A 72089-nucleotide genomic window follows, 5' to 3' on the forward strand; every position below is an offset into this window, starting at 1 on the left:
ATAAATTGGTCAAACACTTGACTAAATTAACATGGGGTAGATAGGCAGAGTGTGGTCCCCTTAAATAATGATGTACTGAAATTTCATCCATGTAACTGTACAACATTTATTCTGATAATCATTTGTCAAACCAAAACTAACGGTTTTATAATTGTACACTCATTTTACTGTAATGTCCCTAGCCGCCCTTTGGCGCAATAAAATAATTAGACCAACCATGTTAGAGGCTATCAGTGGTTTAACAAGGCATCTGTCATGTGGGGAGGCCAACTTGTATTTGGTTACTTTTGCAGAAAATTATAACTTTTAAGGATATGCGCCAAGTCTTTTCTGTTGTATTGCCAGAAGTCTTCTTGCGTGCTTATTGATAATACGGGTACATTTGACTTTGATGCGCAGTGGTTTGCCGAGTAATCTTAGGCTGTCATATTCGCCACGAATTTCGTGTTCCAGGGTTTAATGGCTGGTTGTACTCCTTTACGTAATAAGATGCATAGGATGTGATATTTCTGTTTTGTTTATGTTGTACAAAAGTGACCAGTTACCACGAGTGGACTTTGGAAGCGGTGTAAATAACACGCTCACCTCTAAGAAGCCGCTCTCGATCGATGTGGAATCAGTTATATTACTGCAGAAGAGAGGATTGTAAGTCTTATTACTTGCAGTCACTGAAATTTTATTTTGTCAGTTGATCTTTCTAATGGCACATAACTAATTTACAATTGAAAATTGTTTCCCTTTAAAATTGTGTTAGATTTCCTTTAAGAATGTTTTGTAACTGTAAAAAGGTGACTAAAGAGTACATGTCTCTGTTCCTTTAACTGTCATAACTTAATTGGAGCCTTGTTTGTAAATTATTTTCTTTATTGGTGTTAAATTTTCTTTGAAACTTGTCTCTTAAACTGCGCCAAATTTCGTAATTTATAACACGGACAAAACAAATTTCTTGTGTAAGAACATTACTTTCTGGGACAAAGTACCTTACCAACCCCATGTCAATGCGTTATCTTTCACATTCCTTTGTTCGTCATCTACATTCGTTTGCATACTTCAATCTTGCTACACCGCTCGGGACCAAGTTAATATGATTCATCGCTCAATCGCCAGGAACACTATCATTTCACTAAAAATCGGGAATGGCGTGTTTCCTTTTGGGAGAAAGAAGCTGGCGGGATTCAGAAACACACACTCAATACGCCACTAGAACGTAAGTTTCCAGAAACTGCGACAAACGAACATACGCTCTGCTGTCCACACTGCCGCCGAACGCAGTGCTGCAAGGTTTGTCCCGTTGAGGTTAAAAAAAATGGTTCAAATGGCTCTGAGCACTATAGGACTTAACTACTGAGGTCATCAGTCCCCTAAAATTAGAACTACTTAAACCTGTCTAACCTAAGGACATCACACACATCCATGACCGAGGCAAGATTCGAACCTGCGACCGTAGCAGCAGCGCGGCTCCGGACTGCAGCGCCTAGAACCGCTCGGCCACAGCAGACGGCCGTTGCGGTTCAGTACACTTTATGTACGAGCCGCGTAACATGGCGTACGTTTTGGCGCAACATGAAAACAATGTACAAGAGATGTAAGTGGATGTGCACGACATGACAACGAAAATATATTCCGAGTCACTGACGCACAGTGAACTAAAATAGAACACTTATGTGGGAGAAAGAAATGTGAAGGAAAAAGTAATTACAGTATTTTAATACTGCTTAATAGTAGTAATATAAAATATAACCGTTGATCTTGGCGATCACATTCATAAGAAAGGTCACACTTGCTGTGAGATCTAAAGATGCTTTATAATAAAGTAAAACAAGTATGGTGTAAATAAGACTTATTACAGTTGCAAACGACGGTACATCATTTACATTACTCTTAGGCCTGTAACTATGACTGCGGAAAGATGCCTTAATACACAAAAAGATATGGTCCAGCAACAACATATGGTCTCCACCTCTGATGCACAACACAACAGCCTACTGCATCAGAAATATTGCCGAACCGTTGTGCAGTCACACTGCACCAATGTTGGCGACACCACAATAATAGCCATATATTGATGTAGAAACAGGTTAAGCCACGGTGAGTACTGCTGCGTTCAAGGAAGTGGCAGACAGCAGATTGGCACCGTCTGCTCGGCTTTATCTCGCGCCGAAAGATCGGATAGCTCTGAGGGCTGGCGTGAAGGGTGGGCAGAGTGTCTGCGGATTCCGAGAAGTCTGGCAGCGAAACGCGGGGGTGGTGGAGGCGGCATCGACCACTCGGTGAAGAACGGCCGGATTACGGGCCGAGGGGCCCCACCCACTCCCACGGCACTCTGCCCTGCAGGGGGCGTGGCCGCCCCTCATCCACATGGGGTGGCCGAAGCACACGTGTACTGCCGACGTTTCCATCACGATATTAGAATCGCAAAACTACCGTAGGCTACCGTAAACTAGGCAGTTTCTCCTAGTAGCTTTAGTTAGTTAAGGTCGTAACTGCGTTAACTGTACATTTGGTGTTCTGCATACGTCTCTGGCGGTACCCCGTAACGATCGCTTTCTTTATGTACAGGATCAGAACTGGTCCGAGAACGGGGCTCACAACCCGAACCACACGCCACTGTCAAGCACTAATGAAGGACTGGGTCCCTTACTTCGATTGCACATAATTCATTAAGGTCAATCCAACACATTTATTTCAAATAACATAAATTAAGTTAGATTTGAATCTGTCTGACATTAAACAGGAATAGAAAAACAATTTCAGTGTCAGCTGATTTAGTGCGTGAAGTGCGAGTTAAGCCAATAACCAGGTAAACTAAACAATTCTCCGTTATTCAAAAGAAAGAGAAAAACAAAACTGAATCAATACACCCCACTGACAAATATCCAAAAAACCTTAGAATACTACTCAAAAGAATATACTGAGGTGGGGAGCAGTCATTCACCAGGACACAACACTTCAAAATAAGTTCAATAACACAGCTGCTTGCCCCAAAAAACTGCTAGATATTAAATACACTTCATTTCACGAATAACAAATACGCATTAGCATTACGGGACTCCTGTTTGAAATGCAGTGTCCCAAAGAAACAGGCGCTTATTCTGAAAGAACAATTTTTCCTGTGTGTTTAAATTACAGCATTAAGGAATTCCAAATATGTCCAATCCAACCGCCCCCCCCCCCTTTTCGGTTGAGGCGCAAATCTTTCCCCTTTCTAGGCGGAGGCTGAGCCAGAAACACAGAATCCCACAAAACACAGTTTTGCTGTGAAATCTTACAGGACACTCGGAAGCAGTAACAGACAAAGGGGTCGGCATCCACAAATAACACAGGCTAAGAGTCAGGCTGGAAGCAAATCCTACGACAACTTGTTCACACTATACTCACCACAAAGTGTAGACATTCCGGCCGAACATCCGCTTGCGGTGGCTGCCAGAAGGACGAAGCAACCAACGGGCCCACGCCGTGCTTCTCACACAGGCACCTCAATTTGTACAAACATCTAGGCCAACACCAACCCTGGACTCCTCTGACTGCGAAGCTTGGCACAGTTTATATGAAATGCCTTCCAGGCAACCAGTAACCGCCGCAGGAGTTTCACGATTAGCAAACAGCCCCAGCGTAACAGACATCACACATGTGCTTACGCCCGAGCCACAACTCCGCCAGTCTCACCGGCCGCCCCAAACCAACTGCCTCTCGCAGTCCCGCGCGCCCCAGCCGAAAATGCAAAGATGCTCATGCCCGGGGACGCGTCAAAGATAACAAGCCGATCGCTGATGATCAACCAGCGATCTGGCTCACTAGATGTCCCTGAAAATCGGAAGCGGCGAACTGTCTAGAAACTCAGTGCCGATGTGTAAGGAGCCAGTTAATCTACGGAGTATTTTTGTTCTACATAGTTATTCTGCTTTCTGTTACTTAAAAGTAAACAGCTAAATTGTAACTGTCAAAGTTTAATTAAAGCTTTATTCGATAATGATTGACCTGTAACCTGAAATGGAGGAATATTATAATAAAAATAAAGAAAACAATATAGATTTATCAGAAAACACAATTTCCTCAACAAAAAGGTAAAATAGAAAAAACATAAAACAAAACTATATCAAACATTGCTTCAGTACTTCGTGGAACTAATATCAAACAAATTCTGTTATTCATAAAGAACGTTTGCATGTATCAATAATAACAGGAATCTCTTCCCTTCGACCATGATGAAAAACTACATACTCAGTCCAATGTAACAATAATTGTGTATGATTTTTACTTTTGTGCAAGTAAACTGTACTTGCATCAAAACTAATTCCTCTGGTTACATAAAAGCGCACAAGTTACGCGATCAAATAATTTCGATTACTTAAAAAAATGTGTGTGAAATCTGATGGGACTTAACTGCTAAGGTCATCAGTCCCTAAGCTGACACACTACTTAACCTAAATTATCCTAAGGACAAACACACACATCCATGCCCGAGGGAGGACTCGAACCTCCGCCGGGACCAGCCGCACAGTCCATGACTGCAGCGCCTGAGACCGCTCAGCTAATCCCGCGCGGCTTCGATTACTTATAAAATGCAATTTATATTCCACAAGGATATAAAATACACACTGGACTAACACTGAATGACGTGCAGCAGTAATTGTGTGAAACAAACGAACAATCAAAAAATGTAAAGACAAGCTGTCGGCTGCTGGCTTCCCTCTTACACAATCATTTATGTTTCTTCCCTACCAATGCTGCTAACACTTCCCGCAATCCTACAACTTACTACCTTATTTATGTAGCGTACCAAAACTACTGAACCATAGTTTCAGTAGAACACAATCCTAATCACAGTACATGAAGAACTTGCATAACACAGAGGTATCCGATCTTGCGGTGCGAGATGAAGCTACGTAGACTATTCCAGTCTGCTGTCTGCCGCTTCCTTAGATCAACACAACTTCAACACAGTAGAACCAGAGTTCACCCTCAGTGCAACGACAAAAATATAGCACTGGACAAAAGGAATTGCAGTAATTAACTGCATAGTAGTTGACTTAAGAATGGATTTTGTAAGTAGGCTGTTTAGGTTTTTATGTTGGCAACGTCACGTAGCGCTCTGTATGAAAATCACTGACTGCTGTGTGCAGTCTGTGGCTGGTTGGCATTGTTAGAATACTCTCTATTGTAGTGTCGAGCAGTATGATGTGTACAGCGCGTAGCGTTGTGCAGTTGGTGGTGAGTCGCCAGCAGTGGTGGATGTGGGGGGAGAGATGCCAGAGCTTTGAGAGCGGACGATCTGGACGTGTGTCCGCCAGAGAAAGGACATTTGTAAGATTCGATGTCATGAACTGATATACATATGACGACTTTCGAACGTTATTAATACATTGTTTACATTAATACATTGTTTGTTCTCGAACAAAATCTTTCATTTGCTAACTATGCCTATCAGTGGATAGTGCTTTCAGCAGTTAGAATCTTTTTTTTAGCTGGCGGTATTGGCGCTCGCTGTATTGCAGTAGTTCGAGTAACGAAGATTTTTGTGAGGTAAGTGATTCATGAAAGGTATAGGTTATTGTTAGTCAGGGCCATTCTTTTGTAAGGATTATTGAAAGTCAGATTGCTTTGCGCAAAATATATATATATATATATATATATATATATATATATATATATATATATATATATATATATATAGTGTCAGTTTAGTGTTGCTCAGAATAAGTAAAGAGAGAAATGTCTGGGTACTTTCAGTTTTGCTCAGCTGTTTGAAAATCAAATAACGTAGAGGTTTTCCAACATTGTCATTCATAAATTTTTCTAAGGGGACGTTTCAATTTCTTCACAGCATTGGATATGCAAACACGATGTCAACAAACCGATGATGATTATTGATGGTAATAGACCCATCAGAACGTCTACGAGGGTTTTTACTTTGTAAAGGGCAGATAAGTAGTTCGTAGCATCCCACGTAGACAATGTTTAGTTGTCACTCAGCTCCAGCGTGATGAACAATCACGTTCTTTCGACTGAATGCTCCCAGTCATACAGAGGGAGACGGGGCCGTACCAATGCGAATTTCTCCCCTGGAAGTCAACTATAGAACAAATGTTCACCTTAAGAGAAAGCCTGGAAAAACAAACGAATACGGGGTTGACACGCATCACCTCTTTATAGATTTCGAAGCAGCTTATGATAGCATAAATAGAATGCAGTTATATCAAGATCTAGATGAACTGGGAGTCTCGAGAACGCTGGTAAGGATGGTGAGAATGACAATGAGCGAAACACAAGGTAGTGTAAGAACAGGAGGAATGACGTCCAATACAGTGGGTATTAAAAACGAAGTGCGACAAGGGGATACATTGGCATGCCTTCTCTTTAATGCCGCCCTGGAGAGGGTGTTGAGAAACGCAAACCTTCTAAATAGGGGAACGATCTTCTATAAATCAGTGCCGATACTGGCCTACGCGGCTGACATAGATATAGTATCAGGAACCCAAAAACCGATGGAAGAGACATTTACGGCTCTCTAACAGGCTAGTAGGAACATGGTGTCAGTTATTAATGAACAAAGAACAATATATATGGCAGCTGGAAAAGCACACAGAGAAAATATACCAAATGCAATAACAATGGGCAGCTATACGTTTGAGAGGGTTGAACATTTTAAGTACCTGGGCTAGACGGTTACCCATCTAACTCCTACAAAATTAAGCAGAGATTAATACTGGCCAATAGAGCCTATTTTTCCATAACAAGGCTTCTGTCCTCAAGGCTCCTACCACTAAATTAACTGTCTATAAATCACTTATACGACCAGTGCTTGCATATGCCTCTGAAACCTGGACATTAACAGCTAAAGATATTGAAATACTGGATCCATTTGAAAGAAATAGACGAATTATAGGCCCAATCTGTGAAAGGGTAAGATGGAGGCGGAGATACAACCATTAATTGTACATCATATACAAAAACCAACCCATCAGAAGGATAGTGAAATCTTCCAGACTGAGGTGGGCGCGACATGTGCCTCGCATGAATGATACAGAAGTACCAAAAAGAATATTACAAGGAAAGCCAGAAGGGCAGAGAAGACGTGGTCAACCAAGAGCCAGATGGGAAGATGGAGTAATCGCAGATCTTAGGAAGATGGGCTATAGAAACTGGAGAGTATTGGCGAAGGATTGAGACAAATGGAAGGAAATTGTAGACGAGGCCAAGGCTCATCATGAGCTGTAGAGCCAAGAAAGAAGAAGTAAATCAAGTTCTGAAGACGTGTGTGCCTAGTAAGGGGATTAACTATCAAAGGCTGGAAATGCTGCAGAAACAGAAATTTTCGCACTCTCGGTACAAAAAACGAACGCAGAAATGTCGGCAGGCAATCGCAAGTAGTAAGTCTTGCGTGTTAACGAAAGATCTCGCACCGAGCTCGAGAAGACTCTAGCTACACCATGTGATCAATAGTACCCGGACACCTGGCTGCAAATGACTGATAAGTTCGTGGCGCCCTTCAACGGTATTTCTAGTATTCAATATGATGTTGGCCCACCCATAGCTTTTTATGATAGCTTTCACTCTCGCAGGCATACATTCTATCAGGTTTTGGAAGGTTTTTTGGGGAATGGCAGTCCATTCTTCACGGAGTGCTACACTGACGACAGGCATCGATGTCGGTCGGTGAGGGATGTTACGAAGTCGGAGCGCCAAAACATCCCAAATTTGTTCTATAGGATTCAGGTCAGAATTCTGTGCAGGCCAGTCCATTACAGGGATGTTACTGCCGTGAAACCACTATGCCACAGGCCGTGCATTATGAGCAGGTGCTCGATCGTGTTGAAAGATGCCGTCCCCGAATTGCTCTTAACACTGGGAAACAAGAAGGTGCTTAAAACACCAATGTAGGCCTGTGCTGTGATAGTGTCACACAAAACATCAAGGGGTGAATGCCTCCTTCATGAAAAACACGACCACATCATAACACCACGGCCTCCGAATTTTACTGCTGGCACTACACACGCTGGCAGATGTTCACCGGGCATTCACCATACCCACACCCTGTCTTCGGATCGCCACATTGTGCACTTTGATTCGTCGCTCCACAGAACTTTTTTCCACAGTTCAATCGTCCAATGTTTACGCTCCTTACACCAAGCGAAGCGTCGTTTGGCATTTACTGGCGTGTTGTGTGGCTTATGAGCAGCCGCTCGACCATGAAATCCAACTTTCATAGTACTTGCAGTGGGTCCTGATGCAGTTTGGAATTCCTGTGTAATGGTCTGGATAGTTGTCTGCCTATTACAAAATTGTTCAAATGGCTCTGAGCACTATGGGACTTAATATCTGAGGTCATCAGTCCCCTAGATCTTAGAACTACTTAAGGCTAACTAACCTAAGGACATCACACACATCCATTCCCGAGGCAGGATTCGAACCTGTGACCGTAGCGGTCGCGCGGTTCCAGACTGTAGCGCCTAGAACCGCTCGATCACTCCGGCCGGCCCTGCCTATTACACATTACGACCCTCTTCAAATGTCGGCAGTACCTGTCAGTCAACAGACGAGGTCGGCCTGCACGCTTTTGTGGTGTACGTGTCCCTTCACGTTTCCATTTCACTATCACATCGGAAACAGTGGACCTATGGATGTTTAAGTGTCTGGAAATCTCGCGTACAGACGTATGACAAGTGACACCCAATCACCTGACCACGTTCGAAGTCCGCTAATTCCGCGGAGCGCCTCTTTCTGCTGTCGCGATGTCTAGTGACTACTGAGGTCGTTGATATGGAGTACCTGGCAGTAGGTAGCAACACAATGCTCCTAACATGAAAAATGTATGTTTTTGGGGGTGTGCGGATACCTTTGATCACGTGGTGTACATAAAATCACTAAGCAGGTCGACAAATTCCATCGACTCACTCGTTAAACAGTCTCGTGTGGCAGTAATAGATATCAAAAGGAAAGCTGTTTTTATATTTCGCGTTTAAGAAATTGTTCACGCATGAGAATCGTTCGAACATCCCATCGTTTGCCCATCCCACAGACTCCCGTATGGAGCATATATTCATAGCATTCCTTGCATGGAGAAAAAACTGAAAGACTTGAAAACAATATCTTGGTAGTTGCGGATGGAATTCCATTTCAGTTTTACAAATAGTACTCTACAGTTCTGGCTCTCTACATAGTTTGCATTTATCTCAAGTGTCTCCCCTAGGGCAAAGAACAAAGAGAAAGGTAGAAAACACTGATGACGCTTGTATATAAGAATGGTTAAAGAATGGATCCGCAAAATTACAGACCAATATCCTGAACATCGGTACGCTGCACAATTTTTTAACATATGCTGAGTTCTAATATAATAAATTTTCTTGACACGTAAAGTCTTCTGTCCACAAATTTACTCGGGCTCATTCTAAAAATCAGCTCTCACATGATAACCGACAACTCACTGGGCTATACTTCCTTATGATGTTTGACGCGGTGCCTCACTGCAGACAAAGGTTACAGCATGTGGATTATGCCCCCAGATATATGAATGGCTAGAAGACTTCTTAAGTAACAGAACCAAGTTCGTTGTCGTCGAAGGCGAGTGTTTATCGGAGACAAGGGCATGATCAAGAGGGTCGCATGCAAGTGTGGTAGAACCGTCATTATTCTCAATACTTAAATGATCAGACGGACAGGGTGAGCAGGGATCTCCAACTGTTTGCTGATACCGCTGTAGCTTACGTGAAAGTGTGATCGCTGAGTGACTCTCGGAGGATAGAGGATGACAGACAGAACTACTTGGTGTGATGAGTAACAGCTTGCTCTACATATGTAGGAAAAAATCTAAGAAAAAGATCAATCTTGCAGTGTTCAAATACAGCATTAATGGTGTGTTGCTTTACGCAGTCAAGCGAATTAAATTGCCGTAACGTTTCAAAACTATATGAAACTGAACTATCAGGGAAGGTTGGTTGTTGGAGATGGCGTATAGAACACTAGTGTGACCCATTCTTGAGAACTACTAGAATATCTGAGATTCCGATCAGGTCAGATTAAAGAAGGTATCGAGGCAATTCAGAGGCGTGCGGCTAGATTTTTTTAGCGGGACGTTATATCAGCAGGCCAGTATTACGAAAATGCTCTGTGAACTGAAACGGGGATCTCTGGAGTGAAGACGAGATACTTCTGTGAAGTACTGTTGAGAAAATTTGGAGAACTGATATTTGCGGCTGTCTCCAGAATGAATCTGCTGCTAAAAAAGTACATTTCGGGTAAGGACAGTAAAGACAAGATAAATTAGGGCTAGTATGACGGTATGTAGACAGCAGTGTTTCCTTCGCTCTATTAGTGAGAGGAACAGGAAATGGAATGAAAGGCAGTGATACACGGGTATACCCAACCAAACCTCCCCTTCCACCCCCTCTCCCTAAGAACCAAATGTCTTGTAGGTATCTATGAAAATGCAGATGTAGATAAAGATATGGCGTGAGGAGTTTAGTAAGCAAAATCGCCCTCTGTGGCAGCGAGGACAGCTTGAAGCTGGCTAGCCATCGAGTAGAATTGAGCTTTGAAGAAAGTCTTCAGTGTGTGAGGTATCAAGAGAAAGTGCTGGGCAAGGCAGAGGCTGAGAGCACTCTGTACTAAGATATATCAGTACAGCATGCACAAAGTGCAGTATAGCGTTATCTTGTCGAAAGACAACGCCACAGCGACATTAGAGGCAGATAAAAACCATGGGTCTGAACACATCAGAAACACATTGCCCAGTCGCTGTTGCGAGATGTGCAAGAAAAAATGTTCAAATGTGTGTGAAATCTTATGGGACTCAACTGCTACGGTCATCAGTCCCTAAGCTTACACACTACTTAACCTAAATTATCCTAAGGACAAACACACACACCCATGCCCGAGGGAGGACTCGAACCTCCGCCGGGACCAGCCGCACAGTCCATGACTGCAGCGCCTTAAACCGCTCGGCTAATCCCGCGCGGCGATGTGCAAGAAGAGGGTCAATGATATTCTTGAAGGAACCGGCAGGGATGTGTCGCCACGAGGACTCCAGTGCTGTGGCCAGCTGCACTTGGTTTCTCGGCTGAGGATCCATGACGCGAACAGTCCGATCGAGCTGGGCCCACAGGTTCTCGACTGGGATTAAATCGGAGGAGTGCGGTCGCCAGGTGAGTACGATGAACTGATCCTGGTACTCTTTGAACGACGTTCATACATCTGCCTAGGGAGCATAAAACGAGATTCGTCTGAAAGATTCCCTGTCACCGCTCAGCTGAAGTTTGACTGCGGTATTGGCGTGCAAATTCCATCTTTCGTCGCCAACGAACGACAGTCAACATGGGTGCATGAACCAGGCGCCTGCTGCGAAGGCCCACACACTTCAAAATTCGTTGAATGATCGTTGAGGAGACACTGTTGGTAGGCTCTTGGTTCATCGGGGTGATCAGTTGCATGTCTATTCGCACGTACACATCTCTGCAGCTCTCTTTCGCCCCTGTCATCTATGGCCCATAGTGCACCACGGTTCCCTCAACGCTGGTTTTGGTGAGTACCATTTTATCATGCACGGTATATTGTAAGCAAGGTGGTACGTGAACAGTTTACGAACTTAACCGTTTCGAAAATGCTTCCACCCTTGGACCGAAAGCCAATAATCATGCCCTTTCGGACGTCTCAAGAATCACTCTCTTTTTCCTCATTGTGAGAACGGCTGCGCTATTTTCCGTGTTCCACAACACATTTTATATACCCTCCACTGCCAGCTTTGTCAACTGCCATCTATTAGTGGAAATTGCACACTATGTCATACATAGGTGATGGCTGCATTAATGTGACTTGACTTTGTATAATAATTACTGTCCAAATGAATGAATATATGAGCCAGAGATGTTCGTGTTTAGTACCCAACAGTAGGCCCTATCATCACACCAACTGCTGGGTCCACATCATCATGATTAATACAGTCTAGCACCTAGAATCTTTCGTTCTACAAACAGCCTGCGAACTCTGCATTGTTCATCGTGATACGTTATGTGCTACTGTATCTCGCACGAAAATACGTGTTGTTGTTAGAAGCACCGTTGCAAGCATGCGGTTCTCTGCTGCCAAGTCAAGGGAAGTTGCGACAATGCTTACCGCGCTGCTAGTCAGCTGTTCTCTAGACCTCACTTTCTGGGCGCTCGTACGTTCTGTGCCTGCCGCTTTGTACCACAGTCGGAGTATGGGATGTTCATACTCTTCTGGACAGCATTTTATTTGTCTAAATTTCGCAATTTTTTGGGATGTTTCAGCTAACATAAGTAATATACTGCTTTAAGCAGTACTACCAAAGCAGAAACACGGACTGAAGCTTCTCCCCATGCAGGGCTATATAATGGATGAACCATTATGGCGCACTAGAGTGTCACTGGAGTGAGAAGATATACTCGAGCGATGAGAACAAACCTTGTTTGGCGATCGAAAAATAACATGACCACATACATTACGTGCAACAGCCCGAATTTCCTTTGTTAAATAATAGCCTTTTCCCAATAGTTACACATGAGTAAACATTCGTCACATATATTGAACACACCTCCTCCTCCTCTCTCTGTGTCCATTTCCTCCATTCCATCCCTAATCATTCTTCCTCCACCTGCCCTCTCACCATATCTTCCCCTCCACCTCTGCCTCCCTTCTTACTTCTCCACCTCACCACCAACCGCTACACCCTACCTGCCTCGTGCCACTTCGTCCATCCTCTATCCATATTCCTGTTCCCAGCCATTCTTGTCAGCATGTGTGGCCCCCGTAATACAGTTCAATGAAGCAAGCTGATACTACTTCCAAAACATGCCTATCATGCAAGGTTATGCAGTAAACCAGTTAAATCAGTAAACGAATTAATATTGTTAAGTTACCAACATCTACGAAGTTTTACGAAGCATGCAAGATATTTTGGCGGCATGCTAATCACGTCGCTCTGTGATAGGAGGGAGTCTGTGATAGGAGGGAGTGCATTCTTCTGTGATGTCAAGTTTTACTGTGCTCTCGAATTTCATTAACTTTGAGGTGAATCGTTTCAGGCTACTTAATTGCAGTTGTTTTACAGTGTTCATTAATAAATGCACCATAATGGCATTCTGAGACTCATTTCAAGTAGATTAGCTACCTGCATATCCACTTATAATCGCAGGTCGCCTGCTTGCATCTTCTGAAGAACCCAGTATTCTACAAGAACTGCTTTTAGGGACATAATGAAGAAGAAAGTCATTGAACCCAGGTAGGAGGAAATATTACACATCGATTCATTTAGGTGTACCGAGAAAGGGTTATATTAATTTGTACAGTCTCATGTTGGAAGGCACGACCTGTTACAATGTATGTCATCTGTACTGCTTTCTATGGACTCATGACTGAACTCAGAAACTTTTACAGAGGTCTGATTCTAGGAGGAGATTATGGGCAAGGAACAATGGGGCAGTCAAAACACCATTTTATTATTGACGGTTCAGTGCTGCCAGAGAACATGTATCTCAGTATATGTTCTCTGGCAGCACACTTCAATAATGTACGTGGTTGATATGTCATCCGTCAAGGAAGTAGGATTTTTAATTAATATGATCAGCTGGATCTGGTGTAGAAATGAGCATTAAGTTTATAATGTCATAAATATGTATCAGTTATTTTCTTGGAACTTTATTAGCTCTTCAGCAGACACTTAAATTGACTAGACCAATCAGTGAATCTCAGATCATATTTAATTCATCGCAGAAGTAATCATATTCACCATATTTGTGTTTTTGTTGAAATTTCTAGATGGAGTCTGGTGGCGACCCATCATTTGTTTAGAACGATTCACTGGGCGCAGCAGAGGCCAAAAGAGAGACAGGCAAGAAATGTACGGACCAGTGCGTGGGGTTACATACCTGGGGTCACAATAACAGCCCACGTCCATCAAAATTAGATATGATATAATAGCCGATTAGCCGCACGAGGTAGCCGCGTGGCTTTGGGCGCCTTGCCACGGTTCGCACGACTCCCCTCGTCGGAGGATCGCGTCCACCCTCGGGCGTGGGTGTGTGTTTGTTATCATTAGCAGAAGTTAGTTGAAGTTAGATTAAGTAGTGTGTAAGCCTAGGGTCCTATGACCTCAGCAGTTTGGTCCCATAGGATTTTGCCATAAATTAATAATCAATAAAAGGCCGATTAAAAATGTTTGTGTGTTGGGCGCTAGTTTCTAGCGGCTGTCGAGATCGTGGATGATATAGGATGATACGTCTCCTGAACCGATCGATTCACGTAGCAATCATGGCACTTACAACAAAACCAACATTCAAATGCGATTTTGAACAGGTAAGTCCACACACAGAGCACTAACGCGATTGGCAATTCTTTCCAATTGCTATACACCTGTGGGAACTCGATGTACACTACGTGATCAAAAGCATCCGGACACCACCAAAAACATACGTTTTTAATATTAGGTGCATTGTTCTGCCACCTGCTGCCAGCCAGCGACCTCAATAGTCATTATACATCGTGAGAGAGCAGAATGGGGCGCTCCACGGAATTCACGGACTGACAGAGACCGCCGACAGGAACAGGGTCGTAATGTGTAATAAGCAGACATCTATTCAGACCATCACACAGGATCCACTGCAAGTACTATGTCAGACGGGAGGTGAGAAAACTTGGATTTGATGGTCGAGCGGCTGCTCATACGCCACACATCACGCCGGTAAATGCCAAACGAAGCCTTGCTTCGTGTAAGGAGCGTAAACATCGGACGATTTAACAGTGAAAAAACGTCGTGTGGATTGACGATTCACGGTACTCAATGTGGCGATCCGATGTCAGGGTGTGTGTGTGGCGAATGCTCTGTATGTAGTACCAACAGTAAAATTCGGAGGCGGTGGTGTTATGGTGTGGTCGTGTTTTTCATGGAGGGGGCATGAAACCCTTGTTGTTTTGCGTGGGCTATCACAGCACAGGACTACATTGATGTTTTAAGCACCATCTTGCTTCCCACTGTTGAAGAGCAATTCGGCGATGGCGATTGCATCTTTCAACACGATCGAGCACGTGTTCATAATGGACTACCTGTTGCGGAGTGGTTACACGACAACAACAGTCTTGCAATGGACTGGCCTGCACAGAGTCCTGACCTGAATCCTATAGAACACAACTGGGACGTTTTGGAATGCCGATTTCGTGCCATGCCTCACCGAACGATATCCATACCTGTCCTCAGCGCAGCACGCCGTGAAGAATGCTGTGCAATTCCCAAGAAACCTTCCAGCACCTGATTGAACGTGCCTGCGAGAGTGGAAGCTGCCATCAAGGCTAAGGGTGGGACAACACGATATTGAATTCCAGCATTACCAATAGAGGGCGCCACGAACTTCAAAGTCATTTTCAGCCAGGTGTCCTGGTACTTTTGATCACATAGTGTATATCCTAGACATTTTCCTAGCTCCCCTTCGCACGACCCATCTCCCCCTATGCCCTCACTTTGTCCATTTCCTCCTCCTGCCCCTATACTTGCGTATTGTCTCCTCCCCCACGCCTTTCTTTACTTCTCCTCATTCTCCCTTTCTCTCTCCATTTCCTGCTTCCCCCTTCTCTGTCCTCCTACTCCTCTGTCAGACCTTTATTGCCACTGTAAGCTAAACTTTGACAGTGAATTAAAGACGCTGAAAATGAATGTGTAAATCAGTCATAGGTATACGAGGTATAAAACACCTCTGCAGCTCTTGCATCCGTGAGAATAGTACCTTAAACGATAGTATTTTGCATAGTTTTAACCTGCGAATGGGCAAGACTACAAAGTTTGGGCCGGTTCAGGTCCCGTAGTAATAACAACAGTAGTAGTATTTTAATCATGAACCGGTAAGCCTATTTTCTGCAAAACTCACGCCGAGGAAGAAAAAAATGCAACACTGCGTCTCTTCTATATATATATATATATATATATATATATATATATATATATATAAAGAAGTCATCGGGCTCATTTTCCCTAGTGTTTCAGTAGGTATTTGCAATATCGTTTTTGCAGTGTGTAGCTAGAGTCAGACCAAACAATTACTGCATGTCACAGACAAAAAGCGTCGGTTTGTTCCCCGTTACAAGCGAAATTATTTCTTAAATCCGAATTTTACGTGCGTATTCTATAGGGGGCTCCAAAATTAGTCTAGTCAAATAATCGTGACATCGATATAAATAAACAGGAACAGTAAAACACGAAAAATAAACATCAGTGTCGACCGTTCTCACAGTGCAGTTGACGTCGCACCCGATTGATCGGTCTTTGGCTCAGTTTCGATCCTTATTGTCGCACCATATCCAGTTTTTGTATCGCTCACTTATTCTATTTCAGGAAACCAAACGAAGAACATCTACGAAAAGATTTCGGGATTGCAGCCGGTCGTCGTAAACTTCACTCCACGATATTTCGACTGGATACGTGCCAGTGATCTTCAGGTGAGCAATCTAAGACTGACGAAGACATTTTTCACTCCGTCCTGTATAGTGCGCCGAGAGTAATGCCGCGCATAAATCACAATCACGGTAATAAATGGATCACATAACCCAGCGACAGCGCCCTCAGTGGAGAAACTACGAGGATCAGCTGTCTTCCACGTTGCCACTCGCCGCAGCAACGGAAGTATTCTGACGCCTTCGTCTGGAGCAAATCTCGGAGATAACGGGATTCCACGCTTTATCTTGCTGGTAGCCCCCGTCACGGTTCATTAGATTTTCCGCGACGGCTTCTTTTATATTGGAAACCCAAAAAGACATTGAGGTTTCCAAAATTAATGTCTTTTCATACTCTATTGAGTGTGCGCTGGAGATACAATGTTCCACAGAGGCAGACTTCATCGGTTGTAGAAGGCGAGTGCAACGTTTGTGTTCTGTCCAGCGCTCTTCCACTGTGCGTATTGTTTTCTCCTACATAGGCCATACCACACTGGCAAGGTATTTTGCGAATTCCCACCTTCCGCAATAATAAATTATCCTTCACTGGTCCCAGCAGGTCCAAAATCTTAGATGCTGGAAGGAGGTTCACTTTCATCTGAAAATTACTAAGGATTCTTGTTATTTTGAAGTAAATATTTCCAACGATAGGAAGAAAAGCTAGGAACTTTCCTAGCGCGTTCTCCTCTTATCGACTTCACTGTTCTTGGTTTTAGCTGAGTTTAGCTGTTAATTTGCCTGGTAGAATATCCATTGTTTCTGAATAATGTCCTTAAATGTGCATGCTCATTGTGCAAACTATCCGCATCCGATACAATACGGACTCCGTGTACAAGGTTTTTAAGCACACTGATGATTTGTGGTGGATAATGGCAAGTTGAAGAGCGTTAGTAGTAGAGTGGGCTTACGATAAATAGGCTGTCCCAGAGAGCCGTCACACTTCTCTCTAACCAAGACACCCAGTAATATGAGACAACAATCCTCCTCTAATTCCATAGTAAATGGAATGTTCTCGTGAATGGAGTTAAGATGTTGTAAGGACTCCGTTAACTTACATTCTCCGTGGGGTCACACTATGAAAGTATCAGCTACCTACTTTCAACAATAAGAATCGCTGATTCCAGTGCTTGTTACTTAAAATCCTCCATGAATAACTTAGCCAAGGGGGAGACAAGGGGTTGCCCATTGTGATGCCGTCTGTCTGTTCAAAAACATGTTTTGCTACACCGTATCTGGTGGGACACTCGATATCTGCTTGTGCAACGGGCTCATTGGCTAACTTCAAAGTTAATTAACTCGGCGCAACAACTCGAATTTTCTTCGTAACTATTATGTGTCAGGATAACTACCCTGCAACACAAAAGAAGCTTCTTAGTCCGTTCGTGGTTGATCTGTATAGTAGTATAAATACGCAGGGCGTTAGACGTACGTACCCTGTCCTGTCGCGCTGAAATGCTGCTCATCTGCATATCGAAGTAGGAGTACAACACTTCGTGCCAGATGGACGAATGTTACATGCCGTTTCCGTGGTATTGAAATGTTAATGGCAGCCGCTGTAGTATTCTGCAGTCGTCACCAGCAGAGCTCCACTGGATCAGCCATATCACGCTCCATGTCTTCTTGGGTCATAAACACGACCACGCTGCCAGTCGGGCCTCATTCCGCTGCGAAACAAGGAGGGACTGTCCGGTGAGAGCTGTTCCTGCTGTAGCAGGCAGCCGTCGTCGCTATGCATTTCCTCATCTAGCCGGCGCGCCGTGCTCGTCCCACAGAAGCGCCGCGCTAGCCAGATAGCCAGCACTCCCGGGAGCACCATTTGCACGTCGCACCAGAGCCGCGTATTCATTAACACGGCGGCGTGACGTCAGCAGGTTGGTCGGCGCCGGGGGAGCCATTACCGCAGGCCGGTAGTCGCCGGAAAGCACCTAGCGTTCCTCTAAAAACCCCCTCTTCCTGTTTACCCGCCGCAGAAGTTGCTCCCATTCAACATTATATCCGACAGGCGTCTACCAGCAGCGTGCGCAGGGACCCTGCACCACCAAAGGCACGGACGGAGGTCTCTTGCGGTCACTTCACTATGATCGTAGACTGCGGTAGCCATTCTACCGAACGAAATACAATGTGACAAAAGTCATGCGATAGCAGTATTCACACATACAGATGGCGGCAGTACCGCTAAAACGGCAGTACAACGGCAGAGCTGTCATTTGTACTCAGGTCATTCGTGTGGAGATGTTTCCGGCGTGATTCTGGCCGCCCGACTGGAATTAACGGATGCTGAACGCGGAGTGGTACTTGCAGCCAAACGAACCAGACGGTCCATTTAGGAATATCCCGAGATCCACAGTGCCAAGAGTGTGCCGTGAATACTATATTTCAGGCTCTGCCTCTCACCATGGACAACGCAGATGCCGACAGCCTTCTATTAACTACCGGGAGCAGCAGCGTGTGTATAGTCAATGCTAATAGACAAGTAACGCTTGGCGAAATAACCACAGAAATCAATATGAAACGTACAACGAACTTATCAGCTAGGACAGTGCGGCGTAATTTAGCGTTAATGGGCTATGTCAACAGACAACCGATGCGAGTGCCTTTGCTAACTGCACAACATCGCATGCAGCGCCTCTCCTGGGCTCTTTACCATATCGGCTGGACCCTAGACGAATGGGAAACAGTCGTTTGGTGAGTCCGAATTTCAGTTGGTAAGAGATTATGGTAGGGTTCGAGAGTGGCGCATACCGCCGAAGCCATGGAGCCAATTTGCACTGTGCAAGACGTGATGGCTACGTAATGGTGTGCTCTGCGTTGACGTGGAATGAACTGGGTACTCTGCTCCATTTGAACCGATCACTGACAATGTGGTTATGTTCGGCCACTTGGAGACCATCTGCAGAAATTCGTGGCCTTCACGTTCCTAAACGTACCACTGGGCAACAATTTTTCGCGACTGTTTTGAAGAACATTCTGGACAATTCGAGCAAATGATTCGGCCACTCAAATCGCCCGACATGAAAAACATCAAATATTTATGGGCCATAACTGAGAAGTCAGTTCGTGCACAAAATCCTGCACTAACAACACTTCCAGAATTACGGACGACTGTAGAGCAGCATGGATCAGTTACTGAAGTATCAGGTTGCTTGACAGCTGCTCAAAGTGCATTTTCGTCTTCTGCCTTCCTCTTGAGAGCTGTGTAGATAGTTGAGCTGGCGTCCTGGATGTAGTTCAGTCTCAGTCTGCAGCTTCTGTTCTTCCCCTTGTAACACCCCAATGAACCCCAAAACACAATTAGGTAAGACCATCATGATGTAAAGTAGGGAAAAGTTATCCTGACAGGTACGACAACTTTGCCGATGATATAACACTAGAAAGTCTTGATAAACACCAACATTAAGCGTTATAGAGTGTGTTTTGGGAGAAAGCAAGAAGAAAGAAGAAAGAAAGGTCATCTTTAGTTATCTGCCAAACATCTAAGTAACAATTGCAAATTAATACCATGAAAGTTAAGTCCAAATGGAATGTTGGCCAGAGATAACTTTTATGTGGAAGAGAGTTGTAAACGCAACGAAGAAATTCAATGCGTCTACAACACTCATTCACGGAAAAAGTAAGTCGCTTGGTAGCTATCGTGCTATCAAGTCATACGAGAGCAGCTCTTGCCATAATTGAGCCAACGGAGAACGACGAGATTGTTTTACTTTCAAGAGTCGTTGTTGCGTGACGTAGACGCACGGATTTTGTGAACTGATATTCAGGCTAGAGACTTGAACCGAGGTAGTATGCTGACTGTGTATACCGAGTTGTTGGACTTTATTAACGGAAGTAGGCAATATTGGAATCAACATTTATATAAGTGAAATTATAGAAAGGAATGGACAAAGTTTCAAAAGACTATAATACACGTTTAGTCTCGAGTAGGAGGCATTGACACGAATACATGAAGAAGATACAGTTACGTCGAGGGTTAAAGCTGTCGTTATTGTCACGATACTTGAAACTAACATAACTGCCAGTGTTAATTAACCGTGTGTGCGTGTGGCGTGATGTTTATAAAGTATTTAGCGAAAAGGAACAATAAAATTGTTCATCAAAAGTGGAAACTCATCGTGTCGCCTCCACCATTTTGTGAATATTTGGTAACTGCTCATCAAAAGTTAATGAACAGTGACTATTTAACTTGGAAGTAAATTCGTTGACTGTTAGTTGTGACAAGGAAGGTTTCGACATACATAATATTACGACGCAAGATAATTAAGACATTGTTAAAGAGTGTCTGTGGACTTCGCGTCATATAGAGCGAACAATTTTACTTAGCAACGAACGAACAACGACCAATACGATCTGCAATTGAACTTTTTCCTCGCTTTTGGTGATGAGGACGATGCGCATGAGGGAAGATTCATCAATTACTGCACTAAAATGTTAACCGGGCACATAATAATTCAACTTCAAACCATAAGAGACAATCAGAGTGCGCAGTTCGCATTAATAAGGAAACTGTGCGGACTCGCAATCGAACTTTAATCATTCCGCGAGGAATGATTTCTTAAGAAGTGCTTGTCTCTCGTTAACCGACGGAGACATCCATCATCGCGCATCACGTCTCGACTCTACCGACCGAGCTGTAGCAGTAACAGGTCCACGGCGTCGACAACACCAGCACGCGGCGGAGAGGGGACGTCACACTCTCTTTAATGCTTTTAATGATACTTTTAGTGAAATCGCAATTTCTCAGCAAATGGTGGAACTATGTGTGTCTTCTGAGTTGCGTAAGTTTCTGAAGACACGGTCTCCCTTCCTCCACTCAATGGAGCACCTCTTCATTTGAAACTTTGTCCATCCAGGCTGAAAAAATGCGAAATTTGGGACATCATGCGCTATTTCCGCTTCAGCCCCTGTACTTTCATTATGTTCCGATAGGTGACGGCGCTATCTGTGGCCTTCAAAATGAGGTCTATAGCGGAAGTGGGTTTTAAGTAGAGATCTGTCACTGAGTTCCGGTTGGCGGAAATCAAGAACATCGTAGTTAGTCACAGGCTCTTGCAGTACGTCTATGGAAATCTCGCACTGAAAAAAGAACCGTGAGTCGTTGAGCGAGGCGTCTGTAGTCATAGCAACAAGGTCGCACAAACCTGTTGGATACCCCATGTTCCGTTCGACAGCGCACAGCTGTCACTCTTGCACTGTTGGAACGTGTGGACACTCTCCTCCGAAGGAAAATTTCACAGCCACACACTGAGCCGTTAAGGACATTCTCTGAAGGAGCTGTTCTGTCTGGTGTCCTTACTCTTGTGCAGCGATCAGGTCTGTAGCGTATTGTGCTATCCTCAGGAAACTGAAGTAACGACTTCAGCGTGTTCGTCGCCACTTGTCCTTCTACATGACAGCACAATGCCTCACACAGGTCTGCGCACACTAGAGCAGCTCACAAAACTTCATTGCGCTATTTCCTCGTCCACCCCAGAGTCCGGATCTCGCACCTTTCGACTTACCTCTGCTTCGCCCAATTAAGAACGCACTCCACCGGAGTAGTACGTGAATGATATGGAGGTTATTGATGGAGCAAGACGTCGGCTCCAGCATCGACCAGTAAAGTGGTAGCATTTGGGCATACAAGCCCTCCCAGTAACTTGGCATAAGGCCGTTACATGGAAAGGAGATTACTGTGAAAAATACAATTTTTTAGTCATAAGGGTGGGGAATAATATTGCGTATTGGAATCTTAAATAAAACTTCCCAGCTTTCACATTAAAATGTGTTGCATTACTGCTTGAACTTCCATTGGATATCGTGTTGATTTGCTTCTGCAAGTGTCTGTTTCGCTTTCGTACAGCAGCATAGTTCAAACGAACACATTTCTGAGGTCTGTCCTGCGATGTTTGCTTAAACAGCTGAATGTAAAAGGTATCCTCCTCTTGTTAAGCCAGCCTTTCAAGGATGGTTCGACTTGCGATATCTTTCTTTGATCTTCCGTCAGACGTAATTTTATTCCCTACGTAGGCGAAGGATTCGTCGGTCTCCAATCGCTCATATCCTTTTAAGCTTTTCATTTTATCTTTATAAATTCTCAGGTTATACAAAGAACAGGGAGGATGGGGTGGTTCCACATACGCTGTTCAACATCTTCATTTAACACTGCGATATCATCAGCAAATCTCATCGTATCTGCTTTCTTACCCCGTATTACAGTTCCGCCTACTGCTCGTTGGACCTCTCTGACTTTATCCGTTGCCCTCAGTGTATCCACTGACCAAGACACGAGAGAATGACAAGCTCGTCCTGCAACTTGCTCAGTTGCAGCTTCTTGATGTTCTCCACATCTTACCACAGTCAGCTTTTCAGTACAAAGTCTCAGCACTACTGCTCTTTCCTTATGCGTTATGCCATTCCCACTCCGCATCCCAAAAAGCTACCGCTAGTCTACCCTTTCAAATGCTTTTTCTAAGTCGACGAAGGCAATGTGTGTGTTCTGAGTCTTCGTTACTCTTTTCTCAAGAATAAATCCAAGATTGGGCATTCCTTGTCTTGTGCCCATATCTCTTGTAAAGCCAAATCGGTCGTCCGTGATCGAGGAAAGTATGAGAAGTATACTACTTGCAAGACACAATCAGTGCCTTCTCTAGGCGGTAGCAATGGAAATACTGTCCATCACAGTGCTGTTAAAGCAGTTACTGAACGCGGTCTTCAGAAATTCCTTCACCACAGATGATGTAGTCAACACTGCAGAATTCGAATCAAGAGCAGCTGCCAACATGTGTAACTTAGAAATAGATATCCTCGGAACAGTGAAGCAACTTAAGTCACTAAATAAAATTAAGTCTTCCGGTCCAGACTCTATACCAATTAGGTTCCTTTCGGAGTATGCTGCTGCATTAGCTCCATCCTTAACAGTCATATAAAACCGTTCGCTTTACCCAAAGACTGGAAAATTGTACAGGTCATACCAATACACACGAAACGCAGGAGGAGTAATCCACTTAATTACAGGCCCATATAATTAACGTCGATGTTCAGCAAGATTTAGGAACATATATTGTGTTCGAACATTATGTATTACCTCGTCGAGAATGGTATATTGACACACACTAAACATGGGTTTAGAAAACATGATTCTTGTGGAACACAATTAGCTCTTTATTCACATGAAGTGTTGAATGGCTATTGACAATGAGTTTCAAATTGATTTCGTATTTCTAAATTACCAGAAGGCTTTTGACACAGTACCTCACAAGCTGCTTGTAATCAAACTGCGTGCCTATCGAATATCGTTTGAGGCATATGACTCGATTCCTGATTTCCTGTCGCAGAGATCACAGTAGTGGTTGACGGAAAGTCATCGAGTAAAAGAGAAGTCATTTCTGACGTTCGCCAAGGTAGTGTTATACTCCCTGTGCTCTTGTTTATCTATGCAAACGGTTTAGGAGACAATCTGAGCAGCCGTCTTAGGTTGTTTGCAGATGATGTCGTTTATCGCCTAGTAAAGTCATCAGGAGATTAAAACCAAATTGCAAAACGAATTAGGAAAGGTAACTGTATGGTGCAAAAATTGACAGTTGACATTAAATAACGAAAAATGTGAGGTCATCCACATGAGTACTGGAAATAATCCGTTAAATCTTCGGTTACACGATAAATCAATCACATGTGAATGCCGTTAATGCATCGTAATACCTAGCAATTAGAAGCACGAACAGCTTGAATTGAATGTTGTGGGAAGAACAAACCAAAGACTGCGATTTATTGGCAGAACACTTAGAAGATTCAACAAATCTACTAAAGAGACTGTCTACACTACGCTTGTCCGTCCTCTTTTAGAATACTGCTGTGCGGTATGGGATCCTTACCAGATAGAATTAATGGAGAACATCGAGAAAGTTCAAAGAAGAACAGCACGTTTTGTACTATTGCAAAACAGGAAGAGTGTGTGTCTGACATTATACAGTATTTGGGATGGACATCGTTATAAGAACGGCGTTTCGCGTTTCGGTGGGATCTTCTCACGAAATTTCGATCACCAACTTTCTCCTCCGAATGCGAAAATACTTTGTTGACGCTAAACTACATAGCGAGAAACGAAAATAGGGGAAATCAGAGCTCGCACGGAAAGATGGAAGTGTTCGTACTTTCCGCGCGCTGCTAGAGATTGGAATAATGGAATTATTGTGAAGGTGGTACGATGAACCCTCTGCCAGGCACTTAAGTGTGATTTGCAGAGTTTCCATGTAAATATAGAAGCAGATTCAGATTGCATCTGTCTTCCTTTCGATCCTCCTTACGGTAACAGAGGTCAAGATCTTTAGGCATGTGTTACCAAGCTGATGGATTACAGTGTTCCTATGAGTTTGCAGCATATGCTTTCTTCATCAATGCCACAGTAACACATTTTTGAAGTCTGTCGAGAGCTCCCCGGTTTTGTATGTAACTTGTACGAGATGGAACAGGTCATCATGTAGCTGTTCTCCAGCAACCTTGATGTGCTCTGCTGGCGTATCATGAATTCCAATGGCGTTCCCAGATTTTAACTGCCTGACTTGAAGCTCATTATTTCTTCAGCTCGTACTTTCATCGCAATCCTAGAAGCTGCTGCTGCCTTTTCTTCTTTTGTAACTAACAAGTTGGCACACTTTTTTTTTGTTATGTGACAATTAGCTCCAAGACAGCAAACAACGATATGATTTTGTCAAGGAAACAAAACGTACCGTAGTGTGGTAGCTCAGCCAGTAAGTACACTACTGATAAAACAGAGGTCTGAGTCCCAATTCCACTGCAGTACTAGGAATTTCTTTCACTTACGGCTTCCTTCACCTATGGCATACGATTTGATAATGGGGAAAATACTGTCACCATGGTGTCGGATCCATGTTAAATTGGATAAATTAGCTCTAAAATCTGACGACACCAAGGGCACACAAGAAGCAAGAGGAACATTCCAATGACAGCAGTATTTATTTATTACAGTGCCCTCTGCAAGTTCATCCACACGCTGAAGTGCAAGGCACAGAGAACTTCCAATAGCTATTTGTGCTTCTTCCCATTTCATTCGCGCAATGCACGGAGAAAGAACGAATGCGTAAATGACCTTTGTGCGGACAGTTAATAGTCTTATCTTGTCTTCGCGGCCCGTACAGGACTTGTGCTCAAGTGGCTGAAGAATATCCAGATTTTTTTCTCTTAATACTGGTTGTTGAAAATGTATGTATTCTTTCGCTGAATAAACATCATCACTTTTCAAGCGTCAAACAATTCCGTTTGTTCAGCATTTCCGAAGGGCAATCCAGCCAGTCAGAGAAACTTATTACCCCCTGCTCCCCTCCTTCCTACGCTGTCAGTATTCCCAGTTTTTCGTATTCAATATCACTTCAAAACACATGGGCGAGATTCTAAAATGAGCCGAACCAGTGCTGTATTTTGTAATCAGTCTCCTTTGTAAACGTCCCTTTAATAGTTTTTGGACCATGTTTATTTAAAACCTGAAATTAGTCCCCTTTCAAGCATAGATCTTCTGTTTCTATAAGATTAGACTGTGTAATTTAAAACGCTGTATTCTGTAGGTCTTTATTTATTACCACAAAAAACTTCTTTTCCTTTTATTCTATACTCGATGTTCAACACTGGTACTAGAACTCTCGAAAAGTGTTTGACTAATTTATTTCAAATTTTTACACAATTCTCTCGTAAATATTCAGATGGACATAGGCTAAACATTTTTTGATATGCTAGTGAGCGGGTTTTTAGTTAAAAACGACACCCAAAATGAAAATACTGTGCTGGTCCCTCAAAATATGCGGTGGTGTTCTCGCAGTCAGTTTAACTACAACAAGCGATTATATAAACCATTAGAGATTAAATCATGAATTCCATATTAAATGTATGTAGATAGCATATGCGAATAAAGATTAATGTAAGCGCTAGATAGGCTATTGCAGAAGTGAGATGCTAGTAAGTTAATAAGCGGTTACGCCAGTATGTTGAACGTTGAACGCAAGCATACAAACGTTCTTGTATTGTGTTGTAAAGGTTCCGCTTGTCAGTTTGTGGGATGGAGTTCCATGCCCGTTGAACCTGATCGGTCAGTACAGGGACGGATAATGCTGTTTGTGGACGACACTGGAGTTTTCGTCCGATGATGTCCACATGCGCTCCATTGTAGAAAGATCTAACAGAGCAGGCCAAGGCAACATGTGGAAACACTGTAGAGCATGTTATGCTACACCAGCTGTGTGTGGGCGATCGTTGTTCTGCTGGAAAACACCCCCTGGAATGCTGCTAATGAATGGCAGCACATCAGGTCGATTCAGTAGAGTGACGTGTAATTTTGCAGTGGGCGTGCGTGGGATAACTAAGAGTGTACTCCTGTCATACGAAATCGCACATCGTACCTTAGCACCACGCAGATAGGTTGGCTGCAGGTACTCACCTAAGCTGTATTTAACCGACACACTGCCATCAGTGGCACCGAGACAGAACCAGCTTCATCAGAAAACACAATTGACCTCCACCCTGCCTTCCAGTAAGCTCCCGCTTGATATCACTGAAATCGAAAGGAGCTGTGGTTTACGGTCAGTGGAATGCACGCTAACGGCAACTGGCTTACAGCTGTCTAAGTATCCGATTTGTAACAGTTTGCTGTGTCACTGTGGTGCCAACTGCTACTTAAATTGCTGCTGCGGATGCAGTATGATGCGCCAGAGCGATGCGCGTAACACAGCGGTCTTTCCTCTTTGTAGTGCCACGTGGGATGTACAGAGCCCGGTCGTCTGACGACCGCACATTCTGTTGCCAGCAATCGTGTACAGTGGCTACATTAATGTTAGATCTTTCTGCTGTTCCACAGAAAAAACATCCAGTTTCTTGTAGTCCTGATACACGACCTCGTTCAAACTTAGGTGTTTATAAAGGCGTTCTTGACCCGCAGGTCACGACGTCCAGTCTACAACGTAACTAACGCTCACGACCGTTACAGCGTGTATTTAAAGCAAAATCTGATTTGCATCCTTGTAATTTTATGCGACTGGCGTAAAAGTTGAATAGACGCCATCTTTCGGATGTAGAAACATGTCTACCAACTTTCGTACACATCGCACAACTACTTCTTGGTACTGCGTTTTCCCTCAGGGTGTATACAGCAAAAATGGTGTACACAACAATGTGCTATTATGCTTTCCTCCTTTTAACAGAAAAAAGTATGTTGTATTTGCAGCTTATAGGCTTATGATTAGAATACTACTACGGAGTCTGAAACTGTAATAACAATAATCAACACTGGAGGTCAGAGAGGTGTGAAGAGTAGATGGACATTGGAGAGGGGGACAGGCGAGGGGACGTGTTGGAAATGAACATAGAGGGCGGGGGGGAAAGGAGATGGCCAGCGGGTCAGTGGAAAAAAAAAGAGAGAGGGGAAAGACGAGATAACAGAGAGAGGGTTGGTCAGAGAAGAGTGGGGGAGGGGGAGGGGGAGGAGGAGAGGGGAGGGGGGAGAGGAGGGGGAGGGGAGAGAGAGAGAGAGAGAGAGGAGACGGACACCGTCAGGGGCAAGAGGCGATGGGCAGAGAGATGGGGAAGAAACTGATTAGGACATATAACCAGCTTCTTTACATGTTTAGCAATTGCAAAGCGTTGTCTGATTCTGTGATAATGATTGAAGCAGACTAGACTCATTAAAGTTTCTGCTGCGGCTGGGACTCGAACACGGGTCTCCTTGCTTGTCGGATTCGGTGGTAATACATATGTGCATATTTAACATTCAGTAAAATTCATAACTGTAAAATTAAATTTACAGAATTTAGAAATCACAGAAGATCACAGACACACAGCAAGCTGCAAAATATATTCAGTTCACGTTTTTGTTGCCATCGGGAACTCCTCCGGGTCAGCAGGAAATGATAGTCTTTGACATCCATATATTATATGCTGAAAACTTTGTCGCTGTGCACGACAGTCGCAGTTGGGGAATCATTCCTCATTTGTACATTCAGCCACACAAAATTTACTATTTGCTCCTTTGAGCGTAGAGCACATCTTACAGTGCTCTCAGAAACTTCGTGACCTGATCAGTACACAGGGCATCTTAAGCTGTTCTTGGGTAGCATTTTTCTGCCTTATTTCTGCCCAATAGTTGTTATTGCTGCTATGTTGTCCATCAAAACTCTGCACCTTGTAGGGATGTATGACATGAGTGAAGCTTGCTTTTACTGAGTACATGGATGTAAGTATTATCATCTATTACTGTACACACTCGTTTGAGAGCATATTTTCGCTCCAAAAATGGGGGTGGGGATGGTTATGGCTGCGAATAGGCTACAAGAAAGCTGAGTGATTTTGAGTGTTCGTGAGATGATTAGCATGTTCTGGTTGAGATGCATGTCGATGCGTCAAGTGTATGGGCTGTTGACCCGGACTGAAGTGCAGTATTGTGCCACAGGATACGCATGTACAAGAGCTTACTTTCTTAGTGTTGGAGCTGATGAAGACCATGTCACACAACAAAATATCTATAATATACTATTCCTTGTTGAAACATGTATGTAATTATCGTACCTCTTCAGTAATTTTGTCATTTGGTGACTTATTACTGATCCACGAGAGGCATCTAAGAAGTAATGCAACAGATTTCTTTTCTGAAAGCAGGTTGGTTTTAATCAGGATTCCAGTATACCACTTTATTTCCCACCCTTTTGGCTACAAAACCCTAGTTTCCAACAAAATCTCCGCTCAGTCCGACGGCCAATCGCAATCTTACTGGGGCACCTGTACACCCGCATGGTATCGCTCTACTGGTCAACGCTGGAGTCAACGTCTTATCATCAACGTACTGCTTCCCGTGGAGTGCCTCCTTCATTGGGCCAAACAGATGGAAGACGAAAGATGGGAGACATGGGCTGTAGGGTGGATGAGGAAGAATTAGACTGTTCTTCATCATCCACCCTATAGCCAAAGGAGGTTTCCTGAGATTTATGTGAGGCCTTGCGTTGTCGTGGAGGAGAAGTTCGTTTGCATTTTTTATTGCAACGAACACGGTGAATTTGTTGCTTCAGTTTCCTGAGGGCAGCACAATACACTTCAAACATGATGGTTGAAGCATGATGGAGGACATGAAACAGAAAAACAGTCAGAGTCCCTGAAAACCGTCAAAATGACTTTACCAGCTCAGGGCCCGATTTGGAACTTTTTCCTAGGAGAAGAGATGGTGAGGCGCAACTCCATTGTTTGCCGTTTTTTTTCCGGTTCGAAGTGAGGAACCCATGTTTCATGGTCTGACGATGTTGTCACGATCAGCCCCGTAACGAGCATTAGGCGACGATGAACCCGTGGGGAGGGGGGGGGGGGGGCGGGGGCACACCTTTGGATACCCCAACAAGTGGACGAGTGCGTCAGTACCATCAACAGAGAAGTCCAGTTGAACAGCGAGGTGTTTGACCTGTGATCCGTGGATCACCTCGAATTAGAGTGTCCGCACGTTCCAACACTGCAGGAGTCACAGTTGGGTGCGGCCGGCCGGCTCGCGGGAGATCGCACAGGTTTGCCCAGGAGGAATTCAGTAGGAAATTTGATATTTTTCTGTATAGTCATTTGTGATCAAAAGCCTTATGTCTTCGCACCTACTAATTTCTGGGGAAGCAATCTGCAAGGACTTGGTGGCGTAGCTCCAAGTCAGCGGAGCTTTCCTTGGGAGGCTCGAGAGAATGCGCTTGGCCTTCTTTTTAAAACTTAACTGGTGGGCCAAGTGTCACCGACGTAGCCGGATTTTCCCACGATATTTAAAATATAGTAGTTTAATTGGTTCTGCAGTTTTCCAGGCAAAATGTTTGAGAACATTCTGGAAACTTTCTCTGTTCCGGAAGGACAGAAGCCAACGAACATCATTGCCTTTGCAGCCCCTGTTATTGCTTAGCTCAGCACGCTTTCGGTGGGCGTGGCACTGGGGACTGCGTCGCAGGGTGGCTGGAGAAAGGATGAGACCACAGTCTGCTTTTGGAACCTGATGAGTATGTTCGGTCTGCAGGAAAGACGAGATGTACGCATCAGGCCGCGTTTAAACCTGTTAATATATGCATGTCCAGGCATACAGTTATATTTAAATTACTTTCTGCATGTGAAATATTATTTCGAGTGGAAATTAATATCATGCGTTCAGCATGTTCTTAGGTCTTTTATCCATTGGTACAGACGCTCTATGTTCGTCGATGTTAGTTGTGTACCAATCTGTTTCATGTGCAATCATTCAGGTTTATCCTAGTCAAGATGCTGAGCAACTTTCCCAGTTCTCACTACGGCAATAAGGGAATGTGGTTAAACATCGCTGTTATTTAGTTGGCGACCACTTCAGCTGGAGATATCTCGAACCTGCCAATCTAACGAGTCCCATCGCTCGATATTAAACCAATCCTACTACAATTTGTATCATTAATGTAAGTCACAGTTCTCCCGTCTTGCATACTGTTGGTGATCTGATAGTCCAAGGTTTGTGCGTGACGATAATGCCACCTTCGAGTCGATCATTCTCCTTATGTACAAACAGGCTTTCCAGTACTCATTGTTATACGAACTGACAATATTTCCTCATATCCTGTGTAAGTATAGTACTAGTACAATTACGACTGATTAGTGAGAAGTGTTGATTACGTTCTGAACGGTATTAACCTTTGTCAACGCACTGTGGTTACAAGTCATAGGATGCGTCCTAATATAATGGCGGACCACTTTTTTCCGGCGCAGTGTATCAACTCGACTAGGCATGAACTCGGCAAGTAGTTGGAAGTGCCTTGCAGAAAAATTTATCCATTCTGCATTTATAGCAGTCCATAGCTGCGACTGTGTTGGCGGTGCCGGATTTTGTGCAGGTACTGACATCTCGATTATGTCCCAGAAAACGTTCGATCTACATCTACATGGATATTCTGCGAATCACATTCAAGTACCTGGCAGAGGGTTCGTCGAACCACCCTCACACTCCACTATTATTCCAATCTCGTACAGCGCGCGGAGAGAACACCTATATATTTTCATACGAGCTCTGATTTCTCTTATTTTATCGTGGTGATCGTTTCTCCTCATGTAGCTCGGTGTCAACACAGTATTTTCGCATTCGGAAGAGAAACGCCTTTCTTTTAATGTCGTCCAGCCCAAATCCTGTATCATTTCAGTGACACACACTCCCATATTTCGCGATAATACAGAACGTGTTTCCCTTCTTTGAACTTTTTCGATGGACTCCAACAATCGTATCTGATAAGGATCCCACACCGCACGGCAGTACTCCTAAAGAGGACGGGCAAGTGTAGGCAGTCTCCTTAGCAAATCTGTTACATTTTCTAAGTGTCCTGCCAATAAAACGCAGTCTTTGGTTACCCTTCCCCACAACATTTTCTGTGTGTTCCTTCCAATTTAAGTTGTTGGTAATTTTAATTACTAGCTATTTAATATTTTACTACTTTTAGATGAGACTGATTTATCGAGTAACCGAAGTTCAATGGCTTCCTTTTAGAACTCATGTGGATGACCTCACACTTTTCGTTATTTTGGATCATCTGCCAATTTCGCATAATCAGATATCTTTTCTAAATCGTTATGCAATTTGTTTTGATCTTCTGATGACTTTAGTAGTAGGTGAACAACAGCGTCATCTACAATAAAGCTAAGACGGCTGCTCGGATTGTCTCCCAAATCGTTTATGTAGGTAAGGAACAGCAGAGGGCCTATAACACTACCTTGGGGAACGCCAGAAATCACTTCTGTTTTACTCGATGACTTTCCATCGATCACTACGAATTGTGACCTCTCGGACAGGAAATCAGAAATCCAATCACGTAACTGAGACGGTATTTCATGAGCACGCAATTTCACTACAAGCCACTTGTGTGGTACAGTGTCAAAAGCCCTCCGGAAATCCGGAAATACGGAATCAATCTCAAATCCCTTGTGAATATCACTCAACATTTAATGCGAATGAAGAGCTAGTTGTGTTTCACAAGAACTATGTTTTCTAAACCAATTTTGACTGTGTGTCAGTAGACAGTTTTCTTCGAGGTAATTCATAATTTTCGAACACAATATGTATTCCAAAATCCTGGTGCATATCAACGTTAATCATACGAGCCTGCAATTTAGTGGATTACTCCTACTACCCTTCTTGAATATTGGTGTGACCTTTGCAACTTTCCAGTCTTTGGGTACGGATATTTCGTCGAGCGAACATTTGTATACGATTGTTAAGTATGGAGCTAATGCATCAGCGTACTCTGAAAGTCACCTAATTGGAAGAGAGTCTGGATCAGAAGACTTGCTTTTATTAGGTTATTTAAGTTGCTTCACTACTCCGACGATATTTACATCTACGTTACTCATGTTGGCAGCTGTTCGTGATTCGAATTCTAGAATATTTACTTCATCTTCTTTTGCGAAGGTATTTCGTAAGACTGTGTTTAGTAACTCTGCTTTAGCAGCACTGTCTTCGATAGTATGTCCATTGTTATGGCGTAGAGAAAGCATTGACTGTTTCTTGCCGCTAGCATACTTCACATACGATCAGAATCGTTTTGGATCTTCTGCCACGTTTCGAGATAAAGTTGGACTGTGGAATCTGTTATAAGCATCTCGCATTGAATCCGCGCTAAATTTCGAGCTGCTGTAAAAAATTGCAAATCTTGGGGATTTTGCGTCTGTTTAAATTAGGCATATTTGTTTCGTTGTTTCTGCAACAGTGTTCTGACCCGTTTTGTGTACCAAGGAGGATCAGCTCCGTCGTTTGGTAATTTATTTGGTAGAAATCTCTCAATTGCTGCCGATACTATTTCTTTGAATTTAAGCCACATCTGGTCTACACTTACATTATTAATTTGGAATGAGTAGAGATTGTCTCTCAGGAAGACGTCAAGTGAATTTTTATCTGCTTTTCTGAATAGGTATATTTTTCGTTTATTGTTGGAGGATTTGTGGTTACAATATTCTGTCTAGCTACGACAACCCTGTGTTCACTAATCCCTGTATCCGTTTTGATGCTCGCTATTAACTCAGGATCATTTGTTGCTAAGAGGTCAAGTGTCTCTTCACAACCGTCTATTATTCGTGTGGGCTCATGAACTAACTGCTCCAAATAATTTTCAGAGAATGCGTTCAGCATAATTTCGGACGATATTTCATGCGTACCTCCGGAATTAAACGTTTATTTTCGCTAACATATCGAGGGTAAATTAAAGTCACCACCAAATATAATCGTATGAGTCGGGTACGTATTTGAAATCAAACTCAAGTTTTCTTTGAACCTTTCAACAACATCATCTCAGTTGGGAAGTCGGTAAAAGGATCCAATTATTATTTTATTCCGGTTGCCAACAATGACCTCTGCCCATACTGACTCATAGGAACTATCTACTGTAATTTCGCGACAATGTAAACTATTTTTAACAGCAACAAACACGCCACGGCCATCAGTGTTTAGCCTGTCCTTTCGCAACACCGTTAGGTTCTTCGTAAAAATTTCGGCTGAGCTTGTCTCCGGCTTTAGCCAGCTTTCAGTGCCTATAAAGATATGATTATCAGTGCTTTCTATCCGCTCAGAGCTCTGGTGCTTTCCGAACACAGCTATGATAATGTACTACTGTTATAACGATGATTCCTGTATCTGCGTTCTTCTTGTGTTCGGCATGCAGCCTTTGTGACTGAAAGCACTTGTGTTTTCTCGAGACCCTCTAACCTAAAATACCGCCCAGTCCACGCCACACAGCCCCTGCTACCCGTGTAGCCGCCTCCTGCTTATAGTGGACACCTGACCTATTCAGCGGAAGCCTAAACCCAGCCACCCTTTGGCGTAAGTCGAGGAATCTGCAGCCTACACGGTCGCGGAACCGTCTGGGCCTCTAATTCAGACCCTCCACTCGGCTCTGTACCAGAGGTCCGCAATCGGTCCTGTCGACTGTGCTGCAAGTGGTGAGCTCTGCTTTCATCTTGCAAGCCAGACTGGCAGCCTTTACCACTTCTGTTAGCCACTCGAAACCAGACAGAATCTCTTCTGATCCAAAATGACACACATCATTGCCACCGACGTGAGCCACCACCTGCAGTTGGCTGCACCCTGTGCTCTTCATGGCATCTGGGAGGGCCCTTTCCACATCTGGAATGACACCACCCAGTATGTACACGGAGTGCACATTGGTTTTCATTACCTTCTTGGCAGCCATGTCCCTAACCATAAGACGCCTAACGCTGGTGCTCCAAACCGTCAGTAATCCCACCCTCTGCGATTATCCGGATCTTGCAGGCTGAGAGGCTTCCTCTGAAACAGGACAGTCCACGGCATCTGGCTCAGCAGCAGTGTCAGCTCCAGACAGCACCTGGAACCTGTTTGTCAGACAAATCACAGAGGCCTTACGTGCGGCCACCGGAGCAGTCTTTCGCCGCCTGCTACTCCCCGGGCAACCTCCTACTCGACCACAGGTGAGGGATCAACCTCAGTGCGAGTAGTTACTGGGCTGGCTATGGGTGAGGCCCGATCGGAGAGCTCAGACGTGCCCCGCGCGGCCCCCATACGTATCCGCCACTGATTCACGGCCCGTTGGCACTTGCTGGTCATCTTCGAAATATCCTCACAAAAGGAAATCCGGGACCCAGCAGGTTATACGGCCACCTCTGCCGGCCCACAAACCAATGTAAACACGGTGTAATACCTCCCGTGCTTCAATTGCATAATGAGATGAGCAACCGTCATGCTGAAACCACATACGTTGTTCAACGTCCGGGTCAACATCCTGCAGTAATACTGGTCGTTCCTTTTCTCAAAGAGTTCAATTCAACGTGTCGTCTATAAAATACGGACCAATGAGTTTGTTCTCCACGATCCACACCATACGTTAACTGACTTGCCGTAACCAGTGGGAATTGTCTACATCCCAGTAATGAATGTTACGCTGGCTAACGCTACCATGGTTTCTGAATGTTGGCTAATAAAAGAACGCAGAGGTGGTCTCATTGACGAGCTCATTCACAAAACACTACCCGGTTGTTGAAATAGGCGCCGTGAAGTTCTTGATGCAGTGACACGTGGTATGGATACTTACGACGATGCAGTATTGTGACAATATTACCTACAGAGATACCGGAATCGTGGTATAATTGCATGGCACTTATCCGTGGATTGTGGTGCACTGCAACTAGTACAGTTGTCTCATTAGCTCCTGTAGTAACACATTTGCTTCGTTTCCTTTTGCCAGTCTGTACGTTGCAATCGGACATAAAGGGGTTCACAACTTGTAAAAGAACGAACGGGAGCGCAAGTTCTCTGGAAAACGCTTGACATACAAGGCAACTACAGCCTCAACATTTCTCGCATGTTCTCCGTAAATCAGGATTTATTTTTTTCTTCTGTGGTTGCAACATTCATCTCCTGCTTTCAAGTCTGAACTTCAAATGGTAGATAGGTGTGCAGGCAATAAACAGTGCCCGAATATTTTAATGTTTAGAACCGCTATCTGTTCTAAGTCTGCACGATACGTGAACTGTAGTCGCAGTGCACACTGTAGTCGCAGTGCAGACTCTGTTATGATTCGTTGTTGTTCGCTATACGGCCACTATGGCGCATTTCAGTCGTCCCCTGTCTGGTTAGTTTGAGGATTACAGCGTTGTCAATGGGATTTCAAATTACAAGTTATTAAATACTGGCCTGGACTGTCCTGCCCTCGCAGCATAGAGGTGGGGTCCCACGTGCCACTGGACATGCAAGGCTCATTGAGCAGCACGACGTAAGTTTCGATTGTGTACCCAGTTCTATTCCTCCTATTACAGCTCCGTCTGTGGGAAAACGAAGAAAATGCTTCCGATACAACGTATATAGATTTTGCTGTAGAATCGTGACCTGCAATAAGAAGCGGGGGTTCTCACTGAAGATTCAAAAGTTGCCCCCACCCACGCACGGAGTGCGGTGGCGGGTCAAGTGCGATACCGTCGGATGTCCCCCTCCGAGACAAACAAATTGGAATCACAACTTTTTTCATCCGGTGTGTAGTTTTCGAGATATTTCAATGTCTTCAGTCAAAAAGAACACCCTGCACCTATCACATGAATTAAAAAATATTGTATATGTTATGCTGAAAAAGTAACTTAATAAGAGTTTCGGTACACCGCGCTGTTTCCCAGTTAATATGCATTGAAATTAGTCCATCAGGTCATTAAGGGCGCATATCCCAGTGACCCACCAGACATGGTGTCGCGAAAGTGTTCGTTTGGTTTCCTGAAGCCGAACAAGAGAGGAGTGCAAAATTTGGATACTGGGTCGTAATAACGATAAAACCAGAGCCAAATGCTGAGCAGTCTCGTGCAGTATCACCTACGCTGAGAGAACAACTGACACTAATTGTATCTGGCAGACCGCCTGAATTTGCGAACGCGAAGGCCTGATTGGCTAGCTTCAGTGTTTATTATCCCGGAAACGCCGCAAAGTATCGAATTCTTTCCTTAATAATTATCTCTCAGCACACCCTACCCTGCGACACCCTTATAAGCTTCTCAGAATGTTTCTCACCAACCTGTATACCGTGTCCATCCGAATGTTTACTAGAGCATCCTGTAAACATTTGAAGTAAATCCGACAAGAAATTTTCGAGTTTTTTGGGAACAACTTTAAACAACCTGTTGTCTTTATGTAGTAGTGTACATCAGAACTTTTACCGACCTTAGCTATGTACTCTTGTATCATCTAACTCGATGATATCGGCCTCAAAAAAATGTTGCATCTGTTATTAGTTAAAAGGGAACCATTAGAAATCAAGCATGGTGTTTTTTGGCCTCTCATGATGTTGAGAAATTTTAAAATATTGCGCAATACGAAATATATATATATATATATATATATAATGAGATGCTGTACCAAAAATTGCAGATTTTACTGCCAATTTTCCGATTTTTAGCAGGTTAACCAAGGGCAGAGAACATAAGCGGCTACAGAAAAAGACCAAAGAAACTGGGAACAACAGTGTTCTGATATTAATGACTGTCTTAGGCAAGATGAAATTATTTAGCGCCGTGTGGTAGTAAACAAGTATTGATACCACCCGCTACGTCCATTTGTTACTAGGGTCATAAGGTGCTAACTGTCGAAGACATTTACAATGAGGTTCCTTAACACTGCCATGTAGTTATTTCATCGCTGATCGTTCTTTTACAGAAATTATTGGCAACATTGAAGAGCGTTTGAATTGCTGGTAGCTCGTGTGTTGCAGTTAGATCTCTCTGGCTGCAGCTGCGTAAATAAGTGTAGAATAATACAGAGGACGAAGGGTACAGAGCATACGATTCCAGCCAGACAAATTTCCGATATGGTATACGTATCACATTCGAAATGGTGGAAGATCTGGGCTTTTAACGTGCCATACCACCTAGTATATACTGTCAATGTCTCCGTACGAAGCCGGCCGCGGTGGTCTAGCGGTTCTAGGCGCGCAGTCCGGAACCGCGCGACTGCTACGGTCGCAGGTTTGAATCCTGCCTCGGGCATGGATGTGTGTGATGTCCCTAGGTTAGTAAGGTTTAAGTAGTTCTAAGTTCTAGGGGACTGATGACCACAGATGTTAAGTCCCATAGCGCTCAGAGCCATTTGAACCATTTTTTTCTCCATACGAAGAAGCCGCCACCGCCAGTGTTACAGCAGTGGGAAATGTTCTTTGGCGGCAGGCAACTTAACTCTCGTATGAAGAGCGTCGATGTGAGGTACAATTATTGACTAGTAACCATTTTGTATCAGAGTCCTAATCAGGTTGGTTTACACATCTAGGAAGTCCTAAGTTTATTTGCGAAGTGATTATTTGATGGGCGAGTGGTGGCCGTTGAAGTAGACCAGCTGACTCTTCAGTGCAACTCCAGATGGCTCTTCATTTCGCTCCACTGTCGTCGGGCCGTGCGCCCTCTAAATACCCGGCGGGTGGAACGAACTGAGGGAAACTCTAATTCCACTCACGTTATAGGCGCTGCGAAGTTGTGCGGTAATGGCTACGCGCTCTGTGCGGCCGATGGGAAGTACTGTGAATTATCGCCTGTTGCTCAGGCAACCTCACTGATACCGGTGTTCTGCTCCATGGGTACAGCAGTGGTTGTGTGTAGTGGCGTATCGTGACCACACGGACAGACCTAATGGCACAGAAACTTTCCGTTTTACTGCACCACCCCTGTACAACGCCACTTGCAGTGCTCGGAAGAGACGCGAATGTGCTGAAGCACACATGGAAATTCAGTAAATGGTTTTCATCTATATTCGTGGCGTCAATGTGGTCCTCTAAGCAAACAAACTGGGATCGTGTGTTAACTGCGAATGAGATACGTGGTTAACCACGTCAGTCGAGTCGGAATAAACTGATAGCACGTTGTTGGTCGGGATTTGAAAGCTCTGTGAAGGTCGCTGTTATTTGCTGCGCACGCGAGCGGCTCTGTGCCGTGTCAGCGGTGACAGCGTTTTCTGTTTTGACAAGGATATTAGCTGACGCGGGAAAGCGGGCCCGCCACATTACTGGATAACACGCCGGACAGCTGCGTCACAGCGAGGGGAACGGCAGATGCTCGCGCCGCTGCCCGTTATGACTCTACCCGGGCACGTGGACAGGCCAGAGAGAGAGAGAGAGAGAGAGAGAGAGAGTGAAAATGAAGGTGATCGAAGCGAATAGAGGATGAAATAGATATTCTGAAACTTTTAGCTCGAAAGGAAAATCTTGAGACGGACATTACGAAACTAATCACCAGTTAAAGACAGAATATGCAAGATCTAATCATTTATAAAGGTCCGATCGCTCACGAAATGGAAACCAAAGTGATAATTCTTTTTTTTTTTTTTTTTTTTTTTTTTGTGGTTTTTTGGGCGCAAAACTTCTATGGTCATTAGCGCCCAGCCCGTGACTTAAGACAGTAAGAAACCGAAATTTAAAACCAGCAGCAAGGGGAACAAAGTCAGAAAATTGGAGAAACTAAAAATAGAAGACTGCTTAAAAATCCACTACAGAAAGGGGGTGATTGTCCCCAAAAAAAGCTTCAAATGACTGACGTCATTTCACTGTCACTAATAAACTGGAGAACGCGGTCGGCGGAGCGCGTGTCATCTGCTAAAATCGACGATAGATCAGGCGATAGCTGTAGACGGGAGCGTAATGGATTAAAATAGGGGCATTCAATTAAAAGGTGTCTTACCGTCCACAGCTGAGAGCAGTGGGGACAGAGTGGGGGAGGATCGCCGCTTAAAAGATGTCGATGGCTAAAACGACAGTGCCCTATCCGGAGTCTAGCTAAAATTACCTCCTCCCGACGACGCGTTCGGGAGGAAGAGGTCCAAGCGCAAGGAAGGGCTTTCACTTCCCGCAATTTATTACAGGAAAGTGCCGACCAATGGGCATGCCATAATTGAGCAACATGGCGACATAAATCGTTCCGAAGATCGGTGAAGGGAAGCGACTGAATAGCTGGCCGAGGAAGAGAGACTGCGGCCTTGGCCGCTACATCGGCCGCCTCATTCCCACAGATACCAGCGTGTCCCGGGAGCCAGAGGAACGCCACCGAGACGCCCCTCAGGTGAAGCAAGCGCAGACAGTCCTGAATCCGGTGGACCAGAGGGTGCACAGGATAAAGAGCTTGGAGACTGAGGAGAGAGCTGAGAGAATCTGAGCAGATAACGTACTGTATCCGCTGATGGCGGCGGATGTAGTGGACAGCCTGGAGAACAGCGTAAAGCTCCGCAGTATAAACCGAATACTGGCCGGGAAGCCGAAAGCGATTTGGGGTGTCGCCAACAATATAGGCACTCCCTACACCTAACGATGTTTTCGAGCCGTCGGTGTAAATAAATGTGGCGTCCGTCATTTCTGCACATAGAGCAGCAAATGCCCGACGATAAACAAGTGTAGGGGTACCATCTTTGGGAAATTGACAAAGGTCACGGAGCAGGCAGATCTGGGGACGGAGCCAAGGCGGTGCTGTACCCCAAGTGGTCAGGAAGGTTTTAGGAAAGCGGAAGGAAAGAGAATGGAGCAGTTGACGGAAGCGGACTCCCGGGGGTAGTAGGGAGGAGGGGCGGCCTGCATACCCTACATCAAAGGAGGCGTCGAAAAAAAGGTCGTGGGCTGGATTAGCAGGCATGGAAGACAGGCGGCTAGCGTAACGACTCAGGAGGACTGCTCGCCGATTGGACAGCGGAGGTTCAGCAGTCTCAGCATAAAGGCTTTCCACAGGGCTAGTGTAAAAAGCTCCAGACACTAAACGTAATCCACGGTGGTGGATAGAGTCGAGACGCCGAAGAATAGACGGCCGAGCAGAGGAGTAGACTATGCTTCCATAATCCAATTTCGAGCGCACTAAGGCGCGATAGAGGCGGAGAAGGACCACTCGGTCCGCTCCCCAGGAGGTACCATTCAGGACACGGAGGGTGTTAAGTGATCGCAGACAGCGAGCCGAAAGATAGGAAACGTGGGAGGACCAGCATAGTTTTCTGTCAAACATAAGACCCAAGAATTTAGCGACGTCTGAAAACGGAAGGTTGACAGGACCGAGATGTAAGGAGGGCGGAAGAAACTCCGTACGTCGCCAAAAATTGACACAAACGGTCTTACTGGGTGAAAAACGGAAGCCAGTTTCGATGCTCCACGAGTGGAGGCGATCGAGACATCCTTGAAGACGTCGTTCAAGAAGGCTGGTCCGTTGAGAGCTGTAGTAGATCGCAAAATCGTCCACAAAGAGGGAGCCCGAGACATCAGGAGGGAGACAATCCATAATTGGATTTATGGCGATGGCAAACAGTACAACACTCAGCACGGATCCCTGGGGTACCCCGTTTTCTTGGGAGAAAGTACGGGAGAGAGTAGTGTTCACCCGTACCCGAAAAGTGCGCTCTGCCATAAATTCGCGAAGAAAAAGGGGCAGCCGGCCTCGAAAGCCCCAAGAGAACAGTGTGCGGAGGATGCCTGTCCTCCAACAGGTATCGTATGCTCGCTCCAGATCAAAAAATATTGCTACCGTTTGGCGTTGCCGGAGAAAATTGTTCATGATATAAGTGGAGAGAGCGACAAGATGGTCAACTGCAGAACGATGCTTCCGAAATCCGCATTGGGCTGGTGTTAAAAGGCTGCGGGATTCCAGCCACCAAGCTAAACGGTAATTCACCATACGCTCCAAAACCTTACAGACACTACTCGTGAGAGAAATGGGGCGATAGCTAGAGGGGAGATGTTTGTCCTTTCCAGGTTTCGGAACGGGAACGACAATAGCTTCCCGCCACCGTCTGGGAAAGGTGCTGCCGGTCCAAATTCGATTATAAAGGCGAAGGAGGTAACGCAGACTATGGGTGGATAAATGCAGCAACATTTGGACATGGATACCATCCGGTCCTGGGGCGGAGGAGCGAGAAGATGAGAGGGCATGTTTGAGTTCCCGCATGGAGAAAACAGTATTGTAGCTTTCGTGATTTTGGGAGGAGAAAGCAAGAGGTCGCACTTCCGCTGCACGTTTCTTCGGGAGAAACGCTGGCGGGTAATTTGAAGAGCTCGAAATCTCAGCAAAGTGCTGACCCAACGAGTTAGAAATTGCGACGGGGTCCACTAAGGTATCATGCGCGACAGTGAGCCCAGAAACCGGGGAGAAACTAGGCGCGCCTGAGAACCGTCGAAGCCGACTCCAAACTGCCGAGGAGGGAGTGAAGGCGTTAAATGAGCTAATAAAGAATTTCCAGCTTGCCTTCTTGCTATCGCGGATGACACGACGGCATCGCGCACGGAGCTGCTTATAGCGGATACAGTTGGCCAAAGTAGGATGGTGACGGAAAATGCGAAGAGCACGTCGCCGCTCACGTATTGCGTCACGGCATGCCTCGTTCCACCAAGGAACTGGGGGGCGCCGGGGCAATTCGGAGGTGCGTGGTATTGAACGTTCCGCAGCTGTAAGGATAACGTCGGTAATGTGTGTGACCTCATCGTCGACGCTGGGAAAGCGACGGTCATCGAATGTCGCGAGAGACGAAAAAAGTGTCCAATCGGCTTGGGCAAACTTCCAGCGTCGCGGGCGCATATATGGCAGTTGAGGCTGCAGTCTGAGGACACATGGAAAGTGGTCACTCGAGTGTGTATCATCAAGGGCGAACCATTCGAAGCGCCGAGCTAGCGGAACAGTACCGACCGCAAGGTCCAAATGAGATAAGGTTGTCGTGGAGGCAGACAAAAATGTGGGGACCCCAGTGTTGAGGCAAACTAGATCCGCTTGGTGGAAGACGTCTAGCAATACGGAGCCACGTGGACAAGGGTGTGGAGATCCCCAAAGCGGGTGGTGGGCATTGAAGTCCCCAACCAGCAAATAGGGGGGTGGAAGCTGACCAAGAAGATGAAGGAGATCAGCTCGTGCCAGTGGTGTGGACGATGGAATGTATACAGTACAAAGAGAGAACGTGTATCCGGAAAGTGAAAGACGGACGGCGACAGCTTGGAAGGAAGTGTTTAAGGGGATTGGGTGATAATGGAGAGTATCACGGAGAAGAATCATGAGTCCTCCATGGGCTGGAGAGCCTGCAACAGAGGGGAGATCATATCGGACAGACTGAAAATGAGGGAGAACAAAGCGGTCATGGGGACGCAGCTTTGTTTCCTGAAGACAGAAGATGACCGGCGAGTAGGAGCGTAAGAGGACCGACAATTCATCCCGATTGGCTCGAATGCCGCGGATATTCCAGTGGATAATGGACATGGGGTGAAAAGAGAATGGAGGAATGTGACCAAAGTTGCTGTCAACTCAAAGACTGCTCGGAGCTAGCAACCGACAGCATGGAATGGCATTCAGCCGAAGGCAGAAGATCCTGATCCATAAGTTGGTCAGGAGCAGTCCCTGCCACCAGCGATCGGCCGGTTGACCGGCCACCAGCAGTGCGCCTCGGCGACACAGAAGATGGCCGAGGGCGATTTCCGCCAGGTGGTGCTGTAGAGGGGGCACGCCTTGGCGGAGAAGGAGAGGAACTGGGTTTCTTTGTAGCCTTCTTGGAAGAATGTTGTTTAGAGGAAGGAGGAACCGATGGTTGTGAAGCTGCGGTCCGTAAAAACTCTTCACGAGTATGCTCTTTTTTGGAAGACTTGGCGTCCGACTTTTGGGCTCGAGATGTAGCAGAACCCGACGAAGGGTGAGCCAGAGAGTGGGCAGGCGAAAGTGGTGAGGTTGAACGAGCGATCTTTGCGCTGGCCGATCTGACGACCGTGGTACTAAAGGTGAGGTCGCAAGTCTGCGTGGCCGCCTCCTTTGTTGGCCGAGGAGAAGCAAGGACAGTGCTGTATTTTCCTGTCTGAGGCACGGTGGGCTTGCGACTGGCGAATAATTTTCGAGCAGCAAAGGTCGACACCTTTTCCTTCACCCTTATTTCCTGGATGAGCTTCTCATCCTTAAAAACGGGGCAATCTCGAGAGGAAGCAGCGTGGTCACCCATACAGTTGATGCAGCGAGGGGATGGAGGTGGACAAGCACCCTCATGGGCATCCGTGCCACACGTAACACATTTGGCTGGATTGGAACAGGACTGGCTGGTGTGATTGAACCGCTGACATCGATAGCAACGCGTAGGGTTTGGGACGTAAGGGCGAACGGAAATTATCTCATAGCCTGCTTTGATTTTCGATGGGAGTTGAACTGTGTCAAATGTCAAGAAGACAGTGCGGGTGGGAATGATGTTCGTGTCAACCCGTTTCATTACTCTATGAACTGCCGTTACGCCCTGGTCAGACAGATAGTGCTGAATTTCTTCGTCAGACAATCCATCGAGGGAGCGTGTATAAACGACTCCACGCGAGGAATTCAAGGTACGGTGCGGTTCCACCCGGACAGGGAAGGTGTGGAGCAGAGTAGTACGCAGCAATTTTTGTGACTGGAGGGCACTGTGTGTTTCTAACAACAGGGTGCCATTCCGTAATCGGGAACAAGACTTTACAGGACCTGCTATTGCATCGACTCCTTTCTGGATAATGAAAGGGTTGACCGTGGAGAAGTCGTGACCTTCATCAGACCGAGAAACAACAAGGAACTGTGGCAACGATGGAAGAATCGTCTGTGGCTGAGACTCAGTATGCTTACGTTTGTGACTAGACTTAGTGGAAGGTGAGGAAACCATTGCGGAAGAATCCCCCATGATTACCGGCGTCTCCGATGGCGCGCTCCTCCCTTGTGGGGGCCCTCTCTGAGGGCACTCCCGCCTTAGGTGATTGTTCACACCTCAGGTCACACCTCCCGACAAACGGACGGAGGGACCAATCGGCATTTTCGGAAGGTATCAGCTCGGGTAATCACCCCTCCCTGGGCCTGGCCTTCACCAGGGGGTACGTACGTGTCCTACCTGTCTACCCGGGGCGGGGAATTACGCGTTACCCCGTCACCGGCTACGCATGGAAGTGCGTGGGTCGGCCTTCAGACACGCACAGGGAGGAAGAAAGAGAAAGGGAAAGGAAAGAAGAAGGGGTCTCAAACGCCGCAGCGGAGAAAAGGGTAAAGAGAAGAGGTAAGAAAAGGAGAAGGACAAAGGGAGGAAGAAGACATACAAGCAAGGAAGAAGAAGAATGCGGTACATTTACAAGCGTCCGTCTCCGGACGTAGGCGCAAACCATACTCCCAGAGGGGGAGAAAGTGAAGGAAAGAGCCAGAGGTGAGGGGGGGGGGGGTGAAGACAGGGGATGGGGAAGGATGCGGAAAGGGAAGGTATGCAGCCCGGAAAGGAAGGAAGGCCACATTAGCTCGGGGCCCCGTGCTCGCTACGCACGTATCCACAAAAGAGTTGTGGATCCCCTGGGGGGAAAGTGATAATTCGACGGATCTTTCTACAGATGTGTTGGATACTACCTTTAGTATACCTGTGGATCACGTGAGATCGCTCGTTTTAGTTCTGAGTGCACAGCGAACACTTAAAGATGATTAGAAAATAGTGCCTCCCACTAAATATGAATGCCTGATGAGAGATTTCGCCTGATTTCATGTAGTCCGTATAACCTAACTCTCATGCAATTCCCTCTTCATGACAATATCATGGCCGCACAACGCAGGAGCAATGAAGACGCTCCCGGAGCGTTTTCTCCGGAAAGCGTTTGATCACCCACCATACAGCCAGGACTCGGCTCCCTCCGAGGTTCAGCCCTGCTCACATGAGCCCCTGGCTATGAAAAAAACATTATGGCGCAGACAACGAACTGCAGGCCAGGACAGAGAACTGTCGGGAAGCACAGGCGATTGCTTTCTTTGATGGGGGTTTTGGAAAGTTGGTATAACTCTCTGAGACTACTCGAAGTCAGACTACGGAGAGAAATAGGTGCAGCCAACTGTTGAAAACAAAACCTTTTTGAATTTCACTTTGATGTCCACGTCATGGCCGGTCAGACCTTAATAAACAAATAGCCCTCGTATGTACAGGGTTATTACAAATGATTGAAGCGATTTCATAAATTCACTGTAGCTCCATTCATTGACATATGGTCACGACACACTACAGATACGTAGAAAAACTCATAAAGTTTTGTTCGGCTGAAGCCGCACTTCAGGTTTCTGTCGCCAAAGCGCTCGAGAGCGCAGTGAGACAAATTGGCGACAGGAGCCGAGAAAGCGTATGTCGTGCTTGAAATGCACTCAAATCAGTCAGTCGTAACAGTGCAACGAAACTTCAGGACGAAGTTCAACAAAGATCCACCAACTGCTAACTCCATTCGGCGATGGTATGCGCAGTTTAAAGCTTCTGGATGCCTCTGTAAGGGGAAATCAACGGGTCGGCCTGCAGTGAGCGAAGAAACGGTTGAACGCGTGCGGGCAAGTTTCACGCGTAGCCCGTGGAAGTCGACGAATAAAGCAAGCAGGGAGCTAAACGTACCACAGCCGACGGTTTGGAAAATCTTACGGAAAAGGCTAAAGCAGAAGCACTTCTTAAACAGGAGATTGGAAAACCGATGGATCGGTCGTGTTGGAGATCATGATCAACAATTCATGCCATGGCCTCCACGCTCTCCCGACTTAACCCCATGCGATATCTTTCTGTGGGGTTATGTGAAAGATTCAGTGTTTAAACCTCCTCTACCAAGAAACGTGCCAGAACTGCGAGCTCGCATCAACGATGCTTTCGAACTCATTGATGGGGTCATGCTGCGCCGAGTGTGGGAGGAACTTGATTAATGGCTTGATGTCTGCCGAATCACTAAAGGGGCACATATCGAACATTTGTGAATGCCTAAAAAAACTTTTTGAGTTTTTGTATGTGTGTGCAAAGCATTGTGAAAATATCTCAAGTAATAAAGTTATTGTAGAGCTGTGAAATCGCTTCAATCATTTGTAATAACCCTATATACTTCATTGAATGAAGACATTTTTCCACTTAGACTCAGGGTGGCCCATTTTCTGAGAAGTTAAATAAGGAGTGTGACCGGACCTCTGAAATTAAAGTTTTTTATAGTTTATATCGGGTGAGCCATCGCTATTATGAGCCTAAAAAAGAAATCTCCTTGGAATTTTAATTTACTAGTATAAAAACCATGACTTGAGCCCTAAGATACTAATCTCACATCCATTAATAACGTTACGCCACTCTGGACGCCGCGAAGCTCCAAAGAACAGTAAATGATACATGGTATCTGTTGTTTGGGTGCCATTAGTCTCTAAGAAGGAAGTGTGTCGTTTACATGGATGCGTCTTTTCTTTATTATGGTACAAATAAGTGGGTACCGAACCACTCCTACATTCTTGTTCTGTCACGTAACCTGTGGTGCGTGACTGAAAGGAGTGAATATGTCTTTTCGTGAAAGCAGCCAGCAGGTATCTGCTAAAATAGTTTCGCCCACTTCTCCAGTTTTGCCAACAGCTTTATGGTAAGTAGAAAGGCAGGAAGATCTGGCTTCATCTTCAGAGCTAGTACAATAGCACACAAAAGAGTTACGTCGGCAGCTAGGACATCTGCGTCTTTGGTGTCCGCCCCCACCCCTACAATAGAAGTAGTGGAAGCAGCGGGCTTTTGGCTGAAAGGGTTACTGTTCCGCTGGAGACTGGTGAGTATGGAGCGAGATGTGATCAGCCCACGGATGGAGATAGTTGAATTATTTTGTGTGTGAATATCAATCATTTTATTTCAGTCAGGAATAACATGCTAGTTATTGCGAGAATAATTTTATGTGAAGATCTAATAACATTTTTGAGTTCTTCAGTAAGTGTACATTGTGTGTAGGTGAGATAGGCTCTATTTGTAGGGCGGAACAAGAAGACTTCGTCCTCCCAGACCAGTAGTGTAGCGCATTCATTCTCAGTGTATGGGACAAGTTTATTAAATGAAATTACGAGAGGCGCAAGATTAAATTTTACATCGTTCATGAGTTTTTGGAACTTGTCGGTGGCTTTGTGCAGCCACATTACGAGATGGTTTCTCTCAGAGTCTAAACCCATTCTTTGCTAACCTACGCCAATTGTGTGCACTTTGAAACACGTATGTACTCAGTAGCAGCGATGGCGAGGCATGACAGAATCTCTGACCAGAGAGTTGTTTATCGTTGCTGGTCTGCGCTTGACTGCGCGAGAGTTTAGTTGCGAGTTAGCAGTTGCCAGTTGCGTGTCGGAGTTGTGTGTGAGGAGTCGGCGGGGGTCGACATGGGTCTCTGGTCAAGTTTCGGGACGAGGTATATTGTTAAATAAGGTAATAAAGCAGCATTGCGCACATCTGATAATGTAACGTATGTTAATTGTAATTAATTTGTTCAAGAAATGCCCCAATAATAATTTTGTTTTCAAAGCAATCGTTTTTAAGAAAAAAATCATTACAATTGAAACAATATTTCCTATGCTTTTCCTCCCAGAATCAATTTATCAGATTAATTATTGCACAGGGCCTAAGGTCAGCGCAGCTGCCCTTATAAAATTTATCAGGTTCATCTTAACGTTAATTTTGTGGGGACTTAACATTTTTGCACATTTTTATTATCATTGAGTTTTATTACTGTGGGAAGCTAACATTTGGCTCTATTTGCATTTTCATTCAATTCATATCATTTAAAAATAATTACGGGGAGGTTACAACTTTCATTGAATGAGTTGGTATGAAATACGTTCCCAATTTCTACTGAATTTTTCTGTTGTAAATCGATGTTTTTGTTGTGGGAATTTGGGTTTTTCAACCACGTGTAAACAGCGTAATGTGTATTACGTCTTTACAATCAATCAGTAGATTGACTTCAAGTTGTAGTGTGGAATGTGTATTTACTTAGCCAAGCTATTTTGAAATCCAAGAATTGAGCACTTCAGAGCACATTCGCTCTTTGTGGAACTTGTTCCCATTTAGTTTACGCTTGTATTAAATTTCCAACAACTGCCCACGCGTTCAGCATTCGTGGATCGTTTGCGCGCTTTACTGTATTTCTGTGAATTATGTCGAAGCTATAACCGGCGTTTTCCGCCGTGTATATTGTGCCGTGTGCGAACACATGTTGATCGACTCTTGTTCTATCTCATGTCTCTAGCCAAGATGCACTCTGCTTATTAGTCATTGTGTTTTGCGGTAGTTTTGGTAACAATAATGCGGTATTTATTTCGATGTGTTGGTGCGTTCTGGTAAGGACGTATTTACGAGCGCTAGATTCCACTTCGTAATTATTGTTCCCCTCGGTTTCCAACCAACTACACTATTGTTCGACTTTGTACCCTGATGTATTTCACCGTATCTTCGTGTAAAATAGGAAACCACGGCAACCTATTATTTTGTGTATGCTGCTGTTTTCTCTGCACTTACTCTACGTTCAATCGATTTTTTTAATAAATTATTCGACCATGTGTTGAAAAGTAATTCACGATTTGCATATTGCAACCCCATCCCTTTTTCCCTCGCTTGTTTGTGGAAAAATGCATTGAAAACCTCATTAATAAATTACAAGTCCTGCTCTGTCTCTTTGGTTAACATGTGCAGTGAGTGGTCCTACAGTTAAATCTTAAAGAGAAGGAGCTATTTCTAAATTGAAATAACTATTTTATTCCATTCTCCACTTGCACATTTTAACAGTAATAGATGTGTGTTACGTGTAATAACTTAATGTTTCAGTTCCACACAGCAGATAATTAAAAACTTACAAACAGCGTTCCGTTATTAGAATAAATTAAGTATTTTCAACCAAATTCGCTGCTCACAAGAAACGACTGACTTCTGGGTTAACAGAAGATGTATTGTTTAGCCTTTAAGCGGAAAAATGAAATAGCTGTCAGTATGTACTTTTTTATAATATTAATCAATTAAATCGCTAATTTTACCTTATACTTCTATCTCCATATGACATGGGGAAGAATACAAAATCATACGTAGTACTTTCATTCGTAAGCTTGAAAACATCTGTAGGAAATTATGAATATCAACTTCTGTTAGTAAACATATGCCCTCAGGAGGGAGTCATATCCCACAGCAAATGGTTTAACAACCAACATGCATATAAATCTACATTTGAAACCACTTCCGTATCAGAGCGAGTTCGATGACTTGCATAAAATGCTACCCCACCTGCTCCATCTATACTAGACGTTTCACCCACTGGTCCACTTCGCACTGTATTATCCAGACTACCATCAGTTACTTCAGTAGGTAAGCTACGCAGAGTGTCTAGTGCCTTAGCATGAAAGCTATACGGACGGCAGAGAGGAGGAGGAGGATATTAGTGTTTAACGTCCCGTCGACAACGAGGTCATTAGAGACGGAGCGCAATCTCGGGTGAGGGAAGGATGGGGAAGGAAATCGGCCGTGCCCTTTCAAAGGAACCATCCCGGCATTTGCCTGAAGCGATTTAGGAAAATCACGGAAAACCTAAATCAGGATGGCCGGAGACGGAATTGAACCGTCGTCCTCCCGAATGCGAGACCAGTGTGCTAACCACTGCGCCACCTCGCTCGGTGGCACGGACTGCAGAGGATTCTGAAATGAGTATTTCCACATCGGCAAGCAATGGTTAGCAAACAATATTTACAGAAGTAGGGGTCCTGAATGAGGAGTGTATGTGGAACACGTTTCATAACAGGCACCTGCCAGCAACCTCCACGCAGCATTCACTCAAAATTCCTGCATTTAATAGCTTTTACTTATTTTTTATATTTTTCTGCAAAGATGGAGTTTTCTGAAGGTATCACAAGATTATAGACCACGTTTTAAAAATCCATAATGTTCAATGCATTCCACCACATCCTTGAACTTAACATACAACATGGGAAAAAAAGTGTCCGGCTACTCAACATAAGAAACAGTTTTTAACTACGTATTATTTTCTTGTGAATGGTATAGCGATCGATATTGGATGGACTAATTGATGGGATTGTTTGATGGGATTGATTGGATGATGGATGATAAACGAAAAACATGGGGAAAAGGAAGATTAAGAGGAAAAAGAAGGGAGGCGTGAAATCCGGTGCCGATACATAGCCCATTCCTCTCGAATAGCATTGCGAGGGCCGCCGAGCTAAACGTACCGATCTGACGGGAGACACTGAGGAGGAGTTGGGAATTTAACCCAAGACGTAGATTCAAAGTCTGGTAATAAGGAGCTGTACTCCAAAATATGTCATTCTCTGGCCGGTCAAATAATGGCGACTATGCCTTCTTTCAGCACGAACAAGTAAGTTTTGCACGAACTACCTCATAGTCGACCGCCAATGCACAAACTTGTCGTGGATGTTGGTCCTCTGAAGTGTTCAAAATCAATAAAAGTCTATTTAATTTATTCCAATTTATTTTACATTTCAATGCTTCCTCTTATAGGTTTTCATTTAGTTTTGATTTTGTTTGTGACATTGGAAACACAGTGAAACACTTTCTCTCCTCTTGATCTCAGAACAAGTCTCATATCCGAGGCCATGAATGTTTTTATTCAAATCTCCGACTTCCCACACAATTTTTTGCCTCTACAGCTCACTGTACTAATATGTAAGTCATTTCCTGATGTGTTAAGAAGTGTCCTATCACCCAGCCCTTCTTCCTTCTTATTTCAAATGGGTACCCCACTCACACAGTTACAAGTGGTGGTGACTTCAGTCTATCCTCGACGTTTTTTCGAAAACACGTGTTGGTAGTTCGTATAAAGGGTTGTCCAAAACCGTACTAACTACGTTCTCAGTAAATTATTTCAAACAATTAATTCAGGAGTCCACTGTAATTGTAAATACTTGCGAAAACATACTTGACCTCTTGGCAACCATTCACTCTGAGGAAGTAATATGACAGACAAGGATTAGTGATCTTTGTTGCAACCACCCTGAATACTGGAATATCCAAATCCACCAAAAATTAACGAAAAAATCTATTTAAAAAAATCAGATAAAAATTCACTTGAGGCCTTTATAAGAGACAGTCTTCACTACTTCCAAACTGACTGTGTACCCATGGACCGAAGAAATAGTAACGATGGCGACTGAATGGTACCTACCAAATAAATTAGTAAGAGATGGCACTAATCCACTATGGTGCACAAAAGAGGTCAGAACTTTGTTGCAAAAGCATCGAAAAAAGCTTGTCAAATTTAACAGAACTCAAAACCTCAAGCTCGGCGAAGTTTTACAGAAGCTCCAAATTTATCGCAAACTTCAATGCGAGGTGGTTTTAATAGTTTCCACAACGAAACTGTATCGAAATCTGGTAGAAAATCCGAAGACGTTCTGGTCGTATTTGAAGTACATCAGACGCAAAAGGCAACAATGGTGGTGATATTGATGTCAGTGTCATTAATGCAGAATTCGTAAACACGGTTTTCCGAACATCTTTCACCACATAAGACGTAAATATTCCAGAATTTTAATCAAGAATAACTGCCAACATGAGTATCCTCGGTGTAGCGAAGCAGCATATATCATTTAATAAAGGTAAGTCTTCCGGTTCAGACAGTATAACAGGTTTCTTTCAGAATATGTTGACATAATAGGTCCATACTTAGCTATCATATGGAAACGCTCGCTCGTCGAAATATCCGTACCCAAAGACTGGAAAGTTGCTCAGGTCACACTAATACCCAAGAAAGGAAACAGCAAAAATCCGCTGGGTTACAGACCCATATCGCTTACGTCGATTTGCAGTAGGATTTTGGTACGTTAACTGTGACAGTAAATCGTTTCCTTCGAGGTAATTCATAATATTCGAACAGACTGTCAACACGAATTCAAAAAATGTCGTTCTTATGAAACATAACTACCTCTTTATTTACACAAATATTGATTGCTATCGACAGGGGATCTCAAACTGACTCCGTAATTCTAGATTTCCTGAAGGTTTTGACATAGTTCGTCACAAGCGACTTCTAATCACGTTTCGTGCCTATGGATTATAGTCTCAGTTGTGCGATTGGATTCGCATTTCCCGTCATAAAGGTCAAAGCAGAAACTGACGGGAACTCATCGGGTGAAACAGAAGTAATATCTGGTGTTCCCCAAGGTCCTCTGCTATTCCTCATCAACACACACTTTTAGGAGACCTTCTGAACAGAGTGCTAGCCGTAATGTAAAATCATTAGACGATCAAAACAAATTGCAAAATTATGGAGACACAACATCTCTGTGGTTCACAAATTGGCAATTGACTGTAAATATTGAACAAGGTGAAATCATCCACATTAATACTAAAACGAATCCGCAAAATTTCGGTTACACGATACACCACGCAAATCTGAAGGCTGTGAATTCAAATAACTACTTACGAATTACAGTTACAAATAACTAACTTCCAACGATCACAAAGATAATGTTGTGGGAAAAGCGAACCAAAGATGCGATTTGCTGGAAGAACATTTAGAAAATGCGACGCTTCTTGTAAAGTGACTGCTTACACTACGCTCGTCCACCATCTTCTGGACTAATGCCCGCAACAAATAGGATTGCCGCACTATCGAAAAACTTCAAAGAAGCGCAGCTCGTTTTGTATAGTAGCGAAATAGGTGGCAGCTAGCCACTGATATGATGCGCTAATTATGGGGCGGGGGGAGGAGGGACAGTCATTAAAACAAAGTTGTTTTTCGTTAGAGCAGTATCTTCTAATGAAATTTCAATCATCAATTTCTCCTCAGTATATGAAAATATTTTGGCGGTGCCTGCCCACATAGGGAAAATGATCACCGCAATAAAGTAAGAGAAATCAAGGCTCGCACAGAAAGTTCTAAGTTTTCTTTTTCCCCGCACGCAATTTGTGAGTGGAACAGTATAGAAGTAGCTTAAAGGAGTTTCGATGAACACACTGCCAGACGATTAATTGTGAATTGCAGAGTGATCATGAAGAGGAAGATCTATTACAGATACTTGCTTCCTCGCCGATTCTCTTTATAACTTTCCATTTCTTACATCGTGAGTCAAATTTTTAGCGTCATTCCTTACCACCCCTTACTCGCTTCAAATCTGTTTCTTTCCAGGTTTTCCACCGTCCATTACTGTGCTACAAACGTACGTTCTCAGAAATATCGTCCTCAGTTTATGGTTTACGTTTAATACTGTTAGACTTACTTTAGCGAGGAATGCCCTCTTTCCGATTGAATTTTCACTTTGCACCGAAGTGTGTGCTTATTTGGAAGTTCAAGGCAGATTAACACACTGTGTCGGACTGGGGATCGAATCTGGGACGTTCACTGTCTGCTTCGTTCAACTAGTACGTCCCGGTAGCAAGTCTTGACAAAATAGAGCGCCAGTTTGTTGCCGTATGCTTACTGGTTCCCGTGTCCGCCGCCTTAGCAGCGTTTCTGACTGCCACTAAGTGGGCCAGGGTTCGAGTCCCGGCCGGGTCGGAGATTTTATCCGCTCGGCGACTGGAAGTTGTGTTGTCCTCAACATCATTTCACCATCATCGACATGCGAGTTGCCCAATGTGATGCATGGTGTCAACTGAATGGGCTTTCAGCTCAGTGGCCAAACTTCCCTGTCTAGGAACCCCCGGCCATCAGTGCCGTAAGTTCATTCCATTGCAGTGATCGCCAGCTACAGTCAAACGGAGGAGCGATCGATACAACTCGCCATCTATGACCCGCGATGTATTTGTGTTGTGTGACGTCATGATGGTGCAGTGTATTTGAAATGTATCTTGTTTGCAGAGGTCACGTTGGAGTATGAGGTGGCACGCACTAGTGTGGCATTTTTCTGTCTAAATTGTTCGTGAGAAATCATTTAAAATTCTATTACATTATAAATCACACAAAAAGCTGTCAATTTAGCTAAATACCTAGCGATAACAATTACGAACAGATTAAACTGGAACAATAGTACAGACACGTTCGTGGGGAAAGCGGACAAAAGAGACTGTCTACTCTCAGATTTCCGTCCTCTGCAACAGTATTGCTGTGTGGTATGGGCTCCTTTGCAGATAGGACTGACGGAGGACATCGAAAAATTTCACAGGAGAGCAGCTCATTCTGTGATATCGCGAAATAGGGAGAGAGCATCACGAATATGATACGAGGGTTGGGGTGGTTATCATTAAAGCAAAGGAGGTTTCCGGAGCGACTTTTCACAAAAGTATCCATCTCGAACTATCTCCAACTTTCTCCTCCCAAAGCGAAAATATTTTATTGGCGCCAAACAACATAGGGAGAAAAGAATATATTAATAAAATAGGAAAAATTGGAGTTCGTACAGAAATAATTAAATGGTCATTTTTCCCATGCGCTGTAAGAGAGTGGAAGACAGAGTGTGAAGGCGGTTCTATGAAGCTTCTGACAGGCGCTTCAGTGTGAACTGCAGGGTAGTCATGTTGATGTTCCCGATGTACCTTTTTGCAGTCACGTGCTCTAGCGACTGAGCTATTCATTCATGACTGACGACCGGTCCTCACAGCTTCCTCTCTGCCAGTACCTCATCTTTTACAGTTGAAACTTGAAAGAAGTTTTCCTGCGTATCTTGCGGAACTACCTCTTATTGAAGAAAGGATTTGCGGAAACATCGCTTAGCAACAGCCGAGAGGATTGTTTACAGAATGATCAAGTCGTGCTTGGATGCCTGAGTCTGTAGAGCATTTGCTTGCGAAAGGCGAAGGTCTCAGGTTCGAGCCCTGGATGGCACACTGTTTAGGTCATCCAGGACGTTTCAATTGGCTCTTTCACTGTGCTAATCTCCGCTTATTCACTGTGCTTCGCCTGTCAGTAGCAGAATTCCTTCACAATTTTATTGGTAAGTTTATTGATTGCTAGCTAGCATTGCACGGGTTGTTGTTGTTGTGGTCTTCAGTCCTGAGACTGGTTTGATGCACCTCTCCATGCTACTCTATCCTGTGCAAGCTTCTTCATCTCCCAGTACCTACTGCAACGTACATCCTTCTGAATCTGCTTAGTGTATTCATCTCTTGGTCTCCCTCTACGATTTTTACCCTCCACGCTGCCCTCCAATACTAAATTGGTGATCCCTTGATGCCTCAGAACATGTCCTACCAACCGATCCCTTCTTCTGGTCAAGTTGTGCCACAAACTTCTCTTCTCCCCAATCCTATTCAATACTTCCTCATTAGTTATGTGATCTACCCATCTAATCTTCAGCATTCTTCTGTAGCACTACATTTCAAAAGCTTCTATCCTCTTCTTGTCCATACTAGTTATCGTCCATGTTTCACTTCCAGACATGGCTACACTCCATACAAATACTTTCAGAAACGACTTCCTGACACTTAAATCTATACTCAATGTTAACAAATTTCTCTTCTTCAGGAACGCTTTCCTTGCCATTGCCAGCCTACATTTTATATCCTCTCTACTTCGACCATCATCAGTTATTTTGCTCCCCAAATAGCAAAACTCCTTAAATGCTTTAAGTGCCTCATTTCCTAATCTAATTCCCTCAGCATCACCCGACTTAATTAGACTACATTCCATTATCCTTGTTTTGCTTTTGTTGATGTTGATCTTATATCCTCCTTTCAAGACACTGTCCATTCCATTCAACTGCTCTTCCAAGTCCTTTGCTGTCTCTGACAGAATTACAACGTCATCGGCGAACCTCAAAGTTTTTATTTCTTCTCCATGAATTTTAATACCTACTCCGAATTTTTCTTTTGTTTCCTTTACTGCTTGCTCAATATACAGATTGAACAACATCGGGGAGAGGCTACAACCCTGTCTTACTCCCTTCCCAACCACTGCTTCCCTTTCATGTCCCTCGACTCTTATAACTGCCATCTGGTTTCTGTACAAATTGTAAATAGCCTTTCGCTCCCTGTATTTTACCCCTGCCACCTTTAGAATTTGAAAGAGAGTATTCTAGTCAACATTGTCAAAAGCTTTCTCTAAGTCTACAAATGCTAGAAACGTAGGTTTGCCTTTCCTTAATCTTTCTTCTAAGGTAAGTCGTAAGGTAAGTATTGCCTCACGTGTTCCAGTGTTTCTACGGAATCCAAACTGATCTTCCCCGAGGTTGGCTTCTACCAGTTTTTCCATTCGTCTGTAAAGAATTCGTGTTAGTATTTTGCAGCTGTGACTTATTAAGCTGATAGTTCGGTAATTTTCACATCTGTCAACACCTGCTTTCTTTGGGATTGGAATTATTATATTCTTCTTGAAGTCTGAGGGTATTTCGCCTGTTTCATACATCTTGCTCATCAGCTGGTAGAGTTTTGTCAGGACTGGCTCTCCCACGGCCGTCAGTAGTTCCAATGGAATATTGTCTACTCCGGGGGCCTTGTTTCGACTCAGGTCTTTCAGTGCTCTGTCAAACTCTTCACGCAGTATCGTATCTCCCATTTCATCTTCATCTACATCCTCTTCCATTTCCATAATATTGTCCTCAAGTACATCGCCCTTGTATAGACCCTCCATATACTCCTTCCACCTTTCTGCTTTCCCCTCTTTGCTTAGAACTGGGTTTCCATCTGAGCTCTTGATATTCATACAAGTCGTTCTCTTAAATCCAAAGGTCTCTTTAATTTTCCTGTAGGCGGTATCTATCTTACCCCTAGTGAGATAGGCCTCTACATCCTTACATTTGTCCTCTAGCCATCCCTGCTTAGCCATTTTGCACTTCCTGTCGATCTCATTTTTGAGACGTTTGTATTCCTTTTTGCCTGTTTCACTTACTGCATTTTTATATTTTCTCCTTTCATCAATTAAATTCAATATTTCTTCTGTTACCCAAGGATTTCTACTAGCCCTCGTCTTTTTACCTACTTGATCCTCTGCTGCCTTCACTACTTCATCCCTCAAAGCTACCCATTCTTCTTCTACTGTATTTATTTCCCCCATTCCTGTCAATTGCTCCCTTATGCTCTCCCTGAATCTCTGTACAACCTCTGGTTCTTTTAGTTTATCCAGGTCCCATCTCCTCAAATTCCCACCTTTTTGCAGTTTCTTCAGTTTTAATCTACAGGTCATAACCAATAGATTGTGGTCAGAGTCCACATCTGCCCCTGGAAATGTCTTACAATTTAAAACCTGGTTTCTAAATCTCTGTCTTACCATTATATAATCTATCTGATACCTTTTAGTATCTCCAGGGTTCTTCCATGTATACAACCTTCTTTCATGATTCTTAAACCAAGTGTTAGTTATGATTATGTTGTGCTCTGTGCAAAATTCTACCAGGCGGCTTCCTCTTTCATTTCTGTCCCCCAATCCATATTCACCCACTATGTTTCCTTCTCTCCCTTTTCCTACACTCGAATTCCAGTCACCCATGACTATTAAATTTTCGTCTCCCTTCACAATCTGAATAATTTCTTTTATTTCATCATACATTTCTTCAATTTCTTCGTCATCTGCAGAGCTAGTTGGCATATAAACTTGTACTACTGTAGTAGGTGTGGGCTTCGTATCTATCTTGGCCACAATAATGCGTTCACTATGCTGTTTGTAGTAGCTTACCCGCATTCCTATTTTCCTATTCATTATTAAACCTACTCCTGCATTACCCCTATTTGATTTTGTGTTTATAACCCTGTAGTCACCTGACCAGAAGTCTTGTTCCTCCTGCCACCGAACTTCACTAATTCCCACTATATCTAACTTCAACCTATCCATTTCCCTTTTTAAATTTTCTAACCTACCTGCCCGATTAAGGGATCTGACATTCCACGCTCCGATCCGTAGAACGCCAGTTTTCTTTCTCCTGATAACGACATCCTCTTGAGTAGTCCCCGCCCGGAGATCTGAATGGGGGACTATTTTACCTCCGGAATATTTTACCCAAGAGGACGCCATCATCATGTAATCATACAGTAAAGCTGCATGCCCTCGGGAAAAATTACGGCTGTAGTTTCCCCTTGCTTTCAGCCATTCGCAGTACCAGCACAGCAAGGCCGTTTTGGTTATTGTTACAAGGTCAGATCAGTCAATCATCCAGACTGTTGCCCTTGCAACTACTGAAAAGGCTGCTGCCCCTCTTCAGGAACCACACGTTTGTCTGGCCTCTCAACAGATACCCCTCCGTTGTGGTTGCACCTACGGTACGGCTATCTGTATCGCTGAGGCACGCAAGCCTCCCCACCAACGGCAAGGTCCATGGTTCATGGGGGGGATTGCACGGGTATGTGCCCGTATTTAGTCTAGTTTTCTATTAGTCCATCTCCGTTCCCTTACTCCACCTCCTCCTCCATCGCCTCTCTATCCATCTCCTCGATCCCATCTTTCCGTCCCGCCTCTGTCAATTTCCTCCTCATTCCTCTAATTACATCTTCTCCTCCCACTCTCTTTGTCAACCACCTCCTCCCTGTTGTCTGTCTGTTCATCCCTCCTCTCTCCGTCCACCTCCTGCTCCCCCCCTCTCGCCACCCCCTCCCCTTTCCTTTCTGTGTCCATCTCCTCCTCTCTCTGTACGCGTCCTCCTCTTCCCCTTCTTTGTCCATTTTCTCCTACCCCTCTGTCTGTCCATCTCTTCTTACTTCCTTTCTCTGTTCATTTGATTGAAATCGTTTCAGGGGTTTATGATGAGCCCTTTTACCCGTGGCTTCGCCCGCATACGCACTTGTCAAATATATTTTACTTTTTTCAACATCTTTCACACATATTTGTACATCTATTTCCGCTGTATATCCAGTAAACTGACTCTGAAAATTCATTTTCACCCAGCTCAGCTGTTTATGACGCCGTATCTCCTAAAGTATGTGCTCTGCAGTTATATAATTTTGCAGGTGCATCCAGTGTTGTGTGTGGCTACTGCCTGCTGAATGTGTTGTGAATATAGTTTGTACCAATTAAGTAATAAACTGAAACATCATGAATGATGTGGCACTTTTTCACGCATCTCAATGTTTATGACCTCATGTCTCCTGAATCATGTGTCGTAGGATTTTTGTAGGTACATTCGGTAGATGCTGTGGATTCTCTCTGCGAAAAATGTTGCGAATAAAGTTTGTAGCAAGAAAGTAATAAATTTGAACGTCTTACATGATGCGTAGTTTTTCACGTATCTCAGTGTTTATGACGTCATACCTCCTGAAGGGCAGCGCAATGCTGCAATTTTTCTGGTATGATCAATGGAATATGCGAATGTGTCCGAAAAACGTGCCACCAACACAATTAATAGTAAAGAAGTAATCAGTTAAAACTTCATACTCCAAGCCGCAGTTTTACTGCATGAACAGCGAAAATATAGTGAGTGATAAACTTTTTCTTTTCGTCATTTTGTTGGGGTCATCAGCGAGAAAAACCTTCGGAAACGTTTGCAATTATGTTAAAGTTTGTTGTAACTCACTGAGAGCTCTCATTCTTAAATGTTGGTTGAGTAAAGTATGGATATTCACACATCGTGGGCAATACTGGTTTTTCACACCCACCTTCATAGATGGGTGGTTCTTCCCCCAAAGCGATTGTTTCCGGATAGTAAGTGATATGGGTACCACTTTCGGTTGAAATGCTTCCAGCGGTTTAAGAGGAGATGTGGAACGAACGAACGAACGAACGAACGAACGAACGAACGAACGAACGAACGAACGAACGAACGAACGAACGAACGAACGAACGAACGAACGAACGAACATCAATTTTTTATAATTTTTATGAGTGTGTGGAGGTTCTTTTCTGATATTTCTCAATAGTTTGATCGTTCTTCGGTTCTTTCTAATTCTATTTTCTGTACCCATTAGATGATGATTTTATTCATCAAGTTCTCCCTAAGGATACCACTGTCCTCAGCAAATCTTATCCCTTACGTCCTTTCACTCTGAATTTTTAATCCCATTACTCAATGAATGTATCTTTCATTTCTGTTAAATGCTGAACGATGTACAAATTGAACAGGAGGGGACAAGATCTGCAACACTTCTTTAGACAGCCTTCAATTCGAGCATTTGTCTTTTGGTCTTACGTTCTTTGTCTTAATTCTTGGTTATTGTACACACTTATAATCCCATTTTACCGTGTAGCCCCTACCCGTTTTTCTGAAAATTTCTAACGCCTTGCACCGTTTTACGTTGTGAAATCGCTTTTCTAGGTCGCATATGAGTGGCGCTAGTGGTTTCACTGTGAGAGCGAAAATCAGTTTAGCTTTAAATACACGCTCTGTCAACCGTGAACGTTAGTTACTTTGAGAGGGGATGTGGTGAACCTATTTTATTTAAGAATTCCCTAAAGAGTACAAAGACGCCAGTATTAAGACCCCACTGAGGTTAAAAGTGTCCTTTAATAGAGCTATGATTAGCACCATGTTCCTTCTGCGATATTGCAGAAAGACTTGGCAGGACTGTCACTGTACATGGTTACTGGCAGCGGTTTTGTTTTATTTTTGGGGCGCAAAAACAACTGGGGTCATACACGCCCAAGTCGAAACTATAGAACGCAAACACAGAAACAATGGAAACGGCTATATGACAGTCCCAATGGAAAGAATAGGAGACATCTAAACACGGCAAAAAAACCACCACACTAAAATGGAGATCCAAAATTAAAAATTAAATGGCCTTCGCCATATTACTTCGGCGAATAAAAATTAAAACGCGACCGACAGCCTGCGCGTCACTTGCTATAACAGCTGATAAATCAGATGGCAAACCCGAGATGGAAAGTAAATTAGTAAAAAAAAGGGTATTCCAGCAGGTAGTGGTGGACGGTTAAAATTTGGGTGCAATGTGTACAAAGTGGTGAGGCAACGCAATTGAGCAAATGACGATGGCTAAAATGGCAGTGGCCAATACGCAGACGAGTTAAAATAATCTCCTTCCGGCTGGAGGGCCGAGAGGAAGTCGTCCAAGGCGCCGGGAGAGGCTTAATAAGCCGAAGCTCATTCCCTTGAATGGACGACCATTGGCGGTGCGAAAGGGACACCACCTCCTGACAGATGGCAACGCAGAGATCATCGGAGGGTATAGAGGTACTTGCGGGCTGAGGTAAGAGGACGGCATCCTTGGCAGCAGCGTCAGCAGACCGATATGAACAGGGAGCTACAGAAACATGACATCGGCTCCACTATGAGTCAGCGAGTGACAGGTTTCCTAGACCAGCTGCACTAAGGGACGAGCAGTGTACAGCGCACAGATACTTTGGAGGACTGGCAGCGGTGGTCAGGAGAATGTACAGTCGAAAGAAGGCCGGGCTCTGGACGGTCTCATGGTACTACCGAGAGGGAAGAGCACCGTGTTCAGCATATGGCTCTGGCGCATCGTACCGCATCTGCAGCAGCAATTTTAACAGTGGTTGGCACCACAGTGACACAACGAACTGTTACAAATCGGCTACTTCAAGGACAACTCCCAGTCAGACGCCCTGTAGCCTGCGTTCCAACGACCCCAGACCACAGCCACTTTTAACTTCAGTGATGTCAAGCGAGAGTTCATGGGGGGCAGGTTGGAGATCTATGGTGTTTTCTGATTAAAGCCGGTTCGGCCTCGGTGCCAGTGGTGGCCACGTATTTGTTAGGAGGTCAGCTGAGGGCCTGGAACCAACTTGTGAGCGTGCTAGGCAGACTGGACCTAGACCTGGAATAACGGTCAGGGGTGTATGACAGTAGGAGCACTTTTGTGGTTAATCCACGCACCCTGTCTGCAAGTTTGTACGTCAGTCTGATGATTGGATCTGTTGTACTGTCATTCATGAACAGCATTCCGGGGAATGTTTTCCAACAGGATAACATTCGCCCATACTCCTGTTGTAACGCAGCGTGCTCTATAGTGTGTCGACATGTTGTCTTGGCCTGCTCCATCACCAGATCGGTCTCCAATGGAGCACATAGGGGTCATCATCGGACAACTCCAGCGTCATCCACAAACAGAATTAACCATCCATGCATTCACCGAACAAGTGCAACAGGGATGGAATTCCATCCTATAAACTGAAATCTGGCACCTCTATAACACAATTCATGCTTGTATCCGACATTCTGGCAGCTACTCCGGTAATTAATGTGCCAGAATTTCACATATGTGCAATGACTTATCTCACGCTTACATTAACCTCTGATTCTGCAATATTGCAGTGCTACTTAGACGTAAGCATTCCAAAAAATTCGTTACTCTATAGAAATTATCTTTTCGTGTTCAGAATTTTTATTAACTAGAAAAATTATAAGGTTTTTAACATGGCTGTCAATCAACGATGTTGTATAACACAAATTTTTGAAAAACACAGCCCTCAGTCGCGAACACAATTTGTGACCTAGGTTTCGGTGTCACAAGGGACTCCTCCTTCGGACAAAATTAAAACTAAATGTTACAGCGTAACGTACCAAAAAATACGAAAGCTACAATTCGACAGAGGTGCAAGCCACTAAGGGCTGCGATGTGTCCTCTGCTACAGTAAACACAAAACTTTTGAACTAGAAAAATGTTTTCCGCAAGTTTGATTATCCTACATTAATTGTTCGTTGGTGCCCAATTCTTTTTTGCGTTAGTGTAATATCAAACCCTTTCGAATCTTTTTATTGCTGATATCCGCCACAAAATATTGAAATGAAAAAAGTTTATCACCTACTACCTTTTCGCTGCTCAAGCTGTAGGACTTGAGTATCAGGCATAACATTTTGATTACTTCTTTTTTATTATGAACTCTCTTTGCTTTCAGTTTTGTGGTCGGTACGCACTCTAACAACCCTACCACAACAAATGTCAAAATTTTAATAACGATTGTCGTGGTGCTCACGCTGCTAAATACTGCATTATCGGGCAACAACAGCCATATTATGTGGCAGGTGTCATTAGAGCACAGTTAATAGTCATTTCATGTAATAATGAAAAAACTAGGCACTCATCTTTTTGTGTTTCCCACTCTGGTCTCGTCGTAAAATCAAGGCTCAATCGTTGAAAATCTAGGTGGTTATGATTCCAAGCTCGGATGCAAAGAGGCCTAGGTTTTATCGTGCTATATTCAAAAGTTATGTAGACGCGCTTCACAAACCATTCTTGAAGATTATACCTTAGCAGCTTTAGCAGGACAATGGTGATGTAAAGAATCAGCACTCCGAATTTAAGTTACAGTTTCTTTTAATTGCTTTTATTGCAATATCACGTGACACACTAACATCACTTCACAATACAAAACATACTTGAAATCATCTTCCTCACAGTCACCGTTAAAGTTCACATTTTATAATCGGACTACAATACACGTCTTTCCAACATTACGTCCAAGACTTGACTTTCTCAAGGTCCAACTCTCTAACAACTCCACAACTAACTAACTATCGCTTACGCGCCCAAAAATCAAAGTTACAAGTACGTCAAAGATCATAGTGACCAAAGAAAGAATACACATAAGAATAATATCATTGCAATATAAACATGTCGATGTATTACAAATGAAATCAAATCTGAATGTTGTCTCATAAATATGTTAAGTAGTTAACAGAAACACAATAGAATATTACTGGTATCGAGAGGTTCAGGTGAGGTGCCGTAATGGTTACGTAATTCAAGTACCATTATAGCACAGATAAGTTTTTGTTTTCACTTTTTCGTTAATCGATGGGTGAATAATAGCAACAGTATTTTGCATCTTCAGTCAAACTTTTTTAAATGCTTAACGTCAAATTACTTTTTTTGTAAAGTAATCAGACATTTGAAGCTATTGTATACATGCGCACTCGATTATTTAAAGACTCGGGAAAAGGAGGAGGGTTATTGGTTAATACTCTAACTGGACGGTGTTAGCACTGTAACTCACGGAAGTGATATGCGGTGATTTCTTTCGGTGCGCAGCGGATAAAGGCCCTCCACCGCCTGGTGCGTGTGCCGCCTTTATGCCACACGGGCTGTTTCCGTTTTCAGATAAGCAGTGTTCCGAGCGGCTGCCGTGGCGCATGATGGATCTCTTTCTCCGCGTGGCTCCGGCCATTAGCATGCTGTCTGACAGGTCTCGCACGTTATCTGCATCTCCCCGCTGCACTACGACGTCGTCGTCTCTAACATAGTTCAGGAGACAGTGTTCACGCACAAGAGGTTCTTTTCCGCTACAAAACGTATACAAATGCCACCTTACGCTGGATTCGAGAGGCTACACAAGGTGCACGTAGAATGAGCGGAATTTTCCCAAAGCCCTCAGTTTCTTAACTCCTTCATGTCTTGAATTACAAAAACTTCAGTCAACTTCTTCTTCACTTGAAGTAGGATTATAGCCTGTTCCAGCTCTACAAAAGCTACCTTTTCCTTTATATTTTTTACATCTCTTTCCTTATGTCTACAGTCTATTACATGTGTAACTATTCTTTCTGCCCCCATTCTTTCAATATGCTTCTTTCATTTTGATTCACATTTTCTTTTCTTTCATTCAAGCTAAATACAGTATTGGAGGGGGTGCTGAAAAGCAAATCCTCGGAATTTGTGTGAAAACTCTAAGTTTTCTAAATAAAACAAACGTTATTAACATTCTACATCTTTAGACTTCAAGTCTACATATTTATTTCTCAACATAGTCAACCTGGTGACGGACATGTATCTCCCAACGACAGACCAATTTGTTGATGCCGTCACTGGGAATATTTGAATTTGTTAAGGGAGCCACAACCTCACTTCCGCTTGCAGTGTCTCATCATTAACAAAGCAAAGTCCTCGAAGGTGTTCTTTAAGTTTTAGAAACAAATTGAGGACGGAGCCAAGTCGAGACTGAACGGAGAATGACTGATGGTAGAGATCCCGAGGTATCGGATAGTTCCAGACGTCGCAGAGCTCATGTGTGTCCTGTCATTGTAATGCTGAAGGAAAGAGCGCTCAATGTGTGGACCAAATCTTCGGATTCCAAACTCGATTACGGAACGCTAGTTCTTAGGCGCCAACATAATTACGTTACACGCTGCCATGTTACATGCTACAATTCGGAAGCTTTTAGGGGCAGAGGACTACAACTATGTACACACGAAGAATAAAAATGCAGAATGTTAGCAATGTTTCTTTTATTTAAAAAGCTTTAATGTCTCCGTATTTTTATATGAAAACTCTTATTTTTCAGCATGTCCTGCCCTCGTATGTAATTCCTTCCTTCTCCCAGAATTTCTAATTTTATCTCGCAGAACAAATCCTTTTACTTCCCTTAAAAATTTCATTTCTGCTGACTGTATACTGTTTGGCCTTTCTTAGTTATTGTCCAGGTCTCGTCTCCGTATGTGAACATGTGTGTTACTACCAATTTCTAGAATTTAGTCTTTGTGTCTTTCTTGGCTTTATTGGCTAATGTTCTGTTTACAGTGCCACACATCATTTGAAACTTGTTTAATTACTTAGAGACAGCATTATCATATTCATAACATATCACATCCTAATAGCTGATATTGAGATACCTGTTCAACTGACATTCCATTTAGGACTATTTTAGAACGTACTGGATATTTTCTTTTAAATGGTTTGGTTTTATTTGCTGGTATTTTCAAGTTATAGATTCCAAGTGATGTAAAACAAATTGTAGCTCATTCACCGTTTCTGTAAAATTATTTGGTCATCGGCGAAGAGTACAATACATAAATGTGTGTTTCCAGCATTTATTGCTGGGTTAACTTCTTGTTACCATTCTCTGACAATTTCATCGATACAGGGCGTTCAGAAATTATCCCTTCAAATTAATACAGGAAGTAGAGGACATAAATACATTTAGTAGTTATACTTATGGTCCCTGACGGCAGTTTTTGATCCTAGGGACAATTTGCACGGAAGGTAGTTCAGCATGCTAATTACAGAGGCAACACTCACAGGAAGTGCTCGAATGCGCGACCACAGGCCTGCGTGCACGCAGTACATCGTCGGACCATAGTCGTATCTGTTGTAAGTTTCCTGGAATGTCCGCAATGGTACCAGCAGCGACAGAAATTAGAGCGACGGGACTTCCAGCTGTTTCCACAACGGTTTCACACACCAGTTTCTTCATACGCCCCAGAGGAAGAACTCCACTCACGTGAGGTCAGGTGACCTGGGCGGTCAGGCCGAATGGCCACTTCGGCCCATCCAAAGATTGCCGAAGGTGGCTCTCAGATGATTCCTTACAGCCATGCTGAAATGGGCTGGCGCTCCATTGTGCTGCATGTACATCCTTTGTGTAACATTCAGAGGTACATCCTCAAGCAAAAAGAGCGATATCTCTATCCCTTGAGGCAAAAAGGAAAATGTATGGTCCAATCAAGCCACACATTAACACCAAGTCGCTGTTGATGAGCACGAGGTCAAGTATTTCGTGGGTTCACTTGTGTCCAAACATGCAGCCTCTGGATACTTGAATGTCGCTACATATTACCAATCATCTACACTGACAACAGCTGTTGTCAGCACCACTACCAAAATGTTCCCTAACCTTACAAGTTGACTGCAGAGGCAATGTGTTTTTTTTTTATATATAGAAATATATCTGTTTTAAAGTGGGTGAGAGACTGCACTCTTGTCGTTCTTCTACGTTAGTTGCTGTTTGGTCCTGGTCTTTGCCACTATTAATTAAAATTTTCTTATTGAAACCAAACTTTTTTCAATCGTATTAATTTTTAGGATATCCACTACTTCATATTATATTCTGCAGCAATATCTGCTCACTCTATCGAAGGCTTTTTCATACTCTAAAATTGCGATATAAGTACCCAGATTATGCTCTGGCTCCTTCCAATTATCTGTCTCACCGTTATAATACTGTCACCGCATGGTAGTCCTCTTCTAAAACCATTTTGTTTCTCCAGTGAGAGAGTGTCATCTATTCTTTTCAGTCCTTCATTAATTATTCGTCCAGTGTTAAACAGACTTATCCCTCTGTAGCTTTCACTAGCATTTCTGGTTCCTTTCTGATAGAGTGAGATTACTCCCATCGCTCTCCAACATTCAGGTAACAAATACAACAGCTCTTGTTCTATCAATAAACCTCACCATTTAGTTAGTTCTTTGTTAATAATATCGTGTCCTGCTGCTGTTTGTTCTCCACATAGTTTAATGCTTCTTGTATCTAAGACAATGTAATGATATCCTTAGTACACTTCATCGTTTTGTTCTCTCTCCTACCAAGCTTTCGTCTGTACAGTTTTATCATTGTTTTCTACCAGTAATTCTTGACAGTGTTTTAGCCAAGCATCTTTGTCTGTTACGTGTTATGGTGTAGATGATTTATCCTTTTTGTTGTTGGAATTTATAAGCCTTCTATTGTCTCTTATCTACATCACTTTCAGTTTTTGAAATCACTGGATCCCAGGATTCCTAATTTCTCACCAATACTTAAGTATGCGCTGGTATAATTATCACTGGCGAATGCGAAATATTTCTTTCGCCTGACCTCTCTTTATGAGTTCTTAATGCGAAAAAAGGGAAGAAATACAGGACAGGGAAACGCCTTTTACAGTCTCAGACAGTGTTACTTATTATAAACTGAACTGCAACTGGCCGTTACCTGATACTTCCTGTCATATCCCATGGGCTGTACGTGTAAACAGCAGCTGCTGACGCATTCTTTCAACACTGGAGAGAGGGGACTGTCGAGGGTAATACTGTGAACGTATTTCATCACATTACCTTTGAATTACACCTCTATGAGAGTGATGCTTTTTGTGCTTGTACAAAAGTTTCTGCACATTTTTATGCTAGATAAAACGCCAGAGTATTTTTGAAAGCTTCATTGACAGATACAATCAAATAAATAGTCGGAAGTTCGAAACGCCAAAATAATTTGTAAGAATATTCAGAATAACAAATTTCAACCTCGTTCCAAACTATGCAGGGTTGGACCAGTTCGTGTCTTACACTCTGTAGCCTGAGTCTTATGTCTTCAGGTGATTATAAAAATTTGCTGAAGAGTTATGCTAGGTATAGATATGTGATTTGTTGCAGATGGTGGTGTAACTGATAAAGACTTTTATGCATATAATTCCATATATATTGTATTGTATGGTGACCTAGAAATGACGGAGAGGCTTCGTCCCCATTGTAGCCCACAGTGGTTCACAACCCAACACCAGGCTCCAGCAGTTCACTCACCCCACCCACCAGACGAGTGTAACCCAAATCTTCGCGTGGTACAGTAATTATGGTGTAATAACACGTCTTTCAGGATGCAAATTCGTCATGAAGGAACGCCCTGAAGTTAAACGCTAGAGCAGCCAAGAGCGCAGACAGACTCGAGAAACAACAGCACATAGGGCACCAGTATGTGTAAGTATCGGTGTAAAGGGAGGGGGGAGGTGTCGGAGGGGGAGGGAGGATAACGACATCGCCTGCTGTAAAACTCCGCCCTCCTCAAGCTTAGAACGACACCTTTCCATCTGCGTAACAGACCACCACTATTTGCAGGATGGTCTGGTGAATCCACGACGTATCTACAAGCTGCCGCCAACTTGGAGTTCACTGCTTCAAGTCCATAGCTGTCTGGCCCTGGAGAGAACTTCTGATCTACAAGCCGGACCGATCTTTCGCGTAGATGAAGACCCGGTCTGCCCGTCTGCAAACTGTTCAGCTTGGGCGCTGGGCGCCTGTGTCGCTACTACTGGGGGCAGTACAAATACCACCTTATCAGCCAATCGGGTTGTCCCCCTCCTTGGTATTGGGTCTTCACGCCATCTCGACAACTGACTAGAGGCGTACGTAGTATTCTGGGACCGAACCTAAGCGCAGCTTCATCCGTCCACAGCGCTAAGGCGGCAACAGCCACGGTGGGCCGCGGAGACGCGCGGCCGCCGCACCCACCTACGAGCCGCGGCAATCGTCACTGACAACCCCAGGGCCTGCGCTCACAAGGTTCCTCGCCAGCTGCTGGGGTGCCATCTCGCACTTTCAAGCTGCGCGGACTCAACATGGTTGCTGCTAGCAGCGCTGGAGATCACCGAGTGATTGTGAAACATTCGCCAATAAATGACTGTCAACTGGCTCTGAGCGCTATGGGACTTAACATCTGAGGTCATCAGTCCCCTAGAACTTAGAACTATTTAAACCTACCTAACCTAAGAACATCACACACATCCACGCCCGAGGCAGGATTCGAACCTGCGACCGTAGCGGTCGCGCGAGTCCAGACTGTAGCGCCTAGATCCGCTCGGCCACGCCAGCCGGCGAAGCACCACAGGAGCGCCCACCACCGCTCTATGCTCGACCTCCTGATAACAACACGACCCCGGCCATGGTTGTAAGGAAGTGTAATTAGTGTGATGCAAATGTGTTTTCAGTCTGTATCCTACGACACTTAATAAACTGAAAATATTTGAACTAGGGTGATAGCACGATATCGAAGTCTCAGCCGCTACAACCACGCGCCCTGAAGTTCCAGTGCAGGACAGGCTTACCTGGTTAGCTGATAATCATTTAAAAACAAGGAAGTCCCATCATTGCTGAAAGCTGTTTATTCTCCTTCGTCTATAAATGTAGTGCAAACGAAACTTACTTCGATGTAGAGCGTAGTTCTTAAAAGTGAACGCATGCAAAATTTTGAATGAAGATCAGTGGAATTAAATTATATGGAATTACATAGAAGTTAGCAGTATTGTCCCTTAGGAATTCACACGCACTTGAACATTTTTTTTTTAAATGTAAGTCCCCTTCAAGGGACCACGTGACTTTACACGACCATACGTACACTAAAGACGGAAAATCAATAATAAATGAAAAGCACCAGTCTGGTTTTGTTCTACAATATTTTTATTGCTAACCGGTTTTCGGCTTACAAGGCCATCTTCAGACATTTACTGAGTATTATCACCAAAGAAGTTTAACTTCTGAAGATGGCCTTGTAAGCCGAAAACCGCTTAGCAATAAAAATAATATTGTAGAACAAAAGCAAACTGGTGCTTTTCATTTATTATTATAATGTTGTTCTACCAAGAACCGACGGAAGATTCTGTTAATACGGAAAATCAAGTTATATTCGTACTAAAGCGCATGACAGTACTTAATGAGTGCAGACAATCAAATTGCAAACCAGGGAGACTGAACTGAAATTTGATATTGATTCCTGTGTGTTATGTCGAGACCGTGAACTTCAACAAAGAATTAATACTGTCCGTGGTTGGATACGACTGCAAAGCATCTGGCATAAATAAATCAGCTGTTCCACAAAGGAGCGCTACACATATGTAACCGAGCAATGAACTGTAATTCAGAAACACTTGCTAGTTTCATTACCACAAGACAATGTGTGTACTGTAAACAGAACGGCACGCCCTCACAGCACTAAGCGAAAGAGCAGAGAGTGTTGCGTTGTCCATTGGCCATGCGGCCCTCGCGAAAGCCGCCCTCTCACTGCACGTGAAAACGTACGCAGACGGGGAGCTGCTGACGTCTCAGCTTTGAATGCCTCGTTACATTACACCACGGAGCGTGAAATGAAGAATAGTGTTCATCGAATTTTTTTCCTCTTGAAGAGTAACGTAGCCAGTGAGATGTGACACCGGTTTTACGCACCAGCAGAACGTAGGAGACGGCATACCGTACGGAGCTGAATTCCTTATGTGGTAATTTTTGTTATAACAGCCTACCTGGTATGAATATCAGCTGTTTCAAAGCATCAGCACACTGAGGATCTCTCGAAAACGCGCCGTTTCAGGTACGATGTGTTATAATAAAATGACAGATAACTACAGTAGTTAAAGGCTTCCCGTATTTGATGTTTTTTAGCTTTATAACTCATGTTCTATGAGAGTATACCGTTTCAGTGCTACGGAAAGATGACGGTATATCAGAAGCAATTGCTTTTTTTTGCAGTTTGTTATAGTTAAACACCAAACAATAGCATTTGTAGATACAGCCTTCACACAGTGTATGCCAAATAAGACAAGTACTGCTATTATGTCGAAGGTGTAGCATAGCTGATGGCGGCGTCAACTATAGTAAGGTAGCAGGTTCAAATCCGCCTACTTCCACTTTTCCTGATTTGTTTTCTAAGAGATTCTGGGTCTTTCTTATTAATTTAATACAAGTGTTATCTGTAATAATCCGTCTTATTTATTACAAACAGTGCAATGCTTGTTGTACAGGCCAGCGACTTGAAATGTTTCCTCAGCGGCCAGATATCTCAAGGTGACTGCCAGTGTATGTCAAAGTACGCACAAGTTCCAGGGTGGAAGCTCTTGCTATTATGAAAATGTGTGAATTACGTATACCTAACTATTAGGTCCATGCACTGCCACGTTTTTTTGTTTTCCTGGCATCATTTTCAGTAACAATGAGTAGCTTCGAAAAATCTCATCTTCCTTTCGAATGAAATTTCGAAAGGAATCTTGATCTTGAAACCTATATTGCGAAGTACGTTACTTCTGTTGGACACTAGTCAATACGGCATCGAGAATGTGAATACTGTTCATACGTGAACTGACATTAGACATATTCTAACTATATCCGAGTTAAAACCGAAACTGAGATGCTGATAGAATTGTTTTAAAGA

Source organism: Schistocerca piceifrons, chromosome 6 (genome assembly GCF_021461385.2).
Source record: "Schistocerca piceifrons isolate TAMUIC-IGC-003096 chromosome 6, iqSchPice1.1, whole genome shotgun sequence".
Taxonomy (NCBI): domain Eukaryota; kingdom Metazoa; phylum Arthropoda; class Insecta; order Orthoptera; family Acrididae; genus Schistocerca; species Schistocerca piceifrons.